Source organism: Aotus nancymaae, unplaced genomic scaffold (assembly GCF_030222135.1).
Source record: "Aotus nancymaae isolate 86718 unplaced genomic scaffold, 86718_ANA_hifiasm-v0.15.2.pri h1tg000089l, whole genome shotgun sequence".
Lineage (NCBI taxonomy): Eukaryota > Metazoa > Chordata > Mammalia > Primates > Aotidae > Aotus > Aotus nancymaae.
In genome coordinates this window covers 25,826,813-25,897,435 of record NW_026988504.1, presented here as the reverse complement: position 1 = coordinate 25,897,435, position 70,623 = coordinate 25,826,813, and the positions used below count along the sequence as shown (strand labels likewise).

General features: G+C 39.8%; 4 protein-coding genes across 5 annotated transcripts; all 4 read right to left on the bottom strand.

The window, feature by feature from the left end:
• Window positions 1–21,409: 21,409 nt before the first annotated feature.
• Window positions 21,410–28,864, bottom strand: KRT25 (keratin 25). The gene is made up of 8 exons (XM_012452079.2): window positions 28,376–28,864; window positions 27,996–28,078; window positions 27,451–27,607; window positions 25,117–25,278; window positions 24,906–25,031; window positions 24,017–24,234; window positions 22,908–22,975; window positions 21,410–21,779 (listed from the first exon to the last, which is right to left on the bottom strand). Exons 1-8 carry the CDS (start codon window positions 28,802–28,804, stop codon window positions 21,670–21,672), a joined length of 1,353 nt encoding a protein of 450 aa, XP_012307502.1. The 5' UTR covers window positions 28,805–28,864; the 3' UTR covers window positions 21,410–21,669.
• Window positions 28,865–34,520: 5,656 nt separating this feature from the next.
• KRT26 (keratin 26) lies at window positions 34,521–40,465 on the bottom strand. The gene is made up of 8 exons (XM_012452081.2): window positions 39,937–40,465; window positions 39,414–39,496; window positions 38,512–38,668; window positions 38,221–38,382; window positions 38,014–38,139; window positions 37,154–37,371; window positions 35,895–35,962; window positions 34,521–34,983 (listed from the first exon to the last, which is right to left on the bottom strand). The coding sequence occupies exons 1-8, from the start codon at window positions 40,375–40,377 to the stop codon at window positions 34,832–34,834; spliced, it is 1,407 nt and encodes a 468-aa protein (XP_012307504.2). The 5' UTR covers window positions 40,378–40,465; the 3' UTR covers window positions 34,521–34,831.
• Window positions 40,466–45,265: 4,800 nt separating this feature from the next.
• On the bottom strand, window positions 45,266–50,638 carry KRT27 (keratin 27). Of its 2 annotated transcripts, none has more exons than XM_012452035.2 (8): window positions 50,140–50,638; window positions 49,324–49,406; window positions 48,761–48,917; window positions 48,161–48,322; window positions 47,952–48,077; window positions 45,975–46,192; window positions 45,707–45,756; window positions 45,266–45,593 (listed from the first exon to the last, which is right to left on the bottom strand). In XM_012452035.2, exons 1-8 carry the CDS (start codon window positions 50,581–50,583, stop codon window positions 45,457–45,459), a joined length of 1,377 nt encoding a protein of 458 aa, XP_012307458.2. In that variant the 5' UTR covers window positions 50,584–50,638; the 3' UTR covers window positions 45,266–45,456. The 2 variants fall into 2 exon arrangements, with proteins under 2 accessions (XP_012307458.2, XP_012307457.2); XM_012452034.3 differs by having other exon boundaries at window positions 45,457–45,593; window positions 45,963–46,192; window positions 50,140–50,583.
• Window positions 50,639–56,756: 6,118 nt separating this feature from the next.
• On the bottom strand, window positions 56,757–65,402 carry KRT28 (keratin 28). The gene is made up of 8 exons (XM_064369270.1): window positions 64,887–65,402; window positions 64,363–64,445; window positions 63,679–63,835; window positions 61,689–61,850; window positions 61,484–61,609; window positions 58,417–58,634; window positions 57,738–57,793; window positions 56,757–57,130 (listed from the first exon to the last, which is right to left on the bottom strand). The coding sequence occupies exons 1-8, from the start codon at window positions 65,400–65,402 to the stop codon at window positions 56,988–56,990; spliced, it is 1,461 nt and encodes a 486-aa protein (XP_064225340.1). The 3' UTR covers window positions 56,757–56,987.
• Between the last annotated feature and the right edge of the window lie 5,221 nt (window positions 65,403–70,623).

Sequence of the window (70,623 nt, the reverse complement as noted above, 5' to 3'; positions counted from 1 at the left end):
GGGCAGAAAGGCTAGGCAAGAGTTACCTGGGGACCTCGCTGTGGGGAATCACTGTTTGGGCCAGCCTCTTGCTGCTGGCTGCTGTAGGCCTCGCCAGGCTCACTACTTAGAAGAGAAAAAAAGGTTTTGCAGTAATAACATGACCAAGAGTTCACTCCAGTGGATCTAGCACCACCCATCGATGGATTGGGTGTGCCATTGTCACACCCCAGAAATCCACCAGTTCTGTGCCTATTTCTCTTCCTTCACTCCTTTCTCTCCTTCCCCATCACCTTTGTCCATTTTTTCTCTTCCTGGTTTCAGTTAAGTGTGTCTATTTAAAGGCTTCATTTTCTCCACCAGGAAGCATCTGCTTGGTCATGCCATTTGGCCAAATTTTGTTCTGGGAGAAAAATCACTTGGCTTTGTTCTTATATGTGAGTGCGTTAGAATCTCTTTAAATGATTCGATTCTCTACGTTTCCTGAGGATCATTCAGTGAGTTTATGGAGAGTTAGGGGAATGGGTGACTTTGCAGGGGTTGGATGCTCTGTCCTCCAGGGTCCACAGTCAAGACAGTTTGAAGTCGGCACAGTTTTCAAGGATTTGGCTCTGCTTAAAAAGTCCTTTTGAGCCTTTCTTCATACCAGGCAGACAGTAGTCTTCTCTTCAGAAAATCCGCAAATGTGAAAAACCCAGATTGCAACTTGAGCAGTAGGGCCCAGCCCCCATGTCTCTTGCTAATGCTAAGTCCATACATTGGACCTTCCCACTCTGTCTCTTTGAGCTTGACCCCTCAACCTCCTGCAGGCCTCTGATGTCAGAGAAGCTGCAAATCTTTGGTTCAGGAATTCAGGGCTTAAATAGTAGCTTCATAGCAAAAGAATGGCATGGTATTTGATATAAGATTCTATTTTATATGATGGTATTTTATATGATAGGCCCAGAGAAAGCTTCATTAGCCTCACGTCTCTTGTCCTCTGTCCACCAAAACTACAACACAGCATTTGAGTACAGTTGATGTCTCTAGAACAAGCCACCGTGTCCTCATCTGTAAAATTATTATATCGGTCTGTCTACTTTTCAAGTTCCCTTCCAGCTCAGAGTTTTGGCAATTTGGTAATTAAATGTGTTATTTCTCATATTTAGGAAGTGTTGTATATAAGAATTAGGAGGGATTTTCTTTACTAGATCATTAGCTGCCAAAATTCACTGCTTGTACTTGTGAACTGGGTAGGGTGGAAATTATGCTTAGAGGTCCCCTTAACTGGCCTCTATGTGTCTGCTCTAAGGAAAGCTCTCATAAAGGCACCCAACTGAGGAAGAGGGTACTCGCCTAGAAATTCTTTCAAAACAGTGTTCTTGATCAGAGTTACAATTAGAAATAAACAATAAAAAAGACAACCAGAAAAATCTCTGTGAGTTGATATATTCTCTTAGATAACTGTGGTATAAAGAGAAATATATATTAATGATAAGAGTGTCTTTTGAATACTGATGAGATGGCTTGCTGCCAATAGAAATACTAGCTATGAAGCCAGATCCTTCCAGAAAGGGAGAAAAGGAACAGGACTCAGTTGCAATGTGGACGCTGACTAGATGGAGTGAGGAGAAGGTCTCAGTAAACAATTATGCTTCTCTTTTGGTGCTCGTACCCTGGAGTACGAGGGAAACCAGGTGCCTGGAAACCTCGGTTGAAGGGTGTCACGTAAGCCTGTGTCCTTCCCACAGTGGCATTCAACAGCAAGCCCAGGACCTACCATTACCCTTCTGTGTGTAGAATGGACACAAATACATAGTTCTAAAGAGGAATAGTGGATGAGCCATTCATTGGAGGTGACTGGGTGTTTCTAGAAGTACTTTTGTTGTGATTCATCTTGGAACAAGGCCTAAAACCACACCTCCTTCTGTTCTATGTATCCAAATTTTACCACTTTTCAAGGGCTATCTCTTCTGGAACTCTCCATCCCTTAACTTACCAGCGTCTCCTTCTCCCTGCGTAATTTTTCTTTCTTATTCTTCTTACAGTTTCCACTACATTACTTATCACTTTGTCCTTCTTGTATTTTTCTTTGACAATAAAAAAGGAGAGTATTCATTGTAAAAAACTTTAAACATACAGATGGATTTTCTTTAAAGATTTTTAAGTTTTGCAAGTTGTACATGTTTATTTTGAAAAATGAGAAAATGCATGTAAACAGCAGGAAAAAAAGATAACTCATAATTTCCCTATCCCAAAATAGTCGCTGTTAACATTTGGATGTATATTGGTTTTTTTTTACAGTAAGTACAGTGATATGGTTTGTCTATGTCCCTATCCAAATTTCATGGTGAAATGTAATCCCTGATACTGGATACTAGAGGTGGGGCCTGGTAGGAGGTGATTGGATCATTCTGGGGGGGCGGTGGTGGGCAGTTTCTCACAGTTTCACACCATCCCTCCCCGCTTCCCCCGCTCCCCTGTGCCGTTATCGTGATAGTGAGTTCTTGTGAAATCTAGTGGTTTAAAGGTGTGTGGCACCCGCCTGCCCCCTCTCCCTCCCATTCTGCTCATGTGAGACATGCTGGCTTCCCCTTCACCTTCCACCATGATTATAAGTTTCCTGAGGCCTCTTCAGAAGCAGAAGCCACGGTGTTTCCTGTACAGCCTGCAGAACTGTTAGCAAATTGAACCTCTTTTCTTTATAAAATAGCCAGTCTCACGTATTTCTTTATAACAGTGAGAGAACAGACCAACACGTGCCGTGTTAATATACAGGTAATTATTTTCTTATAAAAGATTATACTTTATTGTCTTAAAACTCTACTTTTTATTTCTCAATAGACAACTAACATTCTTTTAGGTCAGTAATGAACTCGAACATTCTTAATGGCCGTGTGACAGTCCTTTGATGGACTTTGATGGGTGTTTCATAACTTAGCCTATTGATTCTTCATTGTTGAATATTTTTTCATAGCTAATGTTTCACTACGATAAAGAGCTGAGAGAAGTATGCATATATTAATAATTGATTATGTAAGAATAAATTCCTAGAAATGAAACTGCTGGCTCTAAGGATATGCTCTTTTCCTAAGAAGGCTTTTGGTACCTGTTGCTGAATTGTTTTCTTAAGGGTTTGGCCAGTTTGCACTCCATCCAGCAAATTATTAGTGCCTTTGCCCTACACCCTTGCTAAAATGGGTATTTATTATTATTAAACAATTTGGACCTGTTTCCTATTGAACATGGCATCTCATTATTTTACTCTGCCTTTCTTTAATTGAAGAGATGTTGGACATCATCGCTTTTTAATGTTTGTTGGTGATTCACATTTTGTGAATTTCTTATGTGTATTATGTATCCATTTCTTATTGATACGGTTATCTCTGTTCCTGAGTTTATATATTGGGGACATCAGCCCTTGGATGGCTATATATGACAAGTGCAGTGAAAAGCCCGGTACCATGTGGCATTGCTGAAAATCTAGACTTAAAGTGATTGACTGTTGGCTTTCATTCTACATGCAGCCCCCAAGAGGGTAGGCTGAAGTTCTTATCCTCTGGAGTGTGGCAGGGATATATGGCAGGTGGACAGGAGGGTGGGGGTGGCTAGGGGAGAAGACGGGGAATGGGGAGGCTGAGGATGAGTCAGGGCAACTAAACAGGCTGCCCATTCCTGGAACTGCTGCTTTCTTGGAAATTTGCAAGCCTCCAAATCCTCTTGATTTTAGACAGATAAGACAGCTGACAGCAGGTGGCGCCAAACTGCAACTAGGGCAAAGCGATTTAAATTGTTCGGTCCACGTGTGGATTCTGCGGTCTGGCTGCAGTCTTCCCTTGGTGTTGGAGCGGGTTTTTGCCATACTTCACTACGTTTATTTTTTTATTTTGCTTCTTATTTCACGTTGTTTTCTTGCTACAAATCTGTCCTCTTTTCCCTTTATGATGTTTTTGTTTTCTGATGAAACAAGCCATCACCATTTCCCAAATACATAATTTAAAAAAATTAAAGTCTGTAAAAGTCATCTTTCTTTTATTTCTGCTATGTCTGTAGCATTTATTTTGGTGTGTGTGATATAACTATTCAACACCCTCCTTAGACTCATCCCCATCCTGGCTCCCACCCCTTGGTTAACCAGCTATTTCAGCAGCCTTTATTGAATAATCTACTTGTCCACAACTTATTTGAAAATGTCATTCTCATATACAGATGGGCCTTTTTTCTGGGGTGTTCATTCCTGTGTCAGTGGCACATTGTTCTAATTGTTGTAACTAATACTTTTTTTAAAAAAAAAAAAACAACTTGTGTTTTAAAACTTGTTTTAAACCTAGAAACAGACTCTGAGATGGAGAGATGTGTGCAGGAGTATATCACAGAGTTCCTTTGTGAGATAGAGAACCTGTCAGTAGATGGGGAAGACTGGAATGGGCATAGGGAGAGGCCAATGCAATACTGTTTTAACTTAGGCTTCTGCTGATCCTTTGGGGAGCTCTGGATGGGGCTGGCCCTTCAGAAGTTGTCCTAATTTGAGACGGGGGCTGGAACTTTGTATCCCTATGAGCCAGTTACTGGCCATGGTCACTCTCTTGAAGGGGTACAATCTTGGGCAAGGTGGAACCCTGTGAGGGTAGTTGTTAGCAGCCCATACTCCAGCAGCGGGGGCTCGATGCATCTGCCCTGGAGAGTATGCACACTGCATGAACATTTTGATATCTGGAAGCTCAAGTCATTCTCATCATCCCTCTTGTATTTTTTTTTTTTTTGAGACAGGGTCTCACTCTGTCGCCTGGGCTGAGTGCCGTGGTGCCATCTCAGTTCACTGCAGCCTCGACCTCCCGGGATCAAGCAATCCTCCCACCTCAGCTTCCCAAGTAGCTGGAATCACAGGCATGCACCACTCTGCCCAGTTTGTCCAGGCTGGTCTCAAACTTCTGGGCTCAAGTGATCTTCCCTCCTTGGCCTTTCAAAGTGTTGAGATCTCAGGCGTGAGCCACTGTACCCATCTCCTGGGTTCAAGCGGTTCTCCTGCGCTCAGCCTCTCGAGTAGCTGGGATTACAGGCATGCACCACCATACCTGGCTAATTTTTGTGTTTTTGGTAGAGATGAGGTTTCACCATGTTGGCCAGGCTGATCTCAAACTCCTGACCTCAAGGGGTCTGCCTGCCTTGTCCTCCCAAACTGCTGGCATTTCAGGTGTGAGCCACCATGCCTGGCTATAGTAGCCTTCTAATTGATCTTCTCCTTGATGCCACCATGTGAAGAAGGACATGTTTGCTTACCATTCCACCATGATTGTAAGTTTCCTGAGGTCTCTCCACCCATGCGGAACTGTGAGTCAATTAAGCCTCTTTTCTTTATAAACTACCCAGTCTCAGGTATGTCTTCATTAGCAGGGTGAGAATGGACTAATAGACCGACCTATGACTCAGCAAGGCAGTGGTAGCCAAGGGCATGCTTTTCTTGGGATGGCCACCAGCCAGTGTCTGACTAAGGGTTTGGACAAGGCTTAGCCATTTTTCCAACACAAGGCTTCACTAACCCTTGATAAATCATCAGGGGCCACTGGACCCAATTTACATTTTGCCTGTCTTTTTAAAGCAGTTCTAACTATTTGTTCTAACATTTTGCTATTTCATTATCCAAAAGTTATTTCACCTTCACTCATCTTTTATGATATTTTGTGACTTATATTCTTATTAGTGTTTCAAAGAACAAAGAGAATATTTACTTATTTTTTAAAAAATAGAATAAAGTTCACTGCGCTCCAGCCTGGCGACAGAGTGACTCCATCTCTGACCGAAAAAAAAAAAAAACAACAAAGTTTATTCTATCTTATAATTGCCATAAGGGTTCACTGGATCCTTTCATAAATCTAAGACATATTTATGAGATCTTAATGGTTTTTTTTTCTATATTTTGAAACATTTTGCTATTTAATTACACTAAAAGTTATTTCATCTTCACTCATCAGTTATTGCTAACTATATTAAAAAAGGCTAAAATAAGAAAATGAAAGAATGATGGAATTGCCTGGGGATGAAACAACAATGAAATAAATAATCGCTATTACATCATCAGTTTTCTCAATGCATTGCCCAAAGTATTATATCACTTTTCAAGAAGGTATAAGGGAAGTATGGTGACACCAACTTTGGGTCTCTCTCTCTCTCTCTTTTTTTTTAAAACTATAATTGAACAATATTTAAATTATAGTTTTAGATTTTCTGCCTATAATGGCAAAGAGAAGAAAATTGACTGGGGAATATGTTTAACAATTATTAGAAAAACCGGAAAATGATGCAAAGGAGAGATAGCAGCACTTTAGACTTTAAAGAGAATGGTGAAGTTGATTGCATATGCAGATCTTGGACTATGAATGTCTGGATGATGGTACTCTGGAATAATTTTCTCTGTATCAAGATTTAAAGACTTTGGTCTGCATCACAGTCTGCTAACTATCCCCCAAAAGACTAAAAGCCTGCCCCATCTTGCTTTCTCCCTTTTCCTTTCATAAACATTACTCCTTAGGATACCTTTTGATCCTAAAACTCAGTCTCAGCATCTACTTCCTGAGGGCCAACCTGCAACAAAACTCAAAGAAATGAAGTGACTTCCCCAGGACCAGATATCTGGGAAGTGTTGGAACCAAAATTCCAACTCAGGTCTATGTACTCATATTATTTGCAGAAGTCTGCCTGGGTTTGGGGTCAGAACTAGTAGAGTTCTCTAGTGGTAGAATCATGAAGTCTTAAGCTAGAAACTTCGATTTTTTTGAGCTATGTTTTTTTCACCTGTAAAATTAAGGATAATAGTTCCTGCCCTACATATGTCATAGGATTATCACATCAAATGTGAGAGCGCACGAGTGCTCTGTACGTTGTAATTCCATATTCAAGCATAAGGTTTGGTCATTTTTATTTTCTTGCATCTGTACTGTGTTAGTTATTCCATAAGACCATATGTGTCTAAACCAGGAGATCAGCCTAGCTTCATCAGTTGAAAGGTGCGTCATAGTCCTCACCATTTTTCTACGTACATTTGGTGTTGCATTTGATGTCTTTTCTAAGGAGTTATCTTTGAATTTTATATATATATAATTATTCACAAAAAACAATGTAGTCCCTATCTATGGATTCTTTCTGATTTAAGTTTGAGGTTGTAATCAGCTGCTCTCACATACCTTAGCTACTAGGGATTGTAGTTTGGTATCATGGGTGTGAAGAATGCATTTCAGTTTCATGATCTGGCTGTTTCAGGGGAGAACTGAGCTGGCCGTGACTCACTCTGGGCTATAACGTCCTGGCAAAACAGAGTTCCGAAACAGACCCCTATTTTACTTACATATGTATATATATTTGACTAGCCACTGTATTAATTGAATTGTTTTTTAGGTTTTTTATAGTTTTGCTTGACAAAAATGTTTTTCAACGTTTAAATGTTAAGACTATTTGGCAGCTGGGGCAGCATTCCTTGCAGTAGTTATAAGACTACTAGATTATTCCTCAATCTCATTGCCTAATCAAAAGCAACAGAAAAGATTACACTAAAACAAACGAACAAACACCCTATACTGCTATTTTCTCTGATTTTCTTTTTGTTAAGACAAAGCCTGAAGAACATGATTATTTTGGAGGAGAGGCGGAAAAGCATCGAGGCGTGAATCCCTTCTGTGGTGAGTCACTTTCTTCAATTTGGTTTTCATATTCATTTCCAGGCCGCAGTTGTGAAAGTTTTCAGGACATTGCCTGTGTAGTTGGCTTCCATGTTACACTTTAGATAAACCCTGTTTTGATGCTGGTGTTTTTGAAAAGAGGTTAAAATTGTTTCCAATAAAAGTATTTCCCAAATAGTTTCTATTCAATTACATGTATTTTTCCCCCCCGATATCCAGTCTAGTAATTTCAGGCAAATTTAGTGAAACTCTCTACCACCTAGAAGGGATGAAGAACTTACTTAAAAGAATTTAGACGAATTCCTTCCTTTTAAAATTCAAAAATTAAGACTCAGAGTGGTGGTTTCTTTGAGATCTCAAACTAGTTAGTGATACTGTTTGAACAAAGATCTGAGACTCCTGCACTTTTATTTGTTTACTGACAAGATGAAGAATATTCTTCCTTACATGGCTTTGTAGATTTTGGTGTTGTATCCAAAGAGGAAGTTGAACTAAAATATTTGAATAGACTGGAATCACATCTTCCTGCTATAACATACAGATTTTTTTTTTGAGATGGAGTTTCACTCTTGTCACCCAGGCTGGAGTGCAATGGTGTGATCTCGGCTCAAAGCAACTTCCGCCTCTCAGGTTCAAGCCATTCTCCTACCTCAGCCTCCTGAGTAGCTGGGATTACAGGCATGTGCCACCATGCCTGGCTGCTTTGTGTATATTTAGTAGAGAAGGGGGTTTCTCCACGTTGGTCAGCTGGTCTTGAACTCCTGACCTCAGGTGATCTGCCCGCCTTGGCCTCCTAAAGTGCTGGGATTACAGGAGTGAGCCACTGTGCATGGTGAACATACAGATTTCAAAAATTAAAAATGGAAATGTTGATAGCCTCAGAATAATTCATTTTGGACAAGGACACATTTAATGCTTGTTTTCTTTATTGCTCCATTCTATGTTGTATAACAAGGTAATATGACTATTTCAAACTCACTGTGCTGTTTATGATGAATATAGCAGTTCAAAGTTGGTACTATTGATTCATTTATTTACAATTTATGTGTCACTCCATTTGTTATTCTGTTTATTTATTATTCTCTTATTATTTATTCCTCTTCATTTATCAGTTATTCTATTTAGTTATTTTATTATTGTTATTACTGTTATAATTATATATTTTTGAGACAGGGTCTGGCTCTGTTACCCAGGCTAGGGTGTCATGGAGCAATCTTGGTTTACTGCAACCTCTGCCTCTTGGGCTCAAGAGATCCTCCTGCCTCGTCCTCCCTAGTAGCCGGGACCATAGGCGTGCACCACCACCCCTGGCTAATTTTTGTGTTTTTTGTAGAGACAGGATTTCATCATGTTGCTCCAGGCTGGTTATTTATCTTCTATTTTACATATAAGTAATAAGTCAACTTTTATCAATTATTTAATATTTATTGAGCATCTTGCAAAATCATTCTGCTAAACCTTGGGAATAAAACTGACAAGTAATAGTCCCTGCTCTTAAAGAATTTCATATATAAGCCTGGTCAATATATTGAGACCTTGTCTCTACAAAAAGAAATTAAAAAGTTGGGCATAGTGGTGCACACCTGTAGTCCTGACTACTCAGGAGGCTGAGGTGGGAGGATCACTTGAGCCCAGGAGTTGGAGGTGACAGTGAGGTGTGATTGTGTCACTACATTCTAGGCTTGGAGTCAGAGACAGGAGGGTGAGAAAACCCTTCATATATAATTTTTGTTGTATTTCATATAATCACAGCAAGTCTTCTCTTACGTATTTTTCACCATGTTCAGTAAGTGTCCGAAAAATAATTTACATTTTTTTTTTTGCCTACTGAGAAACAGTAGGGAGAGATTATTAATTGTCCAAATATTGACCTAGATGCAGACCCTGGGTTGCAGATGGCTGACTTCTCATCTTCCCTTGTTGACAAATAGCTGCCCTAGTTCCAGACCCAGTTTCCATGTATCTTGGTACCAGAAGCTCACTTTGCCATCCCACTGCTTACTCCCACTGTACTTTCTGCCACAGACTTGCAACTATATCCTGCTCCCCAGTAGAGCCCAGATTCTCTCCCCAGCTTTGCTGCTGAAGTTTTTTTTTTTTTTTTTTTTGAGACGGAGTTTCGCTCGTTACCCAGGCTGGAGTGCAATGGCGCGATCTCGGCTCACTGCAACCTCCGCCTCCTGGGTTCAGGCAATTCTCCTGCCTCAGCCTCCTGAGTAGCTGGGATTACAGGCACGCGCCACCATGCCCAGCTAGTTTTTTGTATTAGTAGAGACGGGGTTTCACCATGTTGATCAGGATGGTCTCGATCTCTTGACCTCGTGATCCACCCGCCTCGGCCTCCCAAAGTGCTGGGATTACAGGCTTGAGCCACCGTGCCCGGCCTGCTGCTGAAGTTTTATTAGACTGAGTAACTGAGGTGAATCACAAGGGTGTTCCATGCCTAAGTGACTGACCCCCAGTAAAACCTGCAGACACCAAGGTTTGGGTGAGCTTCTCTGGTTGACATTACTACATATGTGTTATCACACATCATTGCTGGGAGAATTAAGTGCTGTTTTTGTGACTCCATGCGAAAGAACAATTGGAAGTTTATGCCTGGTCTCCCCTGGACACAGCCCTATGTGCCTGCTAATTTGCTGCTAAAACCAAAACCAATTTGTCGTCTGCTGCTAAAAAGTTGTGCCATCTCTGCAAATCCAATCACCCAAATTCCTTTACACCACCAAACCATCGAGACCAGCGTAGGAGATGCTGGAGAGGAGACATCTATTTTTCGGCCACTGAGTGCTCCAATGTTCTAGAGTGTTAGCATTGTAAGTAGGGTACCTGTTCCATCTTAAATTCAACAAACGCCATTAAGCACTTCCTTTGTGACAAGTACTGAGCTGGGAGCCAGGGATAGCACTTTGATAGATTAACAGAATTTCAGCTACATGTGGTTTAAATAAGCTATTGTGGAATTTTATGACTATTTATACCATTGCTTCTGCAGAGAACTCTATCGAGTTCTAAAAGGTCAGCATGGCATGGCAGATAAAAAGTCCTGGAGCCACATTTTTGCACTTCCAGATCCCCACTGATTATATGGCTATTTACTAGTTGAGTGACCTTGAGCACATGACTTAACATCTCTGTGCCTTCATTTTCTCATCTGTAAATTGAAGACACTAGCTCCTGCTTGATAAAATTATCACAAGAATTAAATAAGTTATATTTGTAAAGGACCAGGAGTAATGTCTGGCATACAGGAAGTGTGAAATGTGTTATTAAATAAAAACATTTGTTAACAACTCTTGGAATACAACCTTCTTTTGCATTGAGAACTGCTTTTGTTTTTAATGACAAATAGATGTAATCAATGACCATGATGGCTATTGGTAAGATTTTAATCACTCGCAGCTGTTACGTCAAAAATAGAAAGCAAGATTTTGTATATGTTGCAATGTATTATTTTTTATTTTAAAAGTCCCTCAAAACCATTACCTATAATAAAGAGGTTAAAGAGTGTAGGTTTTTTTGCTTGACTCATCAATTCTTCAGTTAGTGGATATTTATTGTAATTTTTGGCTGAACCAAATCCCTGCTGACTTTGTTGAGTGAGTAAGCTTGTTTAATGCGGTACCATGGTAACCAAGGTTTCCCAGACCATCTGTTCTTCATGTGGGAAAAGTCTACCATTGTAGAAGTTGGCCTTGACATCTTGACACTACCTAAATTTCAGGTCTCTTTATCATCATGGAAACCTACACCACCTATACCACTATCCCTAATCCTCTTCAAATGCCACTTTTCAAAAATATGTCCTAATGATTTATCAGATTAAACACGTTTGGCTTCTTTAATAAGACATCATTTTCTTGTCTAATCTCTTCGCTATCAATGCTTCTGCATTTTGACATCACTTTTGCAGTTTTCTACTATATTTGTATGTGCTGTTGTAACTGAATACTTATTAGAGCCACGAGAGGCAGTCAGGACATTTAACAGAGAAGGAAACTGAGGGTCGAAAGTTATGTTTTCCTGTATGTAATACAATCTGTTACTGCAAGAATCAGGATTAGAATCTGAGTCTCTTGATTCCACCCAGCACTGATTTTCCTACCTGAAGTCCCCTGAGATACTCAGCTCATGGTTGCCACCTTCACTGATAGTCTCTGAGGTGCATCCCTGACCACCCATTTACCTTGAGGAGATGGTAGGCTGAAAGGTGTACAGCCTGCAGAGATGAAGTTTATGGGTAAGAAACATGGTTCTTCCAGTGTTTATGATTCCTTACACATGAAATTCAGTGTTCCCCCATAAATTCTATCCCTTCGTAGTGATTTAAAAATTATCACTACAATACTTCATTTTTTTGGAGGGAAAGAAAGCACCTCTGTGTGTGTGTTTGTGTTTTAACTGCGACACAGGCAGATATAATATTGTGATTTCATAACATTAAAATTTTAATCCTTTTTAATGAGTAATATTTTCCTACCTTTTACTCTAATTTCACCAACTTTGCTTTCCGATCTTCCTTGTGAGACAAGTTTGGTGAACGTTATAGTTAAACAAAACGTCCCATGAAATCTACCAAGTTTCCTATGACTGACAATCACACATTTTTTCAATAACCTAGAGGCATTCTGTCTTTGTCTCAGTGAATTCCCCTTAGTGAAGTGAATATACTTTATTTTCTCTTCATGGGCATTAAGCAGTGGCATAAAATTAAACATTTTTGGCTCATGTTGAGGAAAAGACATGACATCTGTTAGTCTGTTTCTATGTCTGCCCATGTGTTTTAAAAACATTTTCTATAAAATTGCTTTTTGTGGGATAACTTCCAAGGGGTTGAGTTTTCTGAAATTCTTGCCAAATTCCTGGGGTAGTGTGTTGAGTGGGAAGAACACTGGACTAGTTGTTTGCAGACCTGGGTTCAAATTCCGTACTGTCACATAATTGCTTGTGACCCAGGACAAAACAGGTAACATCTCTAATCTGGATCTCAATCTATAAATGATCATCATACTTCTTGTAAGGGTTTGTGAAGGTCAACTTTTACTATTTGTCTGTATATTAAAATCCTAAAGTAATATATAAACATAAAGCATAATCACTACTAAATTAATTGCCAGTATAAAGTTCTATCTCTAGACTTTAAGAAAAATCTATATTGTAGGTGAACAGGAAGGGAAGAGTGGGTTTTATGTCTTGGAAGATAATTTTTTTTTTTTTGAGACAGAGTTTTGCCTTTGTTGCCCAGGCTGGAGTGCACTGGCACGATTTCAGCTCACCACAACCTCTGCCTCTTGGATTCTCCTGCCTCAGCCTCCTGAGTAGCTGGGATTACATGCATGCACCACCATGCCCAGCTAATTTTGTATTTTTATTAGAGACAGGGTTTCTCCATGTTGGTCAGGCTGGTCTCAAACTCCTGACCTCAGGTGACCCACTCACCTTGGCCTCCCAAAGTACTGGGATTACAAGCTCGAACCACCATACCCGGCCAAGAAGATAAATTTTTATGTTAGATTTAAGTGAGCATTCATTTGTAATTCCTTTTAGGGTGAATCTGAATGAAGTCAGTGGTTTAGTTGATAATACTGTACTAATGTTAATTCTTAGTTTTGACAAATGTACCATAGTTACATAAGATATTAATATCAGAAGATACTGGGTAAAGAATATGTAGTAACTCTGTATTGTCTTTGCAACTACTGTGTAAATCTAAAATTATTTGATGTCCTGTCTCACCACTCCTATTCAATATAGTATTGGAAGTTCTAGCCAGAGCAATTAGGCAAGAATAGAAAACCAAACACCGCATGTTTTCACTCATAGGTGGGTGATGAACAATGAGAACACTTGGGCACAGGGAACAGAACAACACTCCCTGGGCTAGGTTGGGGGTGGAGAGGAAGGGAGGGGAGAGACAGCAAGGGGGCGGGGAGGATGGGGAGGGATAACACCTGGAGAAATGCCTGACATAGGCAACGGGGTGAGGGGATGGAGACAGCAAACCATCGTGGCATGTATATACCTATGCAACAATCCTACAGGATGCAGGATGTGCACATGTACCCCAGAGCCCGAAGTACAATAAAAAAGAAAAAAGAAAAAAGAAAAGGTTTTAAGACAAAACAAAACAAGACAAAAAATAAATTCCTTTTAGGCCTTAGGTGCTTCTTCGAATTAGTTTTGGTATAACTTGAGTCATATCATTCATTCATTCACCTCTGAGTCTAGCACTGTGCTAGGTGGTAAGGATTTGAAGTAGAAATAGCCCTGTTTGCAAGAGCTTACAATGGACCAAATCATGAGATAAATGGGTAAACAGGCAACTTCAACATAGAGTGAAGATAGGATCCATAGGCACTACAGGATGGGTGTTCTGGGAGAACCCTCTGCAGGAGAATGAGTGGAAACCTTCACAAATAGGCCATGCTTCCACCACATCATGCATAGGTTACTGCAAGAGCCTCCTGCTCCCACTCCAGCCCTCCTGCATTCTCCACACGCAACTGGAGTGATTTTTCCAGAATCGTGTCACTCTGGGGTCTGAATGTACCCATGGCTTCCCATTGAAATTTGAATGAAGTCCAGATTCCTCCATGGTCTCATCTGATCCTCCCTCTTCTTTGCTCGTTCTGCTTCGGCCACTCTGGCCATGCTTCTGTTTCTGGGACATGCCAGTCTTTTTCCTGCTGTGCTGGGATCTGTGCACAAGCTGCCTGCAGAGCTTCTTGTGATTGACTCCTTCACATCATTTGGGCCTCAACTCAAATGTCACCTCTCTGAGAAGTCTTCAGTGACCACATTCTTCAAAGGAGCCACCCCATTCCTGTATTGGTCATGTTTTTTAAATTTTCTTTATTTTATGATGTTTCAACATCTTAAAAACTTGCTGCCTGGGGAGAGAACGCCCCTCCCTGGGCTAGTCAATTTTGAGAGATAGCAAAGGGCTCAGCCGGGAGCACGTCTTTCTTACACAAACCAGCCAATCCTGAGTCTAGAGCTCCAACCGTCTCTTTATCTAATTCACACAGCAAGCCCTATTTCCCCTGCCCTACATCACCCAAGGGCCAGATCCCAGGCGTGTTATAGACCAAAGCACACTGGAATTAATTCAAACCAGCCCATCTTAAGCTGCTTACCCTACCTTGCCTTGGCTTTCCCGTGGAAACCCCAATAAGGACTCTGGCCTAGGCTCTTTCTCCTCACGCCTTTTTGCCTCCCAGCCAACACTGGTGTCTTCTACATGGTCTTTCACAGAATGACATGCTTCCTCCTCTGGGAAACATAAGTAATACAAATCTTTAGTGGCACTGGCCCCTCTGTGTTGTCATTCAGTTGTGCCTCTAAATTAAATCCCAGGTATCATCTTAATACACAAGCTCCATGAAAGCAGGGGCCATTTTTTCTGGATTCCCATATATTCATGGTCCCCTAGGACTGCAGTGGGCACTGTATTGATATCTGTTGACCAAACTAATGGATAACAGACACCAGTCATCCTTTGCTCAAACTGATGTATCTATATTTTTCTACAAAGATTAAAGGAGAAATGGAGCAGAGTTGGAATTATTCCACACAAAACTATGAATACACAGTTTTTAGTTAATATTTGTAAGCATTCTCCAAGTGGCAGAGTGACAGGTGTTTTAAAAGAACAAATCAGAAACGTTTACAGAGATAAAGGTAAAGACGATGAAATATCAATTTGAATGTTATCCTCCACCTTCTCTTAGATTATCCCTTTAATTGAATATACATCCACGATTTGGGCAGTTTTGTTACTTGTCCAGGTCTATGTGGATATAACTTTGAGCTTAAGTAAGGACAGATGCAATATTATAAGATTTGGTTTCCCTATGAAGTAAGACCTTATCTGGGAAGACTTAACGTAAACACCTGAAAAATCTCATAATTGTTGTGAGTAAACCCTTCAGCGAACCAAGAATTAGCAATGACAGCACCATGTTATGAACTAAACACGTTCCAGACTCCACCTCCTCATACCATCACCTAGGCTTCCACATAGGAATTCTGGAGGATCGTAAATATTCAACCCACTGCATAGAATATGCAAATATCCAAGTTGATTAGGTGAAACAAAATTTTCGAAATTCAGAGTTACAATCCCACAACAGTTTGAGAGTTTCTCTTGCTCCACGTCCTCATCTACATTTGATACAGGAAGACTTCTTGTATCAAATGGGAAGTGTGAAATGGAAGCTAACTGTGATTTCAATTTGCATTTCTCTGATTACTAATAAGGTTGGGTATATTTCATGTTTACTTAATGTATGGATTTCCTCTTCAGTGAGGAGCTTGTTCAAATTTTTGTGCTATTTTTATAGGGCTGTTTGTTTTTATCCTTTATCCTCTTTTATGCTTCTCTTAATCTTATCTTCTATCCATCTATCTATCTACCTACCTACCTACCTAATTTTTTCTCTCTGTGCTGAAGTCTGGATAATTTTCTCAGTCTACTTTTCAATTTACTAATTCTCTCTCCCACTGTGTCTAATTTACTATTGGATCTAAACATTGATATTTTAAATGTTATTTCTTACTTTTGTTATATCTAGAAGTTTATATTTGTTTTTAGTCAAATATCCTTAGTCATTCTTTATAGTGTTTTAGACTCGGCTCATGTTTTCAAGGTTTTCTTTTATTTTTAAAAGCATGTTGATCATTTTTATGCTCTATATTTTAAAATTGTTTCTATTGGTTCTTGCTCATGGTACCTTGTTTCCTGTGTTTAGCAATTTCTGATTACCAACAGCTAATTTTCCTTAGAATTTTATTCATGAGAATCATTTGAGGCCTGGAATGATAGTGGATTTATCAAAAGAATTTGCATTTGCTTCTGTTAGGCCCCCAGGGAGGTACCAGTGGTTAGAAACCCTCTTAAAGTAAATTCCCAGCTTAAAGTTATTTTCATGCAGCCAGATATTGTGGATTTTGGCTATAACCCTATCCAAAGTTTGGTTTATAACCATATATTGTCAGAGTTAGTTTTCCCTCTTCTTTTTATGCCAGTGGTTGAGACAGGAAACCTTCTTTGCAGTTCTCTGGCAGGGGGCTGAGTTTATTTCTAGGTCATGCTTATACTGCATGTGTAGCTTTTTGGGGCTAACACCTATAAGGAAGGGTCTCTGTTTATACTCCCCATCTTAGTCAGGTGCTACGTTTTATCTCCTGTCCTTCATACTCTGTGGGGTCATAAACACTGACGTCCAAGTTCAGAGCTTCAGCAAATGCTCAAAGTGCAAGCCATCTTCAGATCTCTCCTTTTCTCTCTGGGTTCCCTAATTCACATAGTGTTTGGTCAGGGTTTTCCTTGTTATTACAGCTCATTAATGTGGGGTCCTAATTAGGGAAAGGGAGTCAGGCTGGAGGAGTCAGGAAAAAAACAAAAAGACAAAGCAGATAAGCTACAAGTCTGCCTTTCTTCATGGTCCAGGACTCATAGCCCTCCTGCACAAATAACTCACAATCTTCCTGCACCCAACTATCACTAGACACCTGCAAGTTAGGTCACCGCGAGCTTTGCATTATCAATACTACACAAAGCCCTCTTCAACAGACAGCATAAACACCATTCTACAAAATCTCCAGCGAGCCTTTCTTTCTTTGCAGTCAGCTTTGCTTCTGCTGATCCTGCTTGTTGCCTCCTCGCAATGTATTTTCCTACTTTCTCTAATAAATCTGGCTTTTTTTTGAGATTTTTTTTGAGACAAAGTCTTGCTCTGTAGTCCATGCTGGAGTGCAGTGGTGTGATCTCAGCTCACTGCAACCTCCACCTCCGGATTCAAGTGATTCTCCCGACTCAGCCTCCCGAATAGCTGGGACTACAGGTGCGTGCCACCAAACCCGGCTAATTTTTGTATTTTTAGTAGAGACGGGGTTTTGCCATGTAGGCCAGGATGGTCTCGAACTCCTGACCTCAAGTGATCCACTTGCCTCAGCCTTCCAAGGGAGGGATTAAAGGTGTGAGTCACCGTGCCCAGCCAAGTCTGCCTTTTTAAATCTACTACTGTCTTGGTAAATTCTTTTACTCACGTGCCACCAGCCCAATCGTTGCTCCCTCGTACCAATTAATGCTTTAAAAAATTTTTTGAGACAGAGTCTCCTGAGTTCAAGCCATTCTCCTGCCTCAGCCTCCTGAGTAGCTGGGATTACAGACGTGCACCACCACGCCCAGCTGATTTTTGTATTTTTAGTACAGAAGGGGTTTCATCATGTTGGCCAGGCTGGTCTCGAACTCCTGACCTCAGGTGATCCACTCGCCTTAGCCTTCCAAAGTGCTGGGATTACAGGCATGAGCCACTGTGCCTGGCCAATTAATATTTTAAAAAATATTTTAAAAGAATTTTATCCAGAAATTTTAGTTGCTTCCAGTAGGAGAACCAGTTGAAGCCAAGTCTCCTGTATCATCTCTTGATTCTCCTTTTTACCCCTGTGACTGTTCCTATCGATTGTTCTTCACAGATTTTCATTCCTCTACCTATTGCTTAAATGTTGATATTTCCATTTTAGAACATGACTCCACCTCTTTTTTATTTTATAGATGTACATCCTTATCACATCCATTCTCTTCAATATATATTTTTCCTTCACTAAAGCTTACCAACTCTCTACTCTCTAATGGAGATAACTGGTAGTTCATTCCAGATGAAGACTGGCTTCTGGTGCGATATTCCAGGCCCCTCACCTTGGAGGACACAAGGACACAGGGCCTTAGTCTTCCCAGTGAGCCTATTATGTTCCCTTTCTCTCCTCAGGGACCCGTCCAGGCCTCTCTACTTTTTTCCTTTGCCATCGGAGAAATACGAAAGGTCACTCAGGGGGCCTAGAGTCTCCTCGTTCAGGCCAAGACTTTCACTCTTCAAAAACTCATCATTGGAACAGTTACTGGGGACCAAGTTGGTGCAAGGCACAGGCTTTGCTGTATAATGAGAAGCTGGTCAGGGATGTGTAGCGTAGCTCTCCTTTTAAAAGCTTACAGACTAGTTAGGGAGAGGGAGACACCTGACTCATTGTAGCCGTGACCTTTTATAGTTTTTTTTTTTTTTTTTTTTTTTTTTTTTGTGACGGAGTTTCGTTCTTGTTACCCAGGCTGGAGTGCAATGGCGCGATCTCGGCTCACCGCAACCTCCGCCTCCTGGGTTCAGGCAATTCTCCTGCCTCAGCCTCCTGAGTAGCTGGGATTACAGGCACGCGCCACCATGCCCAGCTAATTTTTTGTATTTTTAGTAGAGACGGGGTTTCACCATGTTGACCAGGATGGTCTCGATCTCTTGACCTCGTGATCCACCCGCCTCAGCCTCCCAAAGTGCTGGGCTTTTATAGTTTTAATTACCAACTTCAGTCCTACATGTTTCCAATATAAAATACTTCTTCTGGTTTTAGATGTGTATATTTATTCATTCACTGAACAAATATTTAATGTGTACCTACCATATGCCAGACACCGTCTGGTTGCTGGAGATATGATGCTGAAGAAAATGGGCCATAAGCCTGCCTTAGAAAGCTTACATTGTGGTGCAGAGGAAGGAACAACAAATAAGAAATGAAATAAATAAACAAGATAATTTCAGGTGCTGATGAGGGTTTTGAAATAAGTAAGGCAGTGTGATGTATTAGTGACTTCTGCTAGAGTGGTCAGGGACAGCTCTTCTGAGGAGAACAATCAAAAGGAATTAGCCATGGGAAGATCTGGGGAAGAGCATTTCAGGCGGGGGCACAGCTAATACAGAGGCTCTGAGGCAGGAATAAGCTGCTGTATCCAAGGAATAAGAGGAGGGCAATATTGTTAGGGCCAAGGGGGAATGTGAGGGTGTAAGATATGAAAAGAGAGATAAGCAGAACCAGGTCACATAGGGCTCTGCAGGCCATAAGAAAATATTTAAACTTAGTACTAGGTACATCAGGAATCCACTGGAGGAATTTTTTTTTTGAAACAGGGTCTCACTCTTTCACCCAGGCTAAGGTGAAAATCACTGCTTACTGCAGCCTCAACCTCTTGGCCTCAAGTAATCCCACTGGAGGATTTTAAGAAAGGTAGTGGTGTATTCATCTTTCTTTCTCTCTGTATATAAATATATATATAAAGAGATAAACCATTGTGTGTGTGTATGTTTAAAGTCATCTTTTAAAGTCATCTTTATTGGAGTAGAATCAGTGATGTGCTGGTAAATGTGTAATAACCAGCTTTCAGAGGAGGAAGAATTTCTGATTTGTAGTGTTTGCCAATTTCTGCAAAAGTGTAAATACCTTCTCCATTGCTGACCTCAAGCTACAAGTGATACCACTAAGTGAGGGCTTAGGAGGAGATGTGCAGAAGAGGTTGTCATGAGATAGTAACAGTCCTAGCACATGACTGGGTGTATTACACAACTTATATTAAAATTCACCTTTGTAAGTTGTGCAGATCTATGAATTGTGACATGTATAGCTGTGTAAGGATTTAATCATCACTCTAGTCAATGAGTGTACTAGTCCATTTTCATGCTGCTGATGAAGACTGAGAAGAAAAAGAGATTTAACTGGACTTACAGTTCCACATAACTAGGAGGCCTCAGAATCATGGCAGGAGGTGAAAGGCACTTCTTACATGGCTGTGGCAAGGAAAAATGAGGAAGATGCAAAAGTGAAAACCCCTGATAAAACCATCAGATCTTTATTCACTACCATGAGAACAGTATGGGGGAAACCGCTCCCATGATTCAAATGATCTCCCACCGGGTCTCTCCCATAACATGTGGGAATTGTGGGAGTACAATTCAAAATGAGATTCGGGTGGTGACACAGAGCCAGACCATACCAATGAGGGAGGATTTGATGATAGGTGGCGAAGACTGGTACAAATCGCGTCAGCACTTAGGCACTTACAGGATTATTTTTCTAAGTGGAATTTTCTCTGAGATTGTAAGATTTTTGTTTCACATAATGTAATGAAGAACGTAATTAGGCATTTTGGCTCTAGTGGCCTGTGCTAAGATTGTATCAGAAGAAGGTAATAAAAACAATTCGGGGATAATTACAATATCCTTATTTTCAAGTGGAGCCTGAAACCAATTTTTTTGAATAGATTATAATAGGCATAATCCATCCATACAGGATAGAGGGTCAACTAAGTATCTAGAGGTAATATCTGATCCGAGGAAATTATGTTTTTAGTTACTCTAATTTATTTCCCTTTAGTAGAGATAAATCTTTCTTGGTCAACAGAGTTGTAAATACTAGCTACAAATTTGTAATAGAAGTGGATGGCTCTATTCCTATAACTTGGATTCTAAACTAGAATTTTTGCTATAACTTCTAACACATTTATAATATTATTTAAGATATATATCCAAGAGAAAGATGAGATTGAGAATTAATCATTATAAATATTGGGTATTAAAAATAAGTATTAGCATTTATCGAATGCTTACCCCATAAGTGCACTTTGCAACAACTTATTTGTTTAATCTACAATAACCATTTGAAAGAACTACTTTTATAATCTCCATTTACAGACGAAGAACCTGAAATGTATACATTTTAGTTATTATTAAAGGTAATAGGCTTCTTAGTATGTCAAAGTATGGCAGATTGGGGATTTAAATAAAAGTATTTCTATTCTTTCTGAATTGTCTCAGTTTGAATTTTGGGTACTCCTTATGAAAACCTATGAGGAAATTATTATTTTAAAAGAGTTTTTATAAAAATAAAAGCTGTTAGGTGTTCATATATTTATACTGCACACATAAACATTCTAAAGAAAAGACAGCATCACCAATGACAACCTGCTAAAGAAGAGTTTTATTGAATACAAAGAGTTGACAACAGATTTCTGAAGGGTAATCAAATGAGTCATCATATTTGTGTGAGACATTCTTCCAGATGAATGGGGAGACACTGTTATTGATTGCCCAGAAAGAGAAAGTAACAGAAAGACCACAGGACAGACATTTTTCTTAGAGGTGCTCATTTTTCTGGACAGGTACATAATGTCTTTTCTTCTCAGGGGGTATGTGGCGTATGTTCTCTGTTGCATCGCAAATTAATTGCTTTGAGATTTCTCTTCCAATGAATGGAGCCTGGTGGTAAGTATTTTGCTGCGTTGGTCTACCTCCTCAAGAACTTTTTTAACCACTATGGCTTTGGCTGAGTCTGAAAATTGAAATTTAAAAGGAGATTTTATATAGTTAAAAAAAGATGAATAAGAAATTATATCATTTAAAGGAATAACAGGATTTGCATATAGAGTGAACTATGCAGTAAGCACAAATACTTAGACTCATTTTTGGTAAATAATTTTGATTACTTGGTTAGGAAAAAACATGGTGACGTGTTACTTTTTGAAATAAATAAATAATTAATTAGTTAGTTAATTTTTTTGAGATAGAGTCTTGCTCTGTTGCCCAGACTGGAGTGCAGAGGCGCGATTTCAGCTCACCCCAACCTCTGCCTCCCAGGTTCAAATGATTCTCCTGCCTCAGCCTCCTGAGTAGCTGGGACTACAGGTGCCCACCACCACACCCTGCTAATTTTTGTATTTTCAGTAGAGACGGGATTTCACTATGTTGGTCAGGCTGGTCTCGAACTCCTGGCCTCGTGATCTAGCACATATCACTAACATTAGACATCTAGCACACACGGATATCCACTACAAATCTTTATTGTATCTATTCTTACCAAGCCATGGTAATATAAGAACAATCAAGCTTTTCATTTAAAAAATGAAGTAGTTGGGTATATATACCGAGAGGAATATAAAGCGTTCTACCATAAAGACACATGCATGTGAATGTTCATTGCAGCACTATTCACAATAGCAAGAACAAGGAATCAACCTAAACGCCCATCAGTGACAGACTGGATAAGGCCCTAACACCATGGAATATTCTGCAGCCATGAAAAACAATGAGATCATGTCTTTTGCAGGAACATGGATGGAGCTGGAGGTTATCATGCTTAGTAAACTGATGCAGGATCAGAAAACCAAACACCACATGTTCTCACTTATAAATGGAAGCTAAATAATGAGAACTTATGAATACAAAGAAGGAAACAACAGACACTGGGTTCTACTTGAGGAGAAAGGGTGGAAACAGGAAGAGCAGAAAAGATAACTGTTGGGTGCTGGGGTTAATTCCTGGATGATGAAATAATACGCACAACAAACCTCCATGACATGTTTACCTATGTAACAAACCTTCCAACGTACCCTCAAACCTAAAATTAAAGTTAAAAAGTTTAAAAAAGTAGCATAACATAATAACATTTCATTTCAATTACCTTTGACTTGACTTCCCACATTTCCAGATCCATAATCTTTAGATTTGTAACCTCCAGACTTACAGGCTCTGTGAAAACATTACAGAAGAGGGTGATTTAGAGAGAATCCCATCAATTCTAGATTCACCATATGGTTTTCTTTAGCTCTTTGGTAGTTTCAACTGTGTAACCCAGTATTTGATTTGTAGCATCTGCCAATTTTTGTAGAGGTATGAATACCTTCTCCATGGCTGATCTTAAGTTACCAAATGACTAAGTGAGGAGTTAGGAAGAAATTGCAGAAAAGGCTGTCATGAGATGGTAACAGCAGTTCTAACATGCCACTGGGTGTATTTATACAGCTTATGTTAAAATTCACCCTTCTAAGTTGTGCAGGTTTATGAATTGTGACAAGCGTATATAGCTGTGTAGGGACTTATATTTGGCTCTAGTCAATGAGGGAGGATTTGATGATAGGTGGGGAAGAGTGGTGTAGATCGCTTCAGCAGTTAGACAATTACAAGATATTTTTTTCTAAGTGGAGTTTTCTCTGAGATTGTACTGTTTTCATTCTGCTTCAGCGTTAAGAAGTGATATATATTTTTTTGTATGATTCCTTTTACATTAACATCAAGAATGGATAAAAAAGTAACTGCCAAGGGAAGTGGGGCACAGAAGAACTTTCTGGGGTCATGAAAATGCTCTTCATTGTGAATTCAGGAAGCTTCCTGCTCCTAACAACCCTGAGCTCTAGACTCTTGGACCTGTGCCCTTGGGACTTTATCAGTGCTATGAAGACATGATTGTGTGAGTGCTGAGCTCCAGAAATCATTTCTAGAGTCAGAATCCTGGTCCACACATTGAAATTCCATTTAGCTTCCCTTTTGTTCTTTTCACTCTAGAAGTGATATTTTAAATTTTCATACCTGAAACTCAGTGCCTACTGCATATTGGTTTGTGAAGATGTTAATTTGTATTTTGGCAGTCGAGTGTGTATTATATTCAGTATTTAGCATTCGTGATAATAAATGCATGCAGCCATAGTATGTCCACTTTCCAGTGGAAAGTGGGATCTAACTTGCAAGCAGATTTCAGTATATTACGCCATCCATGTAAATTATTTTACCTACCCATCATCTCCTCCTATAAGGAGGCAGTAGGTCTCAATTTCTTTTTCCAGGTGGAGCTTGATGTCCAGGAGCTGCTCATACTCGAGCTTCTGGCCCTCAGTCTCGGTTCTGACCTGGTGCAGCTGCTCCTCCAGGGCCCCGATCTGAGCCTGGATCTGCGCCAGCTGCGCACAGTAGTTACTCTCGGTCTCTGTCAAGGAGCACTCCAGGGAGTGTTTCTGTCAGGAAGCAATAAAGAGAACCTGAGATGGAGAGATGCAGATAAGCAAAAATTTCTTTGATATATGATTTTCTCCCGCTGTTAACTTTACGTTTTAGATTTCACATGGACACAAAGTTAAGACTCTGATACTGCTCAAAAATGAGCAAAGCCTTCCTTTTGGTAGAATAGACCTAAAGGCATTCGTGTTGTTTTAGCTGTCAGCTATACAATTCTATTCTTTCCTTATGTTTTAAGACAATTATAAAAATATATATGGACATATTTTCAACATTGTTAAGGTTTTTAAAACCAGCTGGCAAGTATCTAACATGATGACCTAGGAGATGGTAAAAAATGGTTCTTTTCACCAGGCACGGTGGATGCCTGTAATCCTAGCACTTTGGGAGGCTGAGGAAGGCAAATCAAGAGGTCAAGAGTCCAAGACCAGCCTGGACAATATGATGAAATCACGATTCTACTAAAAATACAAAACTTAGCAGGCTGTGTTGGCGTGCCTCTGTAATCCCAGCCACTTGGGAGGCTGAGGCAGGAGAAATGCTTGAACCCGGGAGGCGGAGGTTGCAGTGAGCCGAGATCACGCCACTGCACTGCAGCCTGGGTGACAAGAGTGAGACTCCATCTCAAAAACAAAAATAAATAAATAAATACAAGTTGTCCTTTTCTTACCGTGGCTAAGAGAGACTGAAGTTCAATTTCCAGGGTTTGAAGAGTGCGCTTCATTTCAGTCAGCTCGTTCCGGGCTGAGGTTGTGGCTCCGACATCCTCGGAGATCTGCTGCTGCAGTGAGGCGCTCTGAAACGACGTAAGTGAAGGAGCAAATCTTACTTTCGTGAATATCAGTAACACGCAAAGGGATTGTTCTCTGGACGAGAGTCACCTTCTCGTTGAACCAGGCCTCCGCGTCCCTGCGGTTCTGCTCCGCAAGGGCCTCGTACTCGGCTCGCATGTTGTTCAGCAGAATCGTGAGGTCCACCCCCGGGGCCGCGTTCATCTCCACGTTCACGTTGCCTCCAGCTGCGCACTGCAAAACTTGCATTTCCTAGAGGCAGAAAAGTGTTCAGCTCAGCTGTGCAGGGGTCTCATGGAAAGTCTAGAAGCTTAGCTTTGGAAGGGCACTTAGAGTTCCTCTGGCTTTCCCTTCCCAGGCTGTACATTGCCCCCTCCCACCACATGGGATACTTCCTGTACCGTTGACCTAATTCTCAAAGACCATGATTTCAACCTTACGAAGTTGCCTGTTTCATGCTGGAAAAGTTTTAATTGTTCCAGAGTTCCAAATTAGAGTGAGCCAAACTCCGGCTCTTATGACTTAAACTGATCAGTTTCAGTTCTACTACTCAGAATGAGTCTTAATTCCTTTTCCAAATGAAAGTTTTAAACATTTAAAATGAATGATCCTCCATCGCTTATTCTATTCTCCACCTTTGTGGACTGGTCTTCATTCCACTAGGGGCTGGCTTTGATGCAGTCTCAATTCAGCTACAGCCTGAACACAGCCATGAACATGGTTGAAGGGCCGAGTTTGAATAATTCTGAACAATTGAAATGATTATAGATAAATAAATAAATAAATAAGTGGTGCGTGTGTGTGCGCGCGCACGCGTGTGTGTGTGTGTGTGTGTGTGTGTGTGTGTGTACCCCTCAGGGAAGAACATCACCCTCTAAAGAATCCCAGCTGTCTATTAAGTCTATACAGGAACATTACAGTAAGTATCACGTTGGACTTCGGAGTCACAGAAATCTCTGTGTGAATTTTGGTTCTGCCCTATAGTGGCTGGCGAGTTTGGGAAAAGTTGCTTAACCTCTTTAAATTTCTATTTACTTATTTGAAAATTGACAATAATTAAAAATCCTTCTCGGAGTTGTTAAAAGAAGTCAAAGAACAAATAATATTAATAAAACTCCATGATACTGCCTTGCATGTAAATGCTAAATGAATGCTGGTTATTACGATTATCATCATCATGGAAGCTGGAATTTATGTTGTAGTCAAAGTCTACACGTTATCCTGTCTGAACTGCATGCTGTTAGAATGTGTGAGTCAGTTCTAAGATTGTGAATGGCAGGCATCACTGTGAAGACTGTGTAAATTGGAATACCACCCATTAGCTTATGTCTGCTGCCAAAACTCTCCTCCCCATTCATGAATTGGTCTTCATGATGGTAACTAAGGTTTTCATTCCTCCCTGCAGTGAGTCCCTCAGCTATTCCAGCCTTCTTTCCTTCTGGTTGACCCTACGTCCTCTCTATCTACAGATATGGCTTTTACATCTGAGGATTTAGTGAAAACTTCCTGGTTTAAGCATAAAAAGAAGAAGATAAAAAAAAGATATATATGTCTTTGATTTTTGTAATGCCTCACTTACAGGCAACCCCATATATATATAATAAATTTTTGATGAATTGCTTTTAATTCATCAAAAATTTATTATACACCATGAGCTATAACCATATTTGAATCCATGTAGTCAAATCAATGTGATTCAAGTAGTTATAAGACAGGCTCATGACTAATCAAGTAGGATTCTTAGCTTGATCTTCTGTTTTAAGCATTTGCCAAGACCATGGAGGTTTTTGGCTATTTAAAAACGTCAAATTTAGCTTCAAAGGTTAAAGACTTTTCCCTTTTGGAAAACAGTGCCTCTGAAAGCAATCTTAAAGATGTAATTGCTGCAATATAAAATTTGGAACTTAGCTTCCAACAATGACCACTCTGGAAGTTTATGATTAAGCATAATTTCTGGTATAATAGTTTAATTTCAGTCTCATTATTTTTATAGCCATACCTATTAAGAATATGTACTAGTGTTATGTATGTATACTTAATATGTGCATGAAGTAAATGTTTTAGTGTTTTAAATCTACCACAGTCATATAGAAATTTAGATCTAGTTTTCTTAGGATATCCTTAAAGTACATTTATATTATCTAATTCGATGTAATCTCCTAAGTGTATCATTTTAACTTACCTATAATTACCTAGCCAAGCACTGCTCTTACAACCCTGATTGGTCTGGAAAACATGATTCCTTTTTTTTTCCCATAGGAAACCTGATGAGAGAGCAAGGGTGAATCTGTACAAAGAATCTGACACTTAAAAAGACAGCTCAGCCCTCATGTCTTTCTGACAATGTAATGTGTCTTCAGCACCAGCTTTTTATAGGAGAGGTTAAGTGTATGATCTAATAAAATGTAGATGACTAGCTCTTACCTCTTTATGGTTCTTTTTGAGGTAAGTCATCTCCTCACTCAGGGTCTCGTACTGAATCTCCAGATCTGTTCTGCACAGGGTTATTTCATCCAAAACTCTTCGTAACCCATTGACATCAGCCTCTACACTCTGGTGAAGAGCCAGCTCATTTTCATACCTTAAAGAGTGTTAATGATTTCCTAATTTGTCACATGGTTGTAGACATAGTGGCTGATCTACAAATGCTAGAATTTTGGAATTTTGAAGATTTTGCCACAAGAGACATTTTCAAAGTTTGTTTTACAATAATAATTATAATAATTATTGTTTCCACTTTGAGGTATTTGACAGAAAAAGAACTAGGATATTGGGCGCTCGTTTTAATAGCAGTTCATGCTTTGTATTTAATAGTCAAAGCATAAAAAAGTAATATCCTGTTTATGTGAAATTCAAGTGTTTTATAATTTTGGAATAAGTAATTTGGTAATTAGATCAAATTTGGTAAATTTAATCTAATGCTTTGCATGAATTGCCATGAATTCATTTCACTCTGGCAGTCTACTTACTTGAGTCTGAAATCGTCGGCTGTAAGCCTGGCATTATCGATCTGCAGAACAGCATTAGCGTTGCTAGTGGTGGAAGCGATGATCTAGAAATGGGAATTTGACTTTTTAAAGGCAGTTGATCACAATCAGTAAAGAACAAAAAGTGTTTTTTATTTTAAAGAGCAGGAAATGGAAAAAAATCAAAGTTAATAATAGATATGAAATAGACATTTTTATCATGAAGTAAACCAATTGAATCTACTTGCTTATTTCCAATGCTAAATTGGAATTCTCTTTAAGAAATCACAAGTAGGAATAATAAATGTTTTTAAAATTTAATGAAGAAAGGAAAATTTAAAAATAAAGGTACGTGAAAATGATTGGGAAGTATGATTTCTTACCTGATTTTTAAGGTCATCAATTATCGGGAAATATCTGCTATAGTCATGATCAAGACCACGGCAAGAGCCAGGCCCAAATTTCTCGTACCAGCCCTTGATCTTCTGCTCCAGGTCAGCGTTGGCCTCTTCCAGAGCACGCACGTTGTCCAGGTAGGACGCCAGGCGGTCATTAAGGTTCTGCATAGTCACCTTCTCATTGCCAGAAAGGAGCCCCCCCTCATTCACAGTGAAGCCGGCACAGGGATTGCCTCCTGCTGCGTTTCCTCCTGATGAGCTGCCTCCGAAGGCACAAGAGAAGCCACTTCCGATCCCTGAAATGCCACAAGCATTTCCAGCCCCAAAGCTGGTTCCACCACCAGAGAGCCTGAGTGATCCTGTGGCGGGACGAGAACAGGACCTCCTGGATCCACTGGAAAGTCGAAGAGACATGGTATCAGGGCAAATACGTTGCAGAGCTGTATTTGTGAAAGCCAGAATGGAGTGCCTTCTTGCCTAAATGGTTTTGTTTGCCTTTTTATAGACAAGTCCCACGTGTGTTCTGAATGAAATTCTGCCTACATAGAGTAAAACATGGCTTGCCAGTGTCAGCAAGTTGCCATAATTGGGTGATTTTTTCTAATTAGTAACTCACTTTGCTAGGCTCATTCCTGTAGGAGGGCAGTTGCCCTCAGGTTGGTGGTTATCTGAGAAATGGGTCTGGGTGGAGCAATGTCAGGCTCATTATTACCTTTTTGAATGACGAATGAGTCATTCTTCACTTCCATCCTTGGAAGATAATAAACCTCATCAGCTCATTAAAGAATAGGAATTTGGTATCATGGTTTTGGGCTATTATGCCAAGGCAGGTTATGATGTTTCTGAGACTTTTTCGGCTTTTATTTTCACAAGTTTTTCCACATACGTAGAGAATAGAACTGTAATCATTATTTTCCCAACCTGGTTCTTCAACCAATTGGTTTTTGTCTTTGTTTTAAAATTTATCTTGCCACTGTTTCCCATGGGAAGTTAACTTCCATTCTGGCTGACATGAGCATCATATTTTGTTGACACTTATGACTGGGAAGAGTTGTCTTCTCTTCTCCATTTTGATAATTAGGAGCACACCCCTAATTGGTGTTATGTTTTGTGGGAGTTTGAAAAGACGTGAACTTATTTCCCGACTCTGCAAAATCTGAAGCAAATCTGGAAGGAACTATTTCTTCTGTCTTAATTTATTGTGGTTTAGCTCAGGTAAAAGTCATCAGTAAGGTATTTAGTGGGTGGAAATTCACATATATTTACTGAAAACTCTACCTATTATGGAAATACAAACAATTGACAAATAAGGCCGGGCGCAATGGCTCATGCCTGTAATCCCAGCACTTTTGGGAGACTGAGGGGGCGCAGATCACTTGAGGTCAGGAGTTTGAGACCTAGCTCGCATCCATGGTGAAACCTTGTCTCGACTAAAAATATAAAAATTAACCAGGCATCATGGCAGGGTGCCTGTAATCCCAGCTACTTGGGAGGCTGAGGCAAGAGAATCTCTTGAACCCAGGAGGCGAAGGTTGCAGTGAGCTGAGATCATGTCACTGCACTCCAGCAGGTGCAACAGAATGAGACTCTGTCTCCAAAAAAAAAAAAAGAAACAATTGACAGATAAAAATTGTATATATTTATGGTGTACAACATGATGTTTTGATATATGAATATATTGTATAATGACCAAATCAAGCTAATTTACATATCTATAACCTCTAATACCTATTTGTGGTAAGTACATTTAAAATCTACTTTCTTATTGTTATTAACTATAGTCACCATATTGTGCAATAGTTATCCTGAACTTCTTCCTCCCACCTAAATGAAATTTTATATCCTTTGACCAAAATTTCCCTAGTGCATTTCCCTGATGATTAGTGATGTTGAGAACCTTTTCACATACCTATTGGCCATTTGTATGTCTTTTGAGAAATGTCTTTTTAATCACATTCTTTTCTTGTTATTGAGTTGTTTGAATTACTTATATATTTGGCTCCTAAGCCTTGATCAGATGTATCACAGCATTTCATCCAACAGGTTCATCCATGTTGTCACAAATGACAGAATTGCCTTTTTTAAAGGCTGAATAATATTCTGTTGGGTATATATACTATGTTTTCTGTTGGGGGAAGCAGCAAAGAACAAAGGACTTACAGAATGACTACATAACTTGGTTATGAGTAACATATAAACTGGGAACGTCAAACCGTAGCAAACTGTGGGAGGCCTCTGAGGAGGAGGCCTCTCCATGCCCCATGTTCTGGTGCAGGGTGACCTAGGATCTATTACCATAAACATTGTGCTCAAGGATGTAAAACCCCTTCGTAGCACCATAATGTAGTCAGACTTGTAGGCTCCTTGTAAGGTCTGCATTCCACCAGCTGCACATAGGTAACAGCCAGTAACCACATGCTCTTGTTTTGTGAAACTCCCAAAATGTCACTGTTATCCGTGTTTAGAATGACATACCAGTTCTGGCTCACTGATTCAGTTCCGGCTCACTGATTCATCCCACTATCACGTCACCCTCACCCCACCATTACTCCACCCCTACCCTATAGATCAAAGTGATTGCAACCAATAAACACTGTGATAAACCTAAGCTCAGGGCCTTCACTGCCTCCAGTAATAAGTGATGTCCCCCTGGTCCCACTTTCACTCTCAATCTGTCTTTTTCTCAATCCTTTGTTGCCACCAAACTCGGAGTACCCACAGGTGATGTGGGGGCTGGTTCCCTATAGTTTTCTTTATTATTTCATTTGTTGTTGGGTGCTTAGGCTGAATCCCTATATTGGCTGCTGTGAATCATGCTACGATGAGCATGGAATGCAGATATCTCCTTGACTTACTGATTTCATTTCCTTTAGCTACTCAGTAGTGGGATTGCTGGGTCACATGGTAGTTTTAATTTTTTGAGGAATCGCCATACTGCCTTCCATAATGGCTGTATTAATTTACATTTCCACTAACAGTGTACAAGGAATTTCTTTCTCTACCTTCTCATTAACACTTGTTATTTCTTGTCATTTTCATAATAGCCATCCTAGCAGGTGTGAGGTGATATCTCATTGTGTTTTTCATTTGGATTTCATTCATGATTAGTAATGTTGAACATTTTTTCCATATATCCATTGGCCATTTGTATGTTTTCTTTTAAGAAATATATTTTTAAATTGGATTATTTGTTTTTTGTTATCGTTGTTGAGTTGCTTGAGTTTCTTATATATTTTGGATATCAGTCCTGTATCAGATGTGTGTGTCACAATATTTTCTCCCAATCTGTGAGTTATTTCTTTATTCTGTTAACTATTCCCTTTGCTATGTAGAAGCTTTTTAGTTTAATGTAATTCCATTTATGTATTTTTTCTTTTGTTGCCTGTGTTTTTGGGGTCATACAAAAGAATCTTTGCCCAGACTAATGTCAAGAAGTTTTCCCCCTATGTTTTCTTCTAGTAGTTTTACAGTTTCATGTATTATGTTTAAGTGTTTAATACATTTTGAGTGGATTTTTGCATATAAGGTGAGATAAAGATCCAATTTCATTTTTCTGAGATGTAGTTTCCCTAACACCATTTACTAAAAAGACTGTTCCTTCCCCATTGTGTGTTCTTGGCACTTTTGAAAATCATTTGTAAAATGCATAGATTTATTTCTGGGCTCTTTATTCTGTTCAATCGATCTATACGTCATTTTTTGTGCCAGTATCGTGATGTTTTGATTACTATAGATTTGTAGTAGATTTTGAGATCAGATAGTGTGATGCTTCCAACTGTTCTTTTTGCTCAAGATTTCTTTGGCTATTCAGGATCTTTCGTGGTTCTATATGAATTCTAGAGTTGTTTTTTCTCTTTTTGTGAAAAATGTCATTGGAATTTTGATAAGAATTGCATTGAATCTGTTGATCACTTTGGATAATATAAACATTTTAACAATATTAATATTAATTCTTCCAATCTATGAACATGGCATATCTTTCCATTGATTTTTGTCTTCATCAATTTATTTAATCGACATTTTATAGTTTCACTTATTTCTCTTCTGATATTTGGTATTTTCTCCTTCTACCAACTTTGGGCCTCAGTTCTTGTTCTTTCTTTCTAGTTTCTTCATATATACTGGTAGGTTGTTTATTTGAGATCTTTCTCTCTCTTTTTTTTTTAATGTAGGCATTTATTGTTATAAACTTTCCTCTTAAAACGGCTTATGCTACATCCCATAGATTTAATCTCGTTACCATCTTCATTTGTCTCTAGATATTTTTTGATTTCCCCTTTGATTTTTTCTCTGCCCCATTGGTTGTTCAGAAACATATTGTTTAATTTTCACATATTTGTGAACTTTCCTAATTTCCTCCTGTTGTTGATTTCTAATTTCATACTATTGTGGAGAAAACATTCGTGATATAATTTTAATCTTAAGTTTGTTAAGACTTACACTGAACAACATTAACTAAGACTTACACATAACGACATTCTGAAGAATATTCTGTATGTGCTTGAGAAGAATGTGTATTCTGCTCTTGTTGGATACGATGTTCTATATATTCTATCTGTTATGTCCACTTGGTCTAAAGTGTAGTTTAAGTCTAATGTTTCCTTATTAATTTTCTGTCTGGATGATCAATCCATTGTTGAAACTGTGGTACTGGAGTCCCCTACTAATTATTGTATTGTTGTTGATTGCTCCCTTCATTTCTGTTAATATTTGCTTTATATATTTAGGTGCTCTGATGTTGGGTGCATATGTATTTACAATTGTCATACCCTCTTCATGAATTGACTTCATACATACTTGTAGGCATCTGTAAGGAGGCCCACTGCACTGAAAGCCGTACTCCTTGCTTTCATTGTATCACTGATAGTCATGGGCATAAAAGTTTGCCTGATTGTGATACCTCTTGGGTGGCAATGGAATCTTAGTGTGAAAACAGCAAATTCCTATGCTTATTTTTTTTCTGTTCAGTGGAACTTGAATCACCATGGCAAAGAAGGAGATCTGGATTTGAATCTAAGCCCTGCTACACGTCAATTGTGTAGCCCTGGAGAAATTCCTTGATCTCTTTGAGTATCTGTTTTCCTCATATATAAAATAAAGATAATAAAACACCTATCTCATAAGCATTTATGGAAATTAAATTGGTTAATGCATATAAAGTGAGTTAAAGTACACTCAGTAAATGTAAGATATCACTATAGCTCCACAGTTGAAAGCACTTCTAACCGGACTTAATCTAACTCCATACCATTGAAATATGGCCTTTTTCTTCATGATTGAGACCATTCATCACAAGAAGACCCTGACAAAAGTAACTTTCAGTTCTACATCTCAAGAGAGTGTCATCAGGCTAAGGTCAACTACCTTATGTGGAAGCAGGAAATAATGGTGACCAAGCCTATATTTGACACTTGTAGATGCAACCTCAGAGGGTTTAGCACCTTGAAATGGTGCAGTTCAGTCTTCATGAGCTGTTTTGAATTCCACATTGTCTATTTGCCAGTTGATTAAAACCTTTCAGTGATGCCCTGCCATGCAAGTTGGAAATCCAAGTGGTTGTAGAGCTCACTGCCTCATTCCACCCCAAATGAAAAAACCTCTTTAGCCCAGAATTTTGCTGCTGTCCAATCCCAGCTGCACTTTCCAAAATAATTAAGTAAGGATGTCAGGCAGAATTTTGTGACAGGAGGATATGAGCAAGATTTAGAACCACCCCTAGGCTTGAGTTCTAAATTTGCTTAGTCATCACCATGGTAGGGGCAGATAGATGCCTGTGCTGGAAAATGGAACAATAGCTCTCCAGGTTCAGATTTTACAACAAACCTTTGTGGTCATCCAGGCTAGGCATTGTAAAGGTAAACAAATCCTACCGATCAGTGGGTTGGGTATTGTCTTCTTCTTTTATGTTCATAGAAGCTGAAACCCAAAAAGATCACGTCATTTACATAGTTAATGAGGGACAGATTTGGGAGGAGACTTTAGGGCTAGTGCTCTTTCCAACTCATCCTGTTATTAATTGAGGTAAGTGTGACTATGAAATGAAGCACATTATTTTATTAGCAGGTCCTTAGTATTGTCACATTGGAATCAACTTTAGAAATGAAAAAGAACCAGATATTAAAAAAATAACTTGCAACAGAAGAAGTTTTAATAAAATGTCAGAAAAGGTCTCCAAAATAAAAACAAAAATTAGGGACAGAGCAGGATTTTTCTTCTCTGGAAGAGGATTACATGCATAGAACATGAGAAAAGGAAGAGAAGGAGAACACTTTCTAGCCCTTTTATTTTGAAGAACAGAAATGAATAATTTCCTTAGGTTATTTGACCAGTAGGATTTTTGCAAAGGCAGTCTTTCTCTCTCTCTCTCTTTCTTTCTTTCTTTTCTTTCTTCTTTCTTCTTTCTTTCTTTCCTTTTTTTCTGTTTTTATAACTTTTTCCTCATTATGGTACTTTAGAAGGTACTCGTTGTTCCATTGTAATGTTGCTTATTTTAGAGGACTTTTCTTCAACTGAGTGGACTCTCAGTGAAAGGACATTGCCAATTTGATTCAGTTCCTCAACCACTGTTTTGACAACAGTTTCTTCTGTTGAGTCTAAAATAAAATAAATAAAACATGTGTGGTCATTTTTTAACAGGTTGAAAAGTATTTAGTACATGTATGCTGTTTGTTTGTTTGTTTTGAGAAGTAGTCTCGCTCTGTCGCCCAGGCTGTAGTGCATTAGGGTGATCTCAGCTCACTGCAGCCTCTGCCTCCTGGATTCAAGCTATTCTTCTGCCTCAGTCTCCCGAGTAGCTGGGATTACAGGCACCTGCCACCATGCCCAGCTAATTTTTGTATTCTTAGTAGAGATGGAGTTTCACCATGTTGGCCAGGCTGGTCTCAAACACATGACCTTAAGTGATCCACCTGCTTTGGCCTCCCAAAGTGCTGCGATTACAGGCATGAGCCACTGCACCTTTTAAAAAATGTCTTCTTAAAAAAAATTTTTTTTTGCAAGTTTGTAGTAAATTGAGATATAATACTCTGTTTGAAGTCAGTGTTTAGCAAGAGCCTGGACTATCTCTTTTATATTTGCCACTGTTTTAGAGCAGTGGGTGTTTGAAAACATAAATGAAACATGGATTAGAACAATCTAAGTATCAGGCGGTAGAGGCCGGCTGCAACTAATGTCTTCTTTTAAATACCAACTTGCCCTCTTTTCATGGTTTAAGATAAAGTAGCTCTTTTATCAAAGTATTGAAACTATGAAAAATAATACATTCCAGGTAAGAAATACGTTGTGGGATTAATTCTTCATTTCAGTAATTTTGTAATTTGACCATATCTGTTGTTCTACAGGAATATAAAATACAAGTATTAAGAACTATCATAATGACCCCTCATCCCTTCATTCATCTGAAGTAAACTTAAAAACAAATTTTATGTAGTTAACAAATAAGTAACTTAGTTAACACAATTGATGGAGTTTAAGGAGTTACACCCAGTAGAAAAACCATCTCTACCTTTGGCTTGATTTCCAGAATTCACAGGCCTATATCCTTTTGAGTTGTAACACGTGGATTTGCCTTTTCTGTGAAGAGAAGAGTAAATTACTGCATTTGTTTCCTTTCCTTAGTGAGCTTATAAATACCTCTAAATTGGGAAGAAGAATTTTGGAGTTCTATTTTCAACAAGATTCAAATTCCTCATATATTTAAGGGACACTAGTAAGCTTTTCATGATTTCAACATAGTGAAAGAAGAGATTAGATGGATGTTTATGGATAGACATTTTCTCATGACCAGATATTACCTCTTTCATCTAGCAATATTTCTCACTCTGACTTTTCAATCAACTGAGTAGTGAATGTGTTTGGAGTGCCTACCATGAAGAAGGTACTGGGGTAGATGCTGCAGAAAATATAGAACCAAGACACAGTTTTTACTGTTGGAAATGAAGTATACACACGCAAAAAGTCACCTATAACATGAAAAGTGCTATAAAGTAGTGAAAAAGTGGTGTAATGAGTGCTTTGTTCTGAAGAGGGAGCAAGCACTGTTGGGTTCCTGTGAGAATAGGCTGCAGAGGGCTGACAGGTCTTGGAGTGTGCAACATGTTACCTCTTCACTATGTGGCCATGGGCAAGCATTTAGTAATAGGCAGTGATTACCAAATACCTTTTCTATGTATGCCACTGTCACGAGCTCTTTACCTACATAGTGAGACATTATAGTTAAGAGTGGTTACAAGTATGGTTTTGGTGTTATCACGATTTCACCAGTGGGGAAACTGCATTTGAAAAGGTTGAACAATGTGCTCATAATTCACCCAGTATTTGATTCACATCCACCGCTGCAATTCCAGGGCTGTTTTTATTGACTAAGAAACTATGGACCCTCTCCAGTTAGTTCTTCCTGTATCTTCATTGCTTATCTTTAATACGAGGTACATGTGGGGTAACTAGTGATGTGATAATAAAAGAGACTGAGTTATTTATAAGAAATGTGCTTACACACTAAATCACAGAAAACAATTTTCCTTTTGAATTGGAGTACTGGAATTGTTAAATATTCTATACTTAAATGTCCTTTATATTATCATACATACAAATATTTTACATACATGTTTTAACTTCACTTGGCAGCAATAATATACATTCCTGATGATAAATATGTATGATCTCTAGAGTAGGAAATTCTAGGATGCAATATTGGTATACCTATACCATGAGAAAACCTAGTTGATGTGAGGTTTTTTTTTGTTCCATAAGTTAAATATTTACCTTTCTTCTCCATCTAGCAAGTTGCAATAAATTTCAATTTCTTTTTCTAAAAATATTTTTACATCAAGAAGCTGTTCATACTCCAGCTTCTGGCCTTCTGTTTCCATTCGAATCTGTTGCAGCTGTTCCTCCATCGCCCCGATCTGATCCTGAATTTGCTGGAGTTGATTGCAGTAATTTCCTTCAGTCTCAGCCAAGGAGCATTCATAGGAATATTTCTGAAAGAAAAACAAAGTAAGGCTTGAACGTGTAAAAGAGAAATGGCATGGTCATATTTTATATTATTTTATTGATTTTTTTTGAGATAGTGTCTTGCTTTGTCACCCAAGCTGGGGTGCAGTGGTACAATCTCAGCTCACTGCAACCTCCTGTCCTAGGTTCAAGTGATTCTCCTGCCTCAGCCTCCTGAGTAGGTGGGATTACAGGTGCGTGCCACCACACCCAGCAAATTTTTATATTTTTAGTAGAGATGGGGTTTCACCATGTTGGTCAGGCTGGTCTTGAACTCCTGACCTCAAGTGATCCACCTGCCTCGGCCTCCCAAAGTGTTGGGATTACAGGTGTGAGCCACCACGCTTGGCTGGCATGGTCATATTTTAAAAATTCTCAAGGTAGAAAGAAATATTCGTACAAGTTCTGAATATTTTCAATTGAAAATCAACATTTGCAAGATTTAAAAAAAATTCCTATATTGCAAAAAGGCAGTGAGTTTAGGGACAGAATTCTTGATATTTAATACATTTTATACTTTTAGTCATATGTAAATAGTTTTGTGTACTTGGTGTTATATATATTATTCTATCTGTATTGACTTGTACTTATTCACACACATATTCAATTCAATGGCAATTCCTACGTACCACAGCCATGAGGGACTGAAGTTCTATTTCCAGGGTTTGCAGATTGCGTTTCAATTCAGTCAGCTCATTTCTGGCTGCTGTGGCTGCTCCCTCATCATCAGAAATCTGTTGTTGCAGCGTTGCACTCTGAAGTGTAATTGTTGAAAGGATTAGTGACCAGCCTGATGGTCTACTGAGCAAGCCTCTCGTAATTTGGCATAGACCTACCCTCTCGTTGAACCAGGCTTCAGCATCTTTGCGGTTCTGCTCAGCCAAGTCCTCATACTCAGCCCTCATGTTGTTCAACAGGACAGTTAGGTCCACTCCCGGGGCTGCATTCATCTCCACAGTCACGTTCCCCCCAGCTGTACATTGCAGGACTGTCATTTCCTAGAAAAGGGATTGGTATTAATCTTCAGTGGAGGATTTTGACTGATATTCATGCCTGCTATGAAACAAACAGTGGACTTGAAGAAGGAAATCAGACGCTGTATGAAGCCACCCTGCAGGCTTCCTTACCTCCTCGTGATTTTTTCTGAGGTAGGTCAGTTCCTCACTGAGGGTCTCACACTGTATCTCCAGGTCGGTTGTACAAAGGGTCAGTTCATCCAACACTCTGCGAAGACCATTGGTGTCGGCTTCAACGCTGTGGTGCAGAGCCAGCTCATTTTCATACCTGAAAGATAGTAAGGCACCTGAGAGTTGTAATCGTAGGCAGGTGCAAAGCACAACTTTTAAAGACATTTCGTATGCTGAAAGAAATGATGTTGTGTACATACTTCTGAAGCTTCTTGTAATGGCAAACTTCTAAAATGGTTTGAGATACCTAACAATTCATGAATTGTATTTTGGAGATGTTATTTCTTCAGAGTTGATTTTTGTCATCCAATGGACTTAACAATTAAATAAGATATTGCTAGATTTTAGATTTTAAAAAATGTGTAATAGCTCTTTTTTTTTTTTTTTTTTTTTGAGACAGTCTCACTCTGTCACCCAGGCTAAAGTGCTGTGGCTCCATCTCAGCTCACTGCAACCTGAGCCTCCCAGATTCAAGTGATTCTGGTGTCTCAGCCTCCAGAGTAGCTGGGATCACAGGAGTGCGCCACCATGCCTGACTATTTTTTTTTGTGTGTTTTTGTAGTAGAGATGGGGTTTTGCCATGTTGGCCAGGCTGGTCTCGAACTCCTGACCTCAAGTGATCTGCTTGCCTCGGCCTCCCAAGGTGCTGGGATTACAGGCATGAGCTACTGCGTCCAACCATGATAGCTCTTTTTATAGGGGCATATTTAATTCAATTTCTTCATTGATCTAGTCTGACTTTATAAAAACATTTTGGTTTTCAAAGCAAAAGATATGTTCTTTAATCCAACTGTAATATTTTAACTTTTATTAATATAATTTATCAATTTGTTTTCACCTACTTCAGCCTGAAGTCATCAGCGGTAAGTCTGGCATTGTCATTTTGTAGAACAATGCTGGTGTTGCAGGTGGTTGCAGAAATAATCTAAATAGGAAAGATTGTGCAAAATATTAAGTACCAAAATTCAAAGGAGACCCCAGACTTCAGTGTGATTTTATACCTTCTTAACCTGTCAAACATCTGTTTTAGTATCCTTTTTTTCTATGTTAAAGAAATCTGTATTTTCTTCAGATAATAAACATTCAGAGCTTAAGGGCCACATAGATACTTTTATTACTTTTGATCAAATCGTGTGAGCTAAATATATGGAAAATGAAGTGAATATATCTATTTTGAAATGATTTCTTTTTCATTCTTTGATTCTACAAGTTTTTATTGCCAGGCACTGCCCTTAGCACTGGAGATACAGAGAGAACAAATCCTACATCACATAAAAATTTGTTAAGCACATTTTATATTTTCTCTTCTTTAAATCATACACACCCAAAGTCTGTAGCAAAAGTATACAAATCCCTATTTCTTACCTGCCTTTTAAGATCTTCGATGACTGAGAAGTATCTGCTATGGTCATGATCATGTCTCCGGGAAGAGCCAGGCTCACATTTCTCGTACCAGCCGTTGATCTTCTGCTCCAGGTCTGCGTTGGCCTCCTCCAGGGCACGCACGTGGTCTAGGTAGGATGCAAGGCGGTCGTTGAGATTCTGCATGGTTACCTTTTCATTCCCAGAGAGGAGGCTGTGCTCATTGCCAAGAAAACCAGCACAGGCACCACTTCCTAACCCTCCACCACTATTGCAGAAGCTTCCTGCAGAAGAAATGCCCCCAAGAGTACAAGAAAAGCTACTCCCTGCTCCCGACCCAACACACGCATTCCCAGCCACAAAGCCGGTTCCTCCACCAGGCAGCCTAGCAGACCCAGTTCGCGAGCAGATCCGCCTGGATCCACTAGAAAGTCGAAAAGACATGGCGACAGCACAGCCGAGCAACCCCTTCCCAGAGAGAGGAGCAAAGCCAGAGTACACCTTCCACACTCGTTAGCTCCCTTGGCCTTTTATAGGATTCACTGGGTCATTTCCGTCTTGACTACGCCAGTTTGTAATAAAATTTACCTGCATCCTAATTGTTGTTTTTCAAGATTGGGTGACTTTTAACAGTGTCCAGTCTGTAGGTGGAAACGTGACCCAAGGATATTTTTTTATATATAAAAACAGTGCCAGGGGAAGTAAAACTAAATCACAGCCTCGAAGGCCAAAATTAAATATGAGTAAACGTGCATCTTTTTGACCATTGGAATATTAATAGAATCTAGATTCTTTCCCTACCACATATAACAAAGAATTAATAATTCCAATGAGAAGCCGGGTGTGGTGGCTCACGCCTGCAATCCTAGCACTTTGGGAGGCCGAGGTGGGTGGATCATCTGAGGTCAGGAGTTTAAGACCAGCCTGGCCATCATGGTGAAACCCCATCTTTAGAAAAAAAAAATCCAATGAGAAAATGTCTCCCACTTTCATCCTGTTAACGCTCATAGAGTATTTCTAATATTTCCACTTCATTGAGTGCTTCCTTTCTTCCTTTCTTTGTTTCTTTTATTTTTCCTTTTTCCTTTTTTTAAGAGATGTGGTCTCACTATGTTTCCCAGGCTGGTCTCGAACTCTTGGCCTCCAGTGATCTTCAGCCTCCTCACCCAGCTCAGCCTCCTGTGGCCACATTACAGGTGTAAGCCACTGCACTGGGTGTGTGTTTTCCCTCTTACTGAAACCAGAGTATCTCAGCATCTATTGATCTTTTGGTAGTGGGAGATTTTAAAAGAAATCTATCATTTCTTTAATTGAAAACTGAAATAATAGAAATCCTGCAGTCCTGTGTATTATTAATTTCACTATAATTCATGAATATTTGATGGTGATGGAGAATTACTTCGATTGAGATTTCTTGGTTTGGTCCGGGAGCAGAACATCCGTTCAACTGACAGTCTCCAAATTGTTCACTTCCCTATCCCCAAATAGTGTTTACTGCCTTTTAGTTTAAATTTATATATTTAAGACATTAGGAATTACTTTGAGAAGAGAGCATCATATTGATTAGCAGGGAGTAAAATATATAAAGGAAGGAGGTGTTTTCAGCATTACCTAGAAAACCAGCACTTATGGTACCCTAGATAGAAGACAAGTTGTCACGAGGAAGTCGACTCTTTATTCTCTCGCCGTGATGCCCTTGGGAAGTTATCCAGGCCTGGATCATTTCCCTACTGGGCAAATGAAAATAGTAGCATCAAACAGTCTCATGTGAATGTTGAGCAGTTCCAATCATGAATGACTTATAAGACAGTCTGAAAGGCACAAACATTTTAAAATGCTAATTATTTGAATTATTATAATAAAGTGGACATGTCACACAGGGTCAGGTCTCTATCACTTATAATGGTACAAATTGATTGGTTAGCTAATTATGAGTTTAGTTTTGAAACAGTAATTTTTTTTTTGGAATGATATTTTTTAATGTTGTAGATGGTGAATACTTTGAAAACAGCCAACATTATTGTCACTAAAATGTGTGGAATATTTAGTGGACTGCATGGATTTTTCAAATCAAAAATATTTAAAAATAAAGAATAAATACAAAACTATAATGGGACCATCAGTTTATGTTTAAAACAGTGCATGATAACCTAGATACAATTCCTATTTAGAGACTTTTTACTGATTTTGTTGTGACCTGCTCAAATTTTTAATCTTTTGCTTATTTTTTTCCCAGGAATAAAAGAAGAAAACCAGAGAATATTGTCAGTTTAATAGTTTTTAAAGCTTGAGTTTCTTAGGTGAGTTATCATGAGATTTCAAAGTATTATTAACATAATCTATTTATCTCTAGAGACTTTACAAATACAAATTATCTTTTGTGAAATAAGTCAAGCACATATTATTAGGACCATTTGGAGATGAGTCGTCTCTGAAGCTAAGTGGCCATAGAGATCACAAAGCATTTCTATATCAAAGCAGGACTGGAATGTACGATGCTTAACTCCTTCTTGAAACGTCGTCGCCTATTTACTCGTGTGGGCAGGTCTCTTGAATTTTTTTAATCATAGATTTTCTCTAATACTTTTTAAAAAAATTTAGGTATGCTCTAGTTCTTTCTCTTTCTGAAAGTGGAGGATAGTTTTTTTTTTTTTTTTTTTTTTTTAAGGCAGAATTTTGCTCTTGTTGCCCAGACTGGAGTGCAGTGGTACAATCTCGGCTCACTGCAACCTCCAACTTCTGGTTTCAAGCGATTCTCCTGCCTTAGCCTTCTGGAGTAGCTGGGGTTACAGGCGCCCGCCACCACGAAAGGCTAATTTTTTTTTTGTATTTTCAGTAGAGACAGGGTTTCACCATATTGGCCAGGCTGGTCTCGAACTCCTGACCTCGTGATCTGCCTGCCTCTGGCTCCCAAAGTGTTAGGATTACAGGCGTGAGCCACCACGCCGGGCCCGAAATGGAGGATAGATTTCACAAATTCTCTGGGCCACTTCAGTCTATACATTTCTTCACTGAAATTATTTTATTCACGGCAAGAAACTGGTATTTGGATGTATATAATTGATCATTTCTTGATAATCTACTAGGTAGTAGAACATTACATGATGTGCATACATATTTTAGGCATTCAAAATGAATTAAGCTTCATGGAGTGTTGCTGTCTCCTTATTTCAGGATAAAGTTTTTCATTACATTATCTTATTCTAATGATCGTATGCTAATTTCCCCCATACATGTATTGTTCAGTTTCAAGTATGCTGTTGTTTAAAATTCACATTCTATATTTCTGTTAGATAACCATTTTTCCTTGAACTTGAATGAGGTTTGTTTTGTTACTAGATTTCTAGTTTTTTGTTTTGTTTTGTTTTTGTTTTTTTCTGAGAATCAGATTCTAGTATACTAAATCCTTCCACAAAATGGCTTCCCTGGTTTGGTTCAGGAAGAAGGAGGTACTGATGTCTCTGGTAATCTTAGACCAATTGGAGTGAGCTTGCATGTAGCTTCTTTATCCCTTCTCTTGTTAGAAGGAAGGTGGAGTCATAAGGTTCTCACTAGCATGGTACTGTTTCATGGCGAAGCACACAGTCTCTCTCTGAGCCATTCTGTGTGGGTTACACATTTCAGCACTTTCAGTTATAAGCTGTGTGATCTTGGGCAAATTACTCCACCAGTCTTTGCCTCGGTTTCCTTGTCTGTAAAACGAGGATGATAACAGTACCTATCTCATGTGGTTGTTGTGAGGCTTAAATCATGCTTAGAACAGAGTCTAGCACCCAGTAAGTGCTGGTTATCAGTTATTGACTCTCCTGGCAGTCATGTTTAAAGGTCTTGAATATTGGCCTGGTTTTAGCAGAAATAATTTATTCCCTGAGTTATGGTGAGTTGGTGGTCAGGCATCTCAAATACTATGAAATCTGAGCTAAGTGTTCAAAAATTTATAAAAGACAAACTTTAAAGACCTTTTAGTATTAGCATTTACTCTTAGTGTTGTACATTCTATGGATTTGGAAAATGTATAATGACACGTATCCATTCTTATGGTATTATCCAGAGTATTTTCACAGCCTTAAAAATCCTCTGCATTCTGCCTATGCATCCCTCTCCTCTAATTCCTGGCAGCCACTGACCTTTTTGCTATCTCCATAGTTTTGCCTTGTACAGAATGTCCTAGAGTTGGAGTCATACAGTATGTAGCCTTTTCAGATTGTCTTCTTTCCCTTAGTAATATACATTTAAGGTTCCTCTGTGTCTTTTCATGGCCTAATAGCTCATAGCTTTTTAGCACTAAATAATATTCTATTGTCTGGATGTACCGCACTTTATCCATTCACCTACTCAAGGACATCTGGGTTGCTTCCAAGTTTTGGCAATTATGAATAAATCTGTGCACAAAGACCTCTGTGAACAGGTTTTTGTGTAAATGTAAGTTTTCAACTCTTATGTGGTAGGATGTTTCTTTTTCCTAATTTTGATATGAGGATGTATGATGAGAGGACCAGTTAATTAAAAAGTTAGGTGAGAGGGTATCTGCCTTACATTCACCTGGGTATTATTACATGAATGTGGGAGAGATGGGGAAAGACAGCTTGAAAGGGATTGTGCTTCGACTGTATTGAACCAGTTCTGCAGAGTTCAGTAATAGGGTACTGGTTCCAGAGAAAAACAGGCTGCTTCTGTTATGGGATTGGTGTAGGGGAGTCAAGTCTCTCACCCACAAATAAATCTCTGGAGGTTTTTCTGCTGAGTTTAACCTCCTCCCACTCCCAGGCTTGAAATCGATTCATTAACGGTAAGTGCTGAAATCAGGGCGCTAAAAGTTACGTTTGACTTAGGAGCCACATGGCTCTGCAGTCTTGGGTGGCAAAAACGACATAGAGAATGTGTGAATCTCTACCCTTATGATGGAGTGGTCAAGATTATGAATTAGACACCCACTGGAATTCTCCACTTAGCCCTGTCCTCACAGTCCTCTTTTTCCCTTTCTACCTTCAAATATCACCATTTATAATCTTTCCTTTATTTTTAAGGATGTTTCTGATTCTTCGGTTTCTTATTTCTACTTCTATGAGCATACTGACCTTAGGGACTGGATCTTATTAACTGTTTTATCCTCATTATCTGGCACACAGCGTGTGCTCAGTAAGTGCTTTCGTACTGAGACAAGGGAGACAAAATTTTACAGAGAAGTGAAAAAGACTCCAACTGGTTTACATGTTAAACTTACTCCTAACTTGTGAAGACCACTGAATTAAACAGAAGAAATCAAAGACAAATTTCAGCTCCCATTGGAGGGTATATTTAAAATGCAAGGACTGACCAGGACCAGGGAAGATGACTTGCAACAGGAAGAACCTTTATTGAAACACCACCATAGAGAAAAAGCCCAAGAAATAGTACTATTCTAAAAATAACTTGTCCTAATCCATTGGAAGAAAAGCAGAAAAATAAAGGGGATCTTCTTTAGGAAACTAGTTTCATTTTGGTATTTTAATTTGGGGGGCATTCTTTCTCAGAGGCTGGAGTTCAGGAAGGCACCCTCTGTTCATTCTTGTTGACTTTGGTGGATTTCTCTTCCACGGTGTGAACTCTGGATGAGAGAACTTTGCCACGAGGATCTATTTCTTCCACAACTGTTTTGACAATGGTGGTTTTAGATGAATCTAAGATGCCACATATAAACTGTTAGAATTTATCAAATTCATAAATAGGAAATATCTCATCATTTGAAACACGTACAAATACACACTGAATGCCTAACACAGCTTTTGCTTACCTTTTGTCTGATTTCCTGGGCCTCTGTAACCTTTTGATTTAGAACAGGAACTGTAAAAGTATAGAGCACTTATATTAATTATTTCGTTCTGTTTTACTGAGGAAACTGAAAAACAGTGATTTAAGGTGGGAATTCACTGAATTCTGAAATAACACTAAAAGAGTTTTTATCTACACGTGGTCTCAATCATAGATATTTTGTACTTGATTTCAAATAATCTTTAGTGACCTTAAAAATAAATTGTTTTCTCAATGGCAGCAATACTGACCCATCTTCTCCATCTATCAGGAAGCAGTAGGTCTCAATTTCTTTTTCCAAGTGGACCTTCACATCGAGGAGTTGCTCATACTCCAGCTTCTGGCCCTCGGTCTCGGTTCTGACCTGGTGCAGCTGCTCCTCCAGGGCTCCGATCTGAGCCTGGATCTGTGCCAGCTGCGCACAGTAGTTGCTCTCGGTCTCTGTCAAGGAGCACTCCAGGGAGTGTTTCTGTAGTTTGGTAAGACATGGTTTAATAGAAAAGGTCATAGTATTTTAGAATAAGCCAAAGCATTTAAGAGGTAATTAAGACAATTATCCTTACATCATGCAAATAATTATATTTACCCCAAAGATTCCATTTATTCAATATTAATCATTGCCTTTACTAAATGTCATCCTACTTTTCTATTTGAGAATGACACAGCTGGTGCTGAATGTTCCTCAGATGCCCAGGTGTGCTAAAAAAGATGCAATTGTCTCTTTTTGGGTGCAGACTAAAAGATCCCTCCCCTGCACCAATATAGCCTGTGCTTGTAGAGTTCGGCACAATGTGCCACTTTCCCCACAACTAGAAGTCCGCCTAAACTTTGCTACCCATTTCTATTCGTGTGACAGTCTTGTCATATGAGGACTGCAGCTCTTCTATTAAAAAGCCATCCTACAGTGAACTGCATAAACTTCCCATGAGTAGAATAAACCACAGAAAAGAATTACCTTCGTAGGCTTTAAATACAGTAGCTCAATTCATTGGCTTGTGAATCTGAATGGGATTATAGAGCTACACAGAGGGAACCCCCACCACAATTTTACATGGAATCAAGATGAGAGTGTCTTATCCTCTCATCAGCAAGTATTTTTTATATAAAGCCTTGGTTTTATACATATTCGTAGCCTCATCTGTGGATAAACTCTGGTGGTTTACTAGCCATAGAGGGAAAAATAGAGATCTGGGAGTTAGAAAATTTGGACAGAATTTCTGATTCCTTCCTATCCAACTGTGGGACTGTGGGAATTGCTTAACTTCTTCGAATCTCAGATTCCTCTTCTGGAAATAATGACATGAGTTGTAATGTCTGCCCTGCCCGTGCCCTGGGGTTGTTGTAGACTCACATGTGGGCGGAAGTGCTGGGCAAACCCTTAATGAAAGCAGTTATGATTATCATTACACGCTTAGCTTTAGAGTCAGCCTTCATGCCTCTACTTTGCCTCTTGTTTACACCACTTACAAAGGAACTTGTAAGTGCTCTTAATTAAGTGGCCAAAAGGAACACTAGATGAAGCTAGGAGTAGTGCAAATGTGTTTTTGCTCTCTTTAAGCAGTAGGATTTTTTTCTTTTTCAAAAAATGGACACATAAGAATTGTATGTATTTATGGGGTTCATAATTCTTTTTCAAAACACGCAATGTGGGTCATAGAATCAGGGCAATTAGCATATCTGTGGCCCCAAACACTTATCTTTTTTTCTTGTGTTGGGAACATTCAAAACCCTCTCTTTGAACTATTTGAAAATATAGACTAAATTATGCTTAACCGTAGTCATTCTGCAGTGCTATGCAAGACTTGAACGGATTCTTCCTGTTCCGCTGTAATTTTGTATCCTTTAGCCAACCTCTACCTATTCCCCATCCCCTTCCCAGTCTCCAGTAACCACTATCCCACTCTCTCCTTCTATGAGACCAACTTTTTAAGTTTCCACATGAGTGGTTTTAGATATTTTGGCTTAGGATAGAAGATTCAAAGTCAAAACTACTTTCTTTTTCCAATATCTCTATTGTATTTGCTAATTTCTAATGTTTCATCATTATTAGCATCCAGGTATACTTTGTAGGCAAAGAGGATTGTCATGTGCGAAATGCAAATGTGTCTTATGTCAAGCACTGTAATTAATGGCTAAAAACTAAAATATGTAATATTATGTCGGAAGAAAATTTCTTCTATTTTTTTTCTCAAGTTCTAAGCAAATCTGTTGCGTAACTTTTCGCTTACCGTTGCTAAGAGGGACTGAAGTTCAATCTCCAGGGTTTGAAGAGTGCGTTTCATCTCGGTAAGCTCATTCCGGGCTGAGGTGGTGGCGCCAGCGTCGTCAGAGATCTGTTGCTGCAGCGAGGCGCTCTGGAACAGTAGGGGCCGCGTTAGGGCGCTGCTGGCTGCGTCCGTGCGCGGCGCACCCGGAACGCACCTAAGTATGGTTTTACCTTCTCGTTGAACCAGGCCTCCGCGTCCCTGCGGTTCTGCTCTGCAAGGGCCTCATACTCGGCTCGCATGTTGTTCAGCAGAACAGTGAGGTCCACCCCGGGGGCCGCGTTCATCTCCACGTTCACGTTGCCTCCAGCAGCGCACTGCAGAGCTTTCATTTCCTGAAAAATATTTGTTTAACGGAATTAGGATCTGAATATTTTATTTATTTCGTTTTTTGAGTTAGGGTCTCGCTCTGATGTCTAGGCTGGAATGCAGTGGTGCAATTACGGCTCACTGCAGCTTTGAACTCCTGGCCTCAAGTGATCCTCCAGTCTGGGTCTCCCACAGCGTTGGGATTATAGGCGTGAGCCACCGCGTCTGGCCTGAATATTTTTAAAGGAGCCAGGTGGACAAGATTTATAGGGTTAGAAACTTTTTAGGAGGTTTCTTTCTTTTGAGCAGGATGAATAGAAGCACCTCAAACAATCTAAGCCATATGGAGAAACTGACATGTTCCTTCTTGAATGTTAATTTAAGATATTATATTTATCATCTGAAATTAATTTTAAAATTTGGGAGAGAGGCGACTGTGAGAGCCAGCCGGGAAGAGCCTCTACCTCCTCATGATTCTTCTTGAGGTAAGCGAGCTCCTCACTGAGAGTTTCCAGCTGAATCTCCAGGTCCGTTCTGCACAAGGTCAGCTCATCCAGGACTCTCCGCAAACCGTTGATATCCGCCTCAACGCTCTGATGGAGCGCCAGCTCATTTTCAAACCTTAGAAAAGTATTTGAAAGTTTCATCACTAGTCATTAGGCACAGCACATCACTTTTTGGATCATCATACAACTCAGACTAAGCTTTGAGGTAAAACTACTAAAATAATACTTAAAACTTCAGTCAGGTCTCTCATCATGCAATAAATACATTTCTTTGAAGCAAGAGAATGGGAATAGCCAAAATTCTCTCTCATATGACTTTGACATTCATTCATGGTAGTCCACAAATTTCCCAAGTAAAATATGTTGCTCAGCTAGTGACTGCTAATATGCATTTCGTTTAAAACAAATACATGAATAAACAAGAACAAAGAATGAGCCAACCTCAAATAACTCAGAAGAATAAAGGAGAAAAAAATGCTTAGACAACTTTTTTTTTTCTGTTTATGTTCAGCTCTACTTACTTGAGTCTGAAGTCATCAGCTGTGAGTCTTGCATTATCATTTTGCAGGACAACATGGGCATTGCTTGTAGTTGCAGAAATTATCTGACACATAGAGAGTTAAGATTGAGGAAATATTAAGACACATTTCAAAATTCCTTGAAATAAAATTACATATGAAATTATAGTAATATTTCTGGCATGGTCTCTCTCTCTCTTTCTTTCTCTCTCTGAAACGGAATCTTGCTCTGTTGCACAGGCTGTAGTGCATGGCATGATCTTGGCCACTGCAACCTCTACCTCCCGGGTTCAAGTGATTCTCCTGCCTCAGCCTCCCAAGTAGCTGGGATTATAAGTACATGCCACCACACCCGGCTAATTTTTGTAGTTTTAGTAGAGACAGGGTTTTACTACGTTGGCCAGGCTGGTCTTGAACTCTTAACCTCAAGTGATCTGCCGGCCTTGGCCTCCCAAAGTGCTGGGATTACAGGCATGAGCCACTGTGCCTGGCCAAGTATGGTCTCTTTTATTCCCCACCCCAAACATAAAAAAAGCTCTTTCTATAAGAAAACCTATAAATATATAGCTAGAGACATTGGGCAGTTTTTGATATTTTAATATTACCAAAAGCATACACACATACCCAATACCACATGATGGGTGTGCCATGTTCAAATATTAGAATTTATTAGAAATTATTTTTAATATTGAAAATGAACTCCTAAAATTTAGAAGCTGAGGGCAAAGCCCTGTTATTGTGGCAACTTAGACATTTGTATATCTGTGAGTGGCTAAATACCCTCAGGAGTGCTAAGACTCATGCCACGGTGTTTCTTACCTGGTTCTTAAGGTCGTCAATAATTGGGAAGTATCTGCTGTAATCATGATCAAGGCCGCGGCAAGAACCAGGTCCAAATTTCTCATACCACCCCTTGATCTTCTGCTCCAAGTCAGCGTTGGCCTCCTCTAGGGCTCGAACATTCTCCAGGTAGGAGGCCAAGCGGTCGTTGAGGTTCTGCATGGTCACCTTCTCATTGCCGGAGAGGAGGCCGTGCTCGTTCCCTGTGAAGGCAGCACAGGAAACACTTCCCCCGCCCAGACCTCCACCATAGCCTCCTACAGATGAGCTGCCCCCAAAAGCACAGGAGAAGCCACTTCCGATGGCTGGTATACCGCATGTGTTTCCGGCCCCAAAGCCTCCTCCCCCACTAGAGAGCCTCACAGAGCCAGTGGCCCCACAAGAGCCAAGCCTTCTGGATGTGGAAGAAAAGCGCACAGACATGGTGTCCAGGCTGGAGCGTTTGTTTCTGCGGTGATGCTCTGATGGTGAACCTCCTACTCAAGCATCTTGGTTTGCCTTTATATACACATATTAGGGTGTTCCTTGATGAGCTTTGCTCATAGCAAAATGGTGTTTGCCAGCTCATTGTGAATTATCCATAATGGGGTGTTTTTTTTTTTTTTTTTTTTTAATGAATGGCTTTACCGTACTGTGTCCATTTCTGTAGGTGGATAGTTATCATGGGGTTATTTGTTATCTCTGGAGTTGGACAGGGTGTAGTATTATCAGAATTATTACAGTGATGCATTTCAAATTTAGTATGAGTAACCCTTCCTGTCTTCCAGGCCTCAGGAATGCTTAATGCCTATAAGAATAAAAAAGTATGATAGACAGATTTCTCTTTCCCTTGCCCAAATCAGCATTGCATTTTCTTTGGCAATGAAGTATCATAGTCATAATTTTCTATCAGATGTGTTGAAAATAATTTCAAGACCGTGTGTCCATGGTACTAGAAGAAGAAGGGGAGGTCCTAAAGGAGAACTGAGGCATTAAAAGGAATCTTCTTTGGAGACAGAAAGTATTCCTTTGATCCTTATCCTTCCTGAATTTCCATTTCATCTGTACTGGTTTTCTGTCTAAGTGCGGTTGCTAACTGGGTTAAGTAAAGGAATTGGTTACCTCCTTGGGCCTGAGTTTCCACATCTGTAAAGTGAAGGGTCTAGACTGTGGCCTCTATATTCCCTTTCTATCTCTGGCTTGCTCACACTTCTGCACTCCTTCTGTTCGCTGTCCATTTCCATAGCACTTTTCTCATGCCACGGTTTTTCGTGAGTAAAGAAGAGCATTACTTCCTCTGCTTTTCACCTCCTACTTATTTCTGAATTGCGGTCCCACCATTTTACGGAAAGTAACCTCTCAGACATCACTGCACATCTCTAATCATCATTTCTTTTATTTATTCTCCTATACCCTCCTGGTTACGTTCAGTACTGACTACCTCTGTCTGATCAGCCTGATCGAGTTTCCGACAGTTGCTTTGTGAGAATTTTTCTACATCTCGTGTTGCTCCCCTTTTCCCTTCTACTTATAGCTTCTGTGCCCTACATTTGTTATTTCTTACAGTTTTGTGCTTGTTATTCAAGATTCTTTTTTTTTTTTGAGACAGAGTCTCGCTTTGTCACCCAGGCTGGAATGCAGTGGCGTGATCGTGTCTCACTTCAGCCTCAACCTCCCAGGCTTAAGTGATCCTCCCACTTCAGCCTACCAAATATCTGGTATTACAGGCACGCGCCACCATGCCCTGCTAATTTGTGTGTGTGTGTGTGTGTGTGTGTGTGTGTGTGTATGTGTTTGTAGAGATGGGGTTTGCCATGCTGTCCAGGCTGGTCTTGAATGCCTGGGCTCGAGAGATCCTCCCACCTTGGCCTCCTAAAATGCTGGGATTATAGGCGTAAGCCACCTCACCTTCTTCTTCTTCTTCTTCTTTTTTTTTTTTTGAGACGGAATTTCGCTCTTGTCACCCAGGTGGAGTGCAATGGTGCGATCTCGGCTCACCGCAACCTCCGCCTCCTGGGTTCAAGCAATTCTCTTGCCTCAGCCTCCTGAGTAGTTGGGACTACTGGCGCGCGCCACCATGCCCAGCTAATTTTTTTTGTATTTTTAGTAGAGACGGGGTTTCACCATGTTGACCAGGATGGTCTCGATCTCTTGACCTCGTGATCCACCCGCCTCGGCCTCCCAAAGTGCTGGGATTACAGGCGTGAGCCACCTCACCTTCTTAATGTAGGTTTTCCTTCACTGCCTTGTCCATTCTTTTTTACCACTTTCCTCTTTCCCATCTCTTTGCCTTTGTTCATGTTGTTCTTTCCACCTGGTTTTCTTTTTCAGACTAAAAATTTTAACAAATCGTTTGAGATCTTGTATTTGCCAAGAATAATTGACATCACTTTCAAGTACCTAGATTGAAAATGAAGTTGGCAAAAATGTAAATTGTTATGACTTAACAAATGAGTTTGCAGGAAAAAAAGCCAGAAAGATTTGTCAATCAATTGAATACATTATTAAAGTATTATGGTTTATCGTATTACATAAAATTAGGACACCAAAACATTATTTATTTGCCATTTATAGTTTATGTTGTTATATATGTGTCCTATTACCTCATTACATGTTATAAATAATAAGACATTTTTAAAAGAAAAAGATCTATATTTTAGTATTTCTTTATTTTTTGAGTCAGAGTCTTGCTCTGTCACCTAAGCTGGAGTGCAGTCGTGTGATCTCTGCTCACTGCAACCTCTGCCTCCTGGGTTCAAGCGATTCTCCTGCCTCAGCCTCCCAAGTAGCTGGGATTACAGGTGCGTGCCATCACACCTGGCTAATTTTTGTATTTGTAGTAGAGATGGGGTTTCACCATGTTGGCCAGGCTGGTCTCAAACTCCTGACCTCAGACTGCCCAGCTTGGTCTCCAAAAGTGTTGGCATTATGGATGTGAGCCAATGCGCTGGGCTTATTTCTAACTGAAATTTTTTTCTGACTTTTCAACAAGAGATCTCACATTTTCAGTTTGCAACGGGCCTTGTAAATTATGTAGCCATCCCGGATTGTTAGGTCTTTCTGAGGAAGCTGAAGAATCTTAGAGAAAAGATCTTCAGATACAAATGTTTGAGTGTTCTCCACAAAAGGGAAGCTCACCATACAACCACTCTGGAAGGAACTACGGACACTTACACAAAAAGCTTCCAAATGTTTAAGGCCTTACTTGTTCAAAATGAACATAATTTAAAATATCACCATATTTTAAATTAATTTAAATTATAAATTAATTTTGATATTTTAAATTAATTTAAAATATCACCATACATTGAGAAACACTCAAACAAGAAAGACAGAGACTCAAACAAAAAATAATACTCAGGGGAAACAGAGGTAATAAAGAATCTTGAAGAAAACTTTTAAAAAAGAAACTACCTATAATTATTACTTTCAGAAGTAACAAAAATACTGTATATTTAAAACATGGATAGAATATCATTAAAATTGAACAGGATGCACATAGAAGGCCTCTTAGAATTAAAAACAAACTCCCAAAATAAAACTTCAATAGATGAGTTGGAAAATAAATTTCTAAAAAACTCTCCAAAGTTAGAACAAAAGATAAAAAGATAAATATGTGAGCCTTGAAAGAGCCAATCTCTCTTAATCGTTTTTTTTTTTTTTTTTTTTTTATATCGAGTCTCACTCTGTCACCCAGGCTGGAGTGCAGTGGCATGATCTCAGCTCACTGACTGCAACCTCTGCCTCCTGGGTTCAAGCAATTCTCCTGTCTCAGCCCCCCAAGTAGCTGGGATTATAGCCATGCGCTACCACGTCTGGCTAATTTTTTTATTTTTAGTAGAGACAGGGTTTCACCACATTGGCTAGGCTGGTCTCAAATGCCTAACCTCAAGGTGGTGCCTGTAATCCCAGGTACTTGGGAGGCTGAGGCAGGAGAATCTCTAGGCAGAGTTTGCAGTAAGCTGTGATCACACCACTGCACTCCAGCCTGGTTGACAGAGCAAAACTCCATCTCTTAAAAAAAAAAGTGAACCCCAAATGATATTCAACCTTTTATTCTAATCCTTTCCTAAGGTTTATCTCCTCATTTCTAAGTTTTTTTCCAATTGTGACTTACGTAGAGAACCAAAACTTTCTACTTTAACAACCACAAGTGAGGGTGGAATAAAAATCTTTTCAGACATGAAAGGTATCAAAACATTAATCTCCTTTGCACATTTTGTTGGGAGGCCACTAAAGAGAAAAACATGAAAAAGAAAACATGGGATCCTGGAAATGGAGTTCCAATGTGAGTGCACTGAGTGAATGTTCCCACATGACAGCTGGGTAGCAGGCTTAAAAAACAGAAGCCGGCCAGGCATGGTGGCTCACATCTGTCATCCCAGCACTTTGGGAGGCCAAGGTGGGCGGATCATGAGGTCAAGAGATCAAGACCACCCTGGCCAACAGGGTGAAATCCCGTCTCTACTAAAAATTCAAAAATCAGATAGGCTTGGTGGCACTTGCCTGTAATCCCAGCTACTCAGGAGGCTGAGGCAGGAGAATTGCTTGAACTTGGGAGGCGGAGGTTGCAGTGAGCTGAGATTGTGTCACTGCACTCCAGCCTGGGTGACAGAAGGAGATTCCATCTCAGAAAAACAAAAACAAAAACAACAAAAAAACAGATAGCCAATATTGAATAGGAGGATGGGAGATTCTGAAAGTGAGATCTCCAGGGGCATAGATGAAAATGATTGCTTGGTAGTTTCTATTGCATAAGAAAGAGGCATGAGAGATAAAGACAGGCAGGAAACAGGGTTAAACTAGTTAGAAAACCATTCTAACTTTACCTAACTCTAAACTAAGTGTCCTCCATGAATTCGGAAGGGAATGGAACAGCCTAGATCCTGTGCATTCTCAAAACTGACCAGCCATGGTTCCCTCCTGGGAGAGCAACCCATGACGAGGAGAAACTGCTGGGGGAAGGACAGAAATTGGTCAGGAGAGGGTCACAGAGAGATAGGAAACAAAAGGTCTAGATATGAGTGGGGGAGGAAAAAAGAGATAGGAAGTCTCAGAAATCAAGCCAACGTACTTTTGAATCCTAGATAAAAGCAAGGGAAAAGGGAGCTCTGTGAAGTTCGTAAAGCTATTTGGAATTATAGTTTATTCTTTTTATTATTTTTTGAGATGAAGTCTCACTCTGTTGCCCAGGCTAGAGTGGAGTGGCAAGATCTTGACTCACTGCAACTTCTGCCTCGCAGGCTCAAGTGATTCTTCTGCTTCAGCCTCCAGAGTAGCTGGGATTACAGGTGTGCACCACCGTGCCCAGCTATTTTTGTATTTTTAGTGGAGAGGGGGTTTCACCATGTTGGCCAGGCTGGTCTTGAACTCTTGACCTCAGATGATCCATTTGAGGATCATTTGAAATAAAGAAAACAACAACAAAACAACAACCAAACAAACCTAAAAAAAAAACCCAAACCCAAAAGAAAACCCAACATCAAAACAACAAAATCCAGGACAAGTTGAAAGCATAAATGCAGATGCAGGGAAACGGCTTGATATTTTAGTGCCTTTAGGTGATACATTTTTCCTGATTGTTGAACCCCATGTTTTCATTTGGCACTGGGTCCTGCAAATTATGTAGCTGGCCCTGTATATTGTACATTTAGAAATTATTTCCCTGTGAATTTCTAGTATTTGCTTCATTTGATGGCTGTTGGCTGAAGATTTTGTAAATATCCCACTCCTCACCACTTTTTTGAATCTCATGTGGCTGGAGGGTAGTGAGATAGAATTCCTTCTCTCACTGGAGCTTTTCCCTGGAATCAGGCCATATATCAGAGAAATAAAGGAGCTGCTTTCCTTTTAGACAATTTAATATTTGTTGGGAATTCCTACTGTACATTTTGATCCAGAAAGATAGAAATAATCATAATCACAAGAATCATGACGTTCAACCTCATGAGATTTCAAGTTGAAGAACAGGTGTTGGTGAGTTAAATGTGGCCGGCCACATGTTTTTGTACAGACAGTGAGCTAGGAGTGGTTTTACGTTTTTAAATGGCTGAAAAAAGTTAAAAGAAGAATAATATTCCATGATAGGTAAAAGTATTTACAATTCAAATTTCAGCCTTCATAAACAAAGTTTTATTAGAACACAATCAAGTTTACTTTTTCATCTATTGTCTATGGCTGAGGTTTGTAGTTGAAATAGGACCTTACGGCCTGCCATGCCTAAAATATTTACTATCTGGGTCTTCACAGAAAAAACTCCTGACTCCTGTTCTAGAAGAAGTGTCACTAACGCAAGTCATATTGCTGTGGATTTTTCCGGAGATTATCCTGTTTAGATGAGGAATGGTATCCTGGGTAATGTAGATAGAAGAGTTTGAGAGAGACTCTTGGTAAAATACCAGGAATGCGTCCTCTAGTGGTGAGACTTTTCAGTCACAGGAGAATTTCTGAATTTTTCGATTATTTGTCCATGTATATATGGTGTGATTTAAAGATTATGCCTAGTGAATGTTTAATATTCAAATGCCGTGTGGTGGTATTGACTATTATTTAAAACGACAATGAAAGGCAATTAAAACATATTCCACAAATGTTTCCCTATGAATTAGACTTAGAAAAAAAAATCACAAGTAATTATTTATTAGTCATCACTGAATGGAAATGGATGCATATAAACTTTTTTATTTATTTGAAACAAACACCCAACATCCTGTAAAACTAAGAAAACAGATGTTTTTGCTGAGTAACTTATCTTTAAAAGTAAAAAGTGTTTATATTCTCCCTGATATTTAGAATAATGCAATTGTGCAAGATCCTTTCCCAAATTATTATTTTCTCTAAAATGACAGCTAGAAAGGAACCCTTTTTTCTGTCTTGCCATTGGTAATTTTAGACGTCTTTTCTTCAATGGAGTGAATCCTTGATGAAAGAACTTTACCTCGCTGATCTATCTCTTCAACCACTGTCTTTACCAGTGTGGTTTTGGATAAATCTAGAAACAAAGCATATGAATATATATATTCAACCAAAAAGGTTACATGACAATTCTACTGCTAGTTCAATATAATATATTATGCATATTTTTGGTTGAGGGAATAAGTATAAATTTATAATAAGAGTTTGGGATAGTTTTAGCCACTTAAAATAATATTTCCTCTTCAGAACATTTTACCTAAAATTACTTAAATATTGACTACTGTCATAGTGTATGACTGCCATTAAGGTAAAAGTATTACTCTGATAGAACCAGAGGGTCAGGGTGGTGGCTCACACCCATAATCCCAGCACTTTGGGAGGCCAAGGTGGGCAGATCACCTGAGGTCAGGAGTTTGAGACCAGCCTGGCCAACAAGGTAAAACTCCGTCTCTATTAAAAATACAAAAACTAGCCAGGTGTGGTGGCAGGTGCCTGTAATCCCAGTTACTTGGGAGGCTGAAGCAGGAGAATCACTTGAACCCGGGAGGTAGAGTTTGCAGTGAGCTGAGATTGTGCCACTGCACTCCAGCCTGGGCAACAGAGTGAGACTCTGTCTAAAAAAAAAAAAAAAAAAAAAAAAAGAAAGAAAGAAAGAAAAAAGAAATGGAACTAGATTTTACTACCTTTAGGTAAATCCCCAGAGCTTCCTGATCCAAAGCCCTTTGATTTGGAGCAGGAACTGTAAAAGAAATATAATTTATTCTTTTATATTTCTGCTTACTATCACTTAAGAAATATTCATTGACTCAATGAACTCAAGTGAACTTTGTATGCCAAAAACTGGTCTTACTTTTCTATAGAGGAAACTCTTAAGATTTTTATGTGCAGGAGCTGGAAGTAATTAAATGTTATCTAAAGAGAGAATATACATAAATCTTGTTTCCATTTGATTTTTTTACACTCAAGAATTTAAAACCAAAGGACATGCATACATACATATGGATCCCAGTAGTCTGTACAGAGCACATTGATTTCAGGGCAGCAGTGATATTAGGTATGCACTGAAAGAAGGATAAAGCCTGCTTGTGGGAGGTGGAGAGAATCCTGAAACCCACAGTGATTAACATGGACAACAGATGGGAACGGCTGCAGGAACTGTTCGAGTCATCTAAGGCAGAGGAGAACATTGTGATGTACCAGATTTGGAAGAGATGACTCTCTTCCAAAAAAGGCAAGAGATGGACATGCTTTTCTGCAGTGGGAATGAAAAAGAAAAGGCTTGGAAGTATGGAAGGCCAAGGGGAAGCCTACATTTGTAGCTTAAAAGAGGTAAAAACTGGATTTTCAAATGGTTTTACTTACTTTCCATCTCCATCTATCAGGCGGCAGTAGGTCTCGATTTCTTTTTCCAGGTGGACCTTGACGTCGAGGAGATGCTCATACTCGAGCTTCTGGCCCTCGGTCTCAGTTCTGACCTGGTGCAGCTGCTCCTCCAGGGCCCCGATCTGAGTCTGGATCTGCGCCAGCTGCGCACAGTAGTTACTCTCGGTCTCTGTCAAGGAGCACTCCAGGGAGTGTTTCTGAGGACATCAAGCCATGGCAAGGGATGAAAACACTCTGAGGACTAGTAGAACAGTGTTTCTCAGTAAGCAGCAGTATTGCTCCCTAGGCAATTGTGGAAATTTGTGAGGCTTGTCGCAATCAAATGTGAAAGACAGGAGGCTGTCATTTATGAAGTGAGGGCCAGGCATGATGAACGTGGGATCCTGACATGGGATAAATGGCCCTTTTCCCACAAGACTTTCGATGATCCACTCGACGTTGGTGATATTTAGGTTATATTTCTATTAAAACCAAATGATACATTAAAGAACCCTTTTAAGGGTAGCAGAATAAAAAATCAATATGGGAAAACTTGTATTTTGAAATTATATATTTATTTCTGGGTTACCTGTTGTTTCAGCCTTACTCTGCTACTGTCCCTGCCAGTGTTCCAAGGCCTTTTATGCCACTGCTTTTTTTTTTTTTTTTTTTCAAATCCATCCTTGATTTTCTGGCTTCTATCAAAGATCTTTTATTAAGGTACCTGAGATTGAATGAGTGCCTTAACGGATGTGGGATTTCAAGACAAGAGCTATATCTCATAACACAGTACAGGTCATTATTTCGACACTACGCTTATGAATATCATACTTCCTCTCTTCTACTTCCACAGTCTGTAATTTGTCTTGGCGCCTGATCCCTACTTTAATTAAGGTAATTTTCCTCTTTCCCTTATTATAGATAAATGTGTCTGGGCAATTATTACTTCTTTTGATATGAGTTATTATCCAAGTGTCCACCCCAACTTCCACTCTTTCATTTTCTTTCTCTTGTGTGGAGGAACTTCTGTTCTTACGTGGTTGAAAATGAGAGATTTATTATGAGAAGATGTAAGGCTCTGTCTCTTTCATTACATTTTCTAGGGTAGTTGGACCCAAGTATTTACCTAGTAAATCATTTTATCATACTTTTCTTTTTATTGCATTTATGGCATTATACTTTAAAAAATAATTTTGTATATTTCTAAATATATTACCTAGTAACTTCATTCTAGCATTGCAAAGAGGGAGTTATACAATGTTTGTCATAACAGGCAGACATTGGGTCCAATGGGGCTGAGAACCTCAGACTGACTTAGAGCTACTGACTTAGGCAAACAGGTGTGTTACGTGGAGGGTGCTGGGCTCTCCAGGAGCACCTAGATGGAAGGAGATCAGGATGGTAATGGGGAGAGTAAGGCAACAGGTAGCAAGATGCCAGCGAAGTATGTGCTTGGCAGCTCAAAACTTTAATTTCCCTGGTAATGCGTCCTCCTGGGTTATTCCCTTTTATGATTGCTAATACACTCATAAGTCAGAGGGGACAGCATCTCTGCTTCACAGCGTTCCATTGTGAGGGCTGGCTTGTCAAAGAGGGAGGAGAACAGGATGAACTTGGAAGTTTGTACATCACAGGAAGCAAACGTGAACATGTATGTATTTAGACAATTCCCAGCTTACAAATGACTTGTGTTCTAACTGTAGGAGCTGGAGCTTAGAATTCATCATAAGACAACAGGGTCTCAGGTACGTAAGTTAGGTTCTTTGCTCCTAGTATTCTGTAATTCAGTTATGTTCTGTGTTAAGTGGGCTTTTTTCGTGTGTGTGGATTACCCTATGAGCCCAAATTATAGTACCACTGGCTGCACAGACTCTAACTACTTTATAACATTCTTGTTTCTATGTGAAAATGCTCACAATGCTGGTCTGGGGACTCGAAAATGTATTTCCATCAATGTAGCTCAGAAATAGAGGGAGGATTCACTCACATAGCTCCTGCAGCAGGAAGAGAGTCCTCAGGGAGCTAGTTCAGGGAAGAAGGGAAATGGGGAAGAGAGGAGGGTTCCAGGAGCCCGCAGTGGCGGGCTGAGGGGGTCTTGAGTACCCACTAGCAGCCATGATGAGGGAGAGGAGAAGAGGGCCATGCTGGTTAATTGGGGGGGGTCAGTCAGTGTAAAAACAAGTCTTCCATCTGAATCCAACATAGGGAGAAAGCACACACACCTTTAGAAGGCGGCAAAATCAAAAGAATCTCCCTATTGCTTTGAATCATCTTTTCCTTCTTGGCTCACTGCACTCACTTGGATAATAGCTGCTCTCTTCTTTGTGCTACAAGCTGGTGTCCTCAGGGGGCACGAAACCTCTGATGAGGAAGGGAGTCCTTAGGCCACATGTATGCTGTAATTCTCAAAGTCAAGCCTTTTGGGCAGTGCAGCTCACACTCTAGAAGGGAAGCCATTTTTAGTCCTGGGTTGACTCCATGCTGACGTTTTAAGTAAGCCAGGAGCTGGTGGTATGTGCCCAAGTGGCTGAAGGCCTGGCTCCTAGGTGTGCCCTCTGGGACTCGACCTCCGCCCTGGACTCTGGCGATGAAGAGCCTGACAGTGCCCATGTGGCATTCAGGTGTGGTGTGTACCCTTGCTTCCTCTGCCTGGTGAAACCACATGTGACTTCTAATATGTCTTCATCAGTATTAGGAGATGCTGGTGTGATGGTAGCTCCCTGCCCTATGTGACACCAGCCCCACACCTCTGATCATAGACCTGTGGCTAATTTTCAGGTGGAGCGTGTGCTCTGCGGGCCTGAGCTGAATTACCTTAAGAAAGGACTTATGGGAAATGTCCATTTTCATGAAATGAGCACTGAGCAGCAGCCAGGAAGGAAACCCCCAGTGATGTCAAGGAGGAAGAAAAAACTCATTTTGAGTGTCTACGAGTCTGTTTTTCCTGCTCTCCTCCACTCTCTCTGCTAAGTATTTGCTGGCAAAGGTATAATAGGAAAAAAGGGGAAGGGCTTCTTGGAGACTTTCTAGAATCACAGGATCCAGGCTGACCTTCGCTGTCACCTACCGTGGCCAGCTGGGACTGCAGCTGGATCTCCAGGGTCTGCAGGGTGCGCCTCATCTCGGTCAGCTGGCTCCGGGCAGAGGTGGCTGCGCCTGCATCGTGGGAGATCTGCTGCTGCAGCGAGGCGCTCTGCAGGGCCGGGCAAAAGGGTCACTCGGAGTCTCCACCCGCCCCGGAGGCGAGGGCAGTGGGACGGGGCTCACCTCACCTTCTCGTTGAACCAGGCCTCTGCGTCCCTGCGGTTCTGCTCTGCAAGGGCCTCGTACTCGGCTCTCATGTTGTTCAGCAGAACGGTGAGGTCCACCCCGGGGGCCGCGTTCATCTCCACGTTCACGTTGCCTCCAGCCGCGCACTGCAGAGCTTTCATTTCCTGGAGGGAAGCACAAGCGTGGCTTTAAGGCATTGCAGGTTCTCGCTGAGTCTGAGAAGTTTTCGAAGGTGTTACTTTATGTCTCAGTTTGTGGTTGACTGTATAATTTATGGCACACAGTTTTTTAATTGACATATTTGGTCTGTATTTATACCAATCATCTATTTAATCAGTGACCTGTTGGCTGGGCGCGGTGGCTCACTCCTGTAATCCCAGCACTTTGGGAGGCTGAGATGGGCGGATCATGTGAGGCCAAGAGTTCAAGACCAGCCTGGCCAACATGGTGAAAACCTGTCTCTACTAAAAATACAAAAACTAGTCAGGCGTGGTGGTGCCTGCCTATAATCCCAGCTACTCCAGAGGCTGAGGCAGGAGAATTGCTTGAATCCTGGAGGTGGAATTTGCAGTGAGCCGAGATCGGGCCACTGCAGTCCAGCCTGGGCGACAGAGCGAGACTCTTGTCTAAAAAAAAAACAAAAATTAGGGACCTGTTGACTAAAATCACCACCACCACCAAAAACAGTCATAGCACTCCAAGAGAAGTTATTTATTCTTTAAAATGAGAAAGGGATTTAAAGGCCAGAGAGTTACTCAACATATAGTTATTGACTAAATGTCAGATTGATGGGAATGGAACAGTGAAAAAAATCCTGAAAATTTGGGGTTTTGTATAAGATTCCATGTGAAGAAAACCTCTTGTTGCTATAACAGTTTGAAAATAAAATTGCTTGAAGTTATCCTAAGGTATCATGGTCACAGAGGATATGGTAAATATGGTACTTTTAGGTGATGTTGAGATGTGACTGGCTTTTTAAAACAAAAATTTTTTTTCGTTCTGATTCCCGAGTATCAATGAGTGACTTTTCTCGTCTACCCTCAGTGCAAGCAAAAGGTACCCTCTTTCAGGTGGTGTGTCACCGCAGAGGACAACGCATCCTGCTGTGATCCCTACCCTACTCTGCATGCCCTCCGCTGGCTTGGCTGCAGTGGCTGCCATTTCTTCTCTTCCTTCCCTGGGACTTTCTTTTCTTGCTGTCACGCTCTACAATGCCTGGTGCACCTTTCACTCTCCTGCTGACACTTGCTGCTGGTCTGACTTCCAGTGCTCTGCTCTGGGACTCTTCCCTCTCCTTGTTTCTTTTTCATTTTTTTTTTTTTCCTTTCTAGTTTTCCTTCTCTTTCCCTTTCCCATAATTTTCTCACTTGGAACAAGTAGATGTGGTGTTTCAGCGTTTTCAAGTGACTAATGGGACACTCCTGTCATAGCCATTTTCTGAAAATTTGTCATCCATTGCTTTGGAGACTTTTGCAGTTACTTAGGGAACAATCTTTTATTGATTTATTAATTTTCAGTGGATCGAAGCTTCTTGATATTATATGTAAAACAATGAGTTTATTATTGTACAGGGTTCAACATTAAGGTGAACCCAGACTCATTCAGTGGAGAAAAACACTGATATCTTTTCCTGTTTTGAGAGGTCTTTTGTTAGAAGGTTGACCTCAAGAGAGGCCTCTATGAACTAAAGAAATAATGTAGTGGAAAGTAAGATGGTTGTATAGATGCAAAAGCAATATATTCTTTTAAAATGGATAGAGTATTGTACCAGCCTAAAAAAATGGAAGGGTACAGATCAAATTGTTAATATTTATTACCTTGGGGGATGGGAGCATAAGGGCAGAGTGGGAAAAATGAAATTGTCTTTCTTATCCCTTGGCATGAATGAATCACAGTGAACATGAGTTACTATTGTAATTTTAACTCCAGACCCCCACCCAGTATTTAAAATTTACAGAATTGTGATTGGACTATAAGTAAAGCCTCTCCTACCTCTTCATGGTTCTTCTTGAGATATGTCATCTCCTCACTCAGGGACTCATATTGCAGCTCCTGGTCAGTCTTGCAGAGTGTCAGCTCATCCAGGACTCGCCGTAATCCGTTGATGTCGGCCTCTACATTTTGGTGAAGTGTGAGCTCATTTTCATACCTTGGGGGGCATTTAAGTGAATTTCAGTGCCAGTAAGACTACCTCAAGAAACAGAAAAATTCAATCCCAATTGATTTAAACTGAAAATCAGAAATTGAATTGGGACTCTAAATAGTGTAAAAATATACAAAGAAAGCCCTCTTCCATTACCCCCACCTAATTCTGTACAGGATAATTGGCAGTTATTTAATCACACAAATTCCAATGACATGACCCAATTAAATAAAAATACACCATTTTGGAATGTTATTTTAGTAATAGTTTTCCTTAGTTGACTAATGATTTACTGAGCATCTGCTTTGTGGTTGTCAGTATTCTAGGCAGGCAGAGAAATACATCGATATTTTGTCTCAGGGTTATAATAAGTGTGTTAAAGCTGTGAGTGTGGTTGATTGTAATAATATAAATTCTTTGCTTCCTTTAATCTTTTAGGTGATAGTTCATTCTACTTGGGATGAAATTGAAATTTTATTTAACAAATTAAATAGAAAGTTTTTTCTAGAGCATGATTGCTTTTTGCCACTTACTTGAGCCTGAAATCATCGGCAGCCAGTCTGGCATTATCAATCTGCAGAATGACATTAGCATTAGCAGTAGTGGAGGAGATGATCTGGAATAAGCCAAAACAGAGAACACAACAAATAAGTATGCTTTGGTATAAGTCACTATTTTAGGAAACGAAAAATGTTACTCAGGTTTTTGAATAAAATCTCACTTCCTTTTGTGATAATCAAAATGTTTAAAATTCAACTTCTAAAAATGAAATCATGGTTTTATTTATTCTCATGCACTCATCTGACTTTAGAACTACAATACTTTTTTATTCATATGTCTATGGATGTACTTCAACATAAACAATGGAACTAATAACACTCTAACTACATTAAAATTCATGAAGCGTCCATTTTTGGATAATAGGAAGAATTATTTATCTAAATAAATAAATACAAATTACAGATAACAGTCACGAAGCATTTCTTATTGTATGGCTTTTGCTAGGTATTTCTTAGTTTTCAATACTTGGAATAGTTCCAAATCTGTAATTTCTCACCTTATTCTTAAGATCCTCAATTGTTAGGTGATATCTGCTATAGTCATGATCAAGTCCACGGCAAGATCCAGGTCCATATTTTTCATACCAGCCCTTGATTTTTCTCTCTAATTCAGCATTTGCCTCCTCCAGAGCTCGCACGTTATCCAGGTAGGATGCCAAGCGGTCATTAAGGTTTTGCATAGTCACCTTCTCATTTCCAGAGAGGAGTCCCCCTTCACTTCCAGCAAAGCCAACACAAGCAGCATTTCCAAAGGCACCACCAGCATGGCTCCCACCAGGAACACTGCCCAAGCCTCCTCCCAAAGCACAGGAAAATTCACTTCCAGCGACAGAGCTGCCACATGCACTGCTGCCTGCAAAGCCTGCACCTCCGTTGGGTGGTCTGACAGAGCCAGCTCCAGACCTTAAGCAAACATGTCGGGATCCATTAGAAAATCGGAGAGACATGGTGTTTTGAGAAATGTTCACCTTGTCTGTGTGTAACTGCAATGTCCCAGGGGAACAGAATATCATGCACTGGTGATTTCCTTGGGCTTTTATATACAATTATTGGGGCATTCCTATTTGAGTTATATATGCCAAAAGAAAAATGGCATCATTTAGATTAGCATAAAATTATGTGTAATTGGGTGATTTTAAAAATAATTAATGTTTAACATCCCTAGGTATTGCTTTGGGCTGTTTGTTATCTTAAACATAATAGGGTTTGTTCTATATTAAGTTTACTAATGTAACTTCTACTTTTGAGTGAGTAATCCTTTACTTTCATCTAGACCCTAGGCATATACCATCATTATCTGGCGCCAGGTATTATCAAAATTTTTATAAAGTTAAGTAAGATTATGATAGAGGTCTGTGAGGTACAGTAGGGTCTCAATTACCACTGAGGGGTGTAAAGTACTGCTAACTACAGAAACAGATATTTTATCCCACCGGAACAAAAAAAAATGTGTTGTTTAGAAAACATAGGCTAGTGATGTCTCTGTTCTTACCATGATTGTAACATCTATTTATGATCTTGGACAATGACACACATATTGACCCATTATTTTATTTAAAATAGCATGGTTATTATATCTGGTGCTCTATGCTAAGTGCTAAAATGAAAGACATAATGCTAACTAAATGCAGAAATGAAAAAGGCATGATTACAGTCTTTAAGAAATCTATTGTCAGGTCCAGACAGGGGCTGGATTATGATTAGCTTTCTGTGCTAATTTAAAGAGTTTGTAATTAATCCTAAGTAAAAGGCAGAGGGCAACATAATTAGGTTGAAATGAAACAAGGTGGTCAATTACAAGGTTGGAGTAATGGTCCAGGTGAGAAGGATGAAGGCAATGGGGATGCAGTGGTTTTGAGAACATATGGTAATATGATGAGTTTGGGTAGTAAGGAATAAGGGAGAATTGGGGATAACTCTTAGGTAATTGATTTTGGATTCTGGGAACTCATGATATTCACTGAGATGGGGCATATAGGAGGAGAAAGACACTGAGTTTAATTTTGGACCAATTGGATTTGAGGGGTTACTAGAATGTTCCAGATGAAGGTGACTGATGGAAAGAATGACTGTTTAGAATATGTACACTGAATGGGAAAAACTCTTGACTAGCAATGAGCAAAGGAAAATTGGAGGGTCCAGCTCTCATTTGTTCAACCGAGTATTTGGAAGTAATCCTGGTGCAGGAATAGAAAGGATGATCAGACTGATGTGGGTTTTGGGATTTGACGACAGGTCCAGAAGAAGGAAACAGTGGCAGAGAAGTTTCTGGTGTTCTTGAGAAAATGGTTGAGGCCATTGACTGTATGATCATATAGAAAGAAGAAAGTAAAACCAGAGGGATAGATGGACTGAGGAAAAAGGCAGAGAGTGAGCCATTGGGCATCTTTATGAGGTCATGAAGCAGGCGGAGTGTGAGGAGGAGATTGACAAAGGTGAAGGATGACAGGCTAAAGTAGGATAGTGGAAACCAGAATTTAGAATTTTAAAGTAGGCATGACTTCGGGTGTTGCTAAAGTCCAGAAAATAGCCGTGAGACCGGACCCAACAGTCACTGGAACAAGAAGTCAGAAGTGGATTGGACTTGAAGGGCAAGGGAGTAGGAGGTCAGGAACTATCCGGCTATGAGGTTAAATGGGCCATCTAGAAAGGCATGAAGTTTCTCATAATGGCAGGAGATGGGAAGGAAGTGGACTGTGAGCCAGTGTCAAGGTTTTTGGACGATGAGGGAGAGGGGAGTGTGTGGTGAGGGGCCATTGGATGGCATTAGCCTCAAAAGAGGAGTCTTAGCATAAGAATTAAGTGGCACAAAACTAGATGTGGCACTGGGGATCTAGAGAACACAGATTCTGCCTTGAAGTCCTTATGTGAGGTGTGTGGCAGTGGGAGAAGAAGGGGAGATAGAGGGGAAGAAGGCGGATGGAGAGGAGGTGAGAGGAAAAGATGTGGGAGGAAATGAGAGGAAGGGGAGAGAGATGGGAACGGAGATCGGGGATGAAGGAAAAGTTTCTGATAGAAAAAGTCATTAGGACAATTCAGCAGGAAGTGGTTAATGCTCTTAAAAATCATTTCAGTTGAACTCTTGCAGAGAGGTCTGCAGAAAAGAGGTCTTCATGTAGTTGTCAAAATGTGGATAAAAAGAGTTTCCACTTCATAAGCTTGTTGAGAAGCTAAATGAGATCATGCTTAGCACAGTGCCTGGCAAACGGAAAACTGTCAATGAATGGCAGCCATTATTATTACTGTTGTTGTAATTGTTTCTAACTGGGTGTGTGAGTGTGGAGGGCCGGGACGTCAGGCTGGAAGGGAAGGAGAGGTGAGCAAGGAGAAACCTCCTTTCTCTTGAGGCCATGGCTGTGGAGGGTGGGGGTGAAGAGAGTTGGGAGGGCAGGAAAAAGGAGAGACAAGACACAGGAGGCACTTGGTTGCATGTGACTGGTTTCAAGTCCACTTGGTTGGACTTGACTGTGTTCAGGGGATTGATGACAAGTACAAAGTTGTTTTGCCACCAGGATAGTCAGGGGGAATCTCCTGGAACCACCTTGGCCTAAGCAGTCTGGATGGAGCCTGGTCAGCTGGCACTGAGGGCGGCTCGTGCATGGCCTCTAAAATGCATTTTCTGGACAAAGTTGTAGGATATTCTTAGCGTTGCAAAGAGCCTTAGACATCACCTAATTCAGCCTCTTGTCTGGCAGATGAGGGCAACTGAGACCCAGAAATGTCGAACAATTTGCTCAGAGTCGTGAGGGTTAGGCCAGGTGAAAACTTGGCATATGCTCAAGATGACTTTGGTATTCTGGCAACGTGAGTATATTTAGACATAAATAATTATGCTGTGATGCATGATTATACAAATATTTTATATGTTGCCATTTGTGGTCTTTTTGTTTTAAACATTGGCAAACTTTTTAATATCTAGAGACTAGATATTATAAAATTAGGACTCGTTTGTCTAGTATGTACACAATACACACAGTACAACAAAGTTAAATAAAATACATGTAGCAAATAGGGAAATGGATAAGCTGAAATTTTCTAGTACACACCATCCATAGTCTTAACATGCAAGAGTTGTAGAATGATTCTAATGGAATTGTTGAGATTTAAATATAAGAAATTAGAATATGAAAATTTATAAAGAATTGTAAATTTCTCATTTATTACTAAACTCCAAATAATAACTAGACAAGTAATTGGTATAACGTGTCTGCATCCTTTATAGGCAAATAAAATGTTTCCAAAAGGCCATTTTACAACAAATAAAGAAACAACAATGCATTGCATACTTGAAAATTGCTAAGAGAGTAGATTTTAAGTGTTCTCACCACAAAAAATGATTAAGATATGGGGTAATGCGTGTGTTAATTACTTTGAGCCATTCCACAATGTACACGTATTTTCTTTTTGCCTTTTCTTTTTAACTTTTCTTAATCAAAATAAAGCTCTTTTATTGTTTTGTTTTCTTTAAAAATGTACACATATTTTAAAACATCGTGTTGTACAGCATAAATATATACAATTTCAATTTGTTAATGTAAAAAAAAATGAAAACAGCAAAAAGAAAAGATAACAAACTGTTTCTTTAAAAAGCATGTGCTTAAATAAGTGGATTCCCCTTTTCAGCCAGCGTCTGTCGTTAGGACCCTGGCGATCCCACGTTGCCGGCCACACTCGGCCCTCTCCTTCCACCAGGGGGCAGGGCTCATCTTCAAATGGATCTCGCCGCGCAGATGCGAGCGGGGCGGGAACCTCCTCTTTAGCCTGGGTCCCTGCTGTCCTCAGGTGGAAAAGATTAAACCTCTGAAAACAAGCAGCCTCACCAATAAGCTTTATGAAGTTACAGAGTGTGATGAGTACAAAGACATGATGGCCTTACATTGATATGGTGCTTTATAGCTTCCAAAGGGATTTCTTGTATATGATCTTTTTTGAACCTTAAAATGAAGCTGGGAATTAGGAAGAGAGAGGTTTCCTTTCCCTGTTTTAAAGATAAGGAAACAGAGGAACAGTTCAAGGATTCACAGTGTAAAACTGGATGGATAAGGCTCAGAATGTGCCTTGTGTCTCAGTGCAGTGGTCTTTTCAGTACATAATTATCTTAAGCTCAGGTAGAGAAATGAAAACCAAACACTGCAAAATCTGTCTCTATGAAAAGTATAACCATATCTCTTACAAATTCTTTGCAGACTTTTGAGTTAATAGCAAAATAAAATTTTGACTACAGGCATGCTATCAGGTTTCGTTCATTCATTCATTTTTGCAGTCGAGAAACACTTAATGAACACCTGTTTTTAAAAACCTTTATTTTAGGTTCAAGGGTACATGTGCAGGTTTGTTATACAGGTAAACTCATGTTACAGGGGTTTGCTGTACAGGTTACTTCATCACCCAGGTGCTAAGCCTAGTACCTAATACTTTTTTTTGATCCAATGAACACCTATTATGTGCCAAGCATTGCATTAGTGGCAGGTGGTAGGTACTAAGGGGAAGAAAATATATGCCTTCTCAACTCTCATGGAACTTATCGTTTACTGGGGAGTTGAGCCTTAAGCAAATAAGCATAAAATTATAAATTGGGATAAAAATTAGGGAAGGAAGCAACATGGAACTATTAGGAGAGGACCTAACTTACATTACGGCAATCCTTTTGAAGAAATGACATTAAGCAGTTACCTGAAGAGAGAAAGAGATTGACAGGCAAGGGGGTGTGTGAAGAGACATTCTGGGAAAGGAAGAAAATATAGGTAATTTTTTTATTTTAGCTTGAGAAGGGAAGAGTGTGGTACCTTCAAGGAACTAGAAGAAAACCAGTATTGCTGGCGGTGAGTATGCAGGGAGAGAGGATGCAGAGAGCTGCCCATGAAGAGATTTATTGGTCCAGGCTAGGGATTTTGAATTTGAACCCAAGCATAAAGGGAAGACATTAAGAAGTTTAAGCAGAGGAGTGATGGAGAGTGGTTGGGAGAGGAGCAAGTGTGGGTGTGGGGGAACAATTACAAAGCCAGTTGCAGTAATTCAGATGAGCCAGGGTAGTTAAAATAGAAGTGGATGCAGTTGGGATAATTTTGGAGAAGGTCTCCATTGGACCTGGTAATAAGTAGCTCTGATAAGGATGGGGAGGACAGGAAAAGAGAAGAATCAAAGGTGATTCCTGAGGTAGGCAAAATAATGCCCATGCTAAAGATGTCCACATCCTAACCCCCAGAACTTGTGCATACATTACCTTCCATGGCA

Excerpts from the sequence above, each read along its gene's own strand:
- KRT25 (XM_012452079.2), bottom strand. The coding sequence starts at position 28,804 with ATGTCTCTTCGACTTTCCAGTGGATCCAGGAGGTCCTGTTCTCGTCCC. Across the intron at positions 28,079-28,375 it reads TTGATGACCTTAAAAATCAG|ATCATCGCTTCCACCACTAG; the intron begins GTAAGAAATCAT and ends TCCCATTTCTAG. Across the intron at positions 21,780-22,907 it reads TGTGGGAAGTCAAGTCAAAG|ACTCAGCCAAAGCCATAGTG; the intron begins GTAATTGAAATG and ends TTCAATTTTCAG.
- KRT26 (XM_012452081.2), bottom strand. The coding sequence starts at position 40,377 with ATGTCTTTTCGACTTTCTAGTGGATCCAGGCGGATCTGCTCGCGAACT. Across the intron at positions 39,497-39,936 it reads TCGAAGATCTTAAAAGGCAG|ATTATTTCTGCAACCACCTG; the intron begins GTAAGAAATAGG and ends TTTCCTATTTAG. Across the intron at positions 38,140-38,220 it reads AAGCCTGGTTCAACGAGAGG|AGTGCAACGCTGCAACAACA; the intron begins GTAGGTCTATGC and ends ATTACACTTCAG.
- KRT27 (XM_012452034.3), bottom strand. The coding sequence starts at position 50,583 with ATGTCTGTGCGCTTTTCTTCCACATCCAGAAGGCTTGGCTCTTGTGGG. Across the intron at positions 48,078-48,160 it reads AGGCCTGGTTCAACGAGAAG|AGCGCCTCGCTGCAGCAACA; the intron begins GTAAAACCATAC and ends CTACTGTTCCAG. Across the intron at positions 45,757-45,962 it reads GAAGATGGGTCAGTATTGCT|TTCCTGTTCTAAATCAAAAG; the intron begins GCCATTGAGAAA and ends ATACTTTTACAG.
- KRT28 (XM_064369270.1), bottom strand. The coding sequence starts at position 65,402 with ATGATATTCTGTTCCCCTGGGACATTGCAGTTACACACAGACAAGGTG. Across the intron at positions 61,851-63,678 it reads TCAAGAAGAACCATGAAGAG|GAAATGAAAGCTCTGCAGTG; the intron begins GTAGGAGAGGCT and ends GCTTCCCTCCAG. Across the intron at positions 58,635-61,483 it reads TGCAGTCCCAGCTGGCCACG|AAACACTCCCTGGAGTGCTC; the intron begins GTAGGTGACAGC and ends TGATGTCCTCAG.